The sequence below is a fragment of the Xyrauchen texanus genome, chromosome 20, assembly GCF_025860055.1.
Source record: "Xyrauchen texanus isolate HMW12.3.18 chromosome 20, RBS_HiC_50CHRs, whole genome shotgun sequence".
NCBI classification, from domain to species: Eukaryota; Metazoa; Chordata; class Actinopteri; order Cypriniformes; family Catostomidae; genus Xyrauchen; species Xyrauchen texanus.
Window position 1 is genome coordinate 5,579,703 of NC_068295.1, and position 69,619 is coordinate 5,649,321.

General features: G+C 38.7%; 2 protein-coding genes across 5 annotated transcripts; both read left to right on the top strand.

Moving 5' to 3' along the window:
• The first annotated feature begins 2,277 nt into the window (after nt 1-2,277).
• Nucleotides 2,278-10,718, top strand: khdrbs1a (KH domain containing, RNA binding, signal transduction associated 1a). 3 transcript variants are annotated; one of them, XR_007972739.1, is made up of 11 exons: nt 2,278-2,566; nt 3,824-3,945; nt 4,087-4,203; nt 4,316-4,462; nt 4,561-4,697; nt 5,145-5,385; nt 5,723-5,796; nt 6,709-6,767; nt 6,931-7,099; nt 9,356-9,410; nt 10,495-10,718. XR_007972739.1 is itself a non-coding variant. In XM_052151745.1 (9 exons), exons 1-9 carry the CDS (start codon nt 2,431-2,433, stop codon nt 7,032-7,034), a joined length of 1,137 nt encoding a protein of 378 aa, XP_052007705.1. In that variant the 5' UTR covers nt 2,278-2,430; the 3' UTR covers nt 7,035-8,202. The 3 variants fall into 3 exon arrangements, 1 of the variants encoding a protein (XP_052007705.1); XR_007972740.1 differs by lacking the exons at nt 9,356-9,410; nt 10,495-10,718 and adding an exon at nt 7,895-8,202; XM_052151745.1 differs by lacking the exons at nt 9,356-9,410; nt 10,495-10,718 and having other exon boundaries at nt 6,931-8,202.
• Nucleotides 10,719-21,073: 10,355 nt separating this feature from the next.
• Nucleotides 21,074-55,528, top strand: LOC127661156 (butyrophilin subfamily 3 member A2). 2 transcript variants are annotated; one of them, XM_052151746.1, is made up of 4 exons: nt 21,074-21,242; nt 38,238-38,585; nt 38,991-39,266; nt 54,844-55,528. In XM_052151746.1, the coding sequence occupies exons 1-4, from the start codon at nt 21,146-21,148 to the stop codon at nt 54,951-54,953; spliced, it is 831 nt and encodes a 276-aa protein (XP_052007706.1). In that variant the 5' UTR covers nt 21,074-21,145; the 3' UTR covers nt 54,954-55,528. The 2 variants fall into 2 exon arrangements, with proteins under 2 accessions (XP_052007706.1, XP_052007707.1); XM_052151747.1 differs by lacking the exon at nt 54,844-55,528 and adding an exon at nt 43,368-47,476.
• The last annotated feature ends 14,091 nt before the right edge of the window (nt 55,529-69,619 follow it).

A 69,619-nucleotide genomic window follows, 5' to 3' on the forward strand; every position in this document is an offset into this window, starting at 1 on the left:
AATTTTGTGGTGTACTTTTTTTCAGAAATGGTCCAGACAGTCTAAAGTGAACAAAACTGGGTTAGAGGGGATTTGAGAAAACAGCGATTTGTCCAGTGCTGAGGCAGAGGTGGGGTGTATTTGTGCTGTTGCAGTAAATGTTTTGTCACACTACCGTCATCTCCTTGGCCCCCAAAAGCTAAATATGATTAAATGAATCATTTAATTTATTATGGTTATTGTACATAAATATACAACAACCATGCATATTTTTACCAGTTAACATCTGCAAAAGCCTGAAAAGATGCATGTGTTGTACCACAGACTGTAAGAGGAAGTGTTCATAAGTTTTGGGGCATTTTGAAAGTAAACACTGAGTTTTTGGGTCATACATTGGAAATGTATCTCTATAAAAATATATATATATTTATGAAAAAGGCCTTGAGACATAATGGAGTCAAAGCTGTAAGTACGTCCCTGTACGTCTAGTTTAAATTTGAGGGTGATCAATCTAAAATTAAGTTTTATGAATCATTTTCTAAGACTATATCCGGAGACATCTTCGGCAATCAAACTCTAAATGACGCCTGATGACCTATTCTAAGCATTCATTCGTCTCTTGTCCTTGTCCTATTGTCATTCATTAGTCTCTAGCCCGTAAACATTCACACTACTGTCCTGTGAACGATTCATTATTATGACCCAAGTCGATATTCTTTTGTCTCCATTCTGCGTATTTACAAGTCCCGCCTCGCTGCCTCATCAACATGGCAATCAGGCTTCATTCTACATTTACATATGTGAATCAAATGCCTCAAAAACTTAAAAACACCAGAGTATACAATTGCTTTTATATATATATATATATATATATATATATATATATATATATATATATATATATATATATATATATATATATATATATATGATCTTATGTACATTATCTTCGTAGAAAGAGGAAGAAAATATATTATCGATAGCACGTAAAGCCTTTATCATTAATATAAACAGATGAAGTGGTGACATGACGCGTGTTACTTTTCACAGCGCTGGCCAGGATTGACAAATCACAATCGTTTGCGATTACCAAGTAATATTTTAAAATACATTTTACAGAGTTTGCTGGTGTGGTTTTTGCATTTTTGTCAGATAACATGCTTTTAAATAATTTAATACATTTTTGATAAATAAAATTAAACAACTGTATTTATATATTTTTGCCTCCTAATGAGTATTCCGGTTTTTTCTTTTCTTCCACGAAATATTTATAATAATGTTAATATAACAGAAATGTGATTTATATCGCAAGGAGCCATCATAATACATGACAACATACAAATTAGCCAAAAATCACGCCCGCCTACCCTTTTTAAACGAGTCAACGTTTCATAACCGCTTTCTTCAAAGTGGAGCAGGAGTAAAAAAAAAAAACGGGTGTCAATAGTTTTTTAATTTACTCCAAAACCTCAAAAAGGCATTACAAATATAAAAATGGGCCTCAAAAATCAGAGCACAGATGCGTAAAAACCCCAACATAAATTCAAAATTATTTCATATCAGGGTCTTCTTGCAAATTAAATCCTTCAATTAACGTAACAAATATTAGAGCTTTTTAAAACACATTTTAAGGATGCACAACGACTCTAAAATTATTTTTGAAATGTAGATAATAATGGCATTGTTTTAAGGCCTTTATGAATATAATATGACCTGCTGGAAAATACATCTTAAATTGGTAGCTGTGTTTTGGAACATTGTAGCTGGTCCTTAGCTGTTCCAAGCTCATCCAAGCCGGTCATGAGCTGGTCCTTAGCTAGTAGACCAGCTACCATGTTTCAAAAACCAGCTTGACCACGTTGAGCTGGTATGAAACTGGTAGTTGGTCTCACAGCTTGACCCAGAAAATAACAAGCTTAGACCAGCTAAACACAAGCTTGGACCAGCTAATAACCAGCTTGGACCAGCTAAACACAAGCTTGGACATGCTAAAGACCAGCTTGACTACACTGAGCTGGTATGAAAAGCTGGTAGCAGGTCTAAGCTGGTCTCCCAGCTACCATGTTCCAAAACACAGGTACCAGTTTGAGCTGGATTTTCAATAGGGTGTATCCTAAATTAAAAAACTGACTGATTAAATTAAAGTGACTATATTCTATAATTATATATAAAAAAGATATAGCATTTGGTAAATGTAGTTAATACATTTATCGAGATTTTAAAGAACTTTGTCAAATTTGACCAATGAGTGCTGGCTCCTCCCTCTAGTTCCCGCCATTATAAGACCGGAAGCCTCCATCTTGTAGCCTCCATAAAACGCCATTTCTGCCTCTGCCATTTGCCGTTTTCTTTGTTGAGCGAAACGGTGCTGCACGCGCTTTCTCTTGCACTATTTTCCAATTCTGTCTGCTTGAATTTTTCTCTGCTTGAGCGCCATAAGACGCGAACAACATGGAAGATAACCGAAACAAGACCAATATTATTAGGAAGAATGGCGCCGGCGAAAGTAAATATCTGCCAGAATTACTGGCGGAGAAAGACAGCCTGGACTCCTCGTTCACGCACTCCATGAAACTCCTGACCGCAGGTCAGTGCTGCTCCATTCATTTTTCAACCGTTATTTCAAACAAAGTCTGTTCTCCTGACCGCAGGTCAGCTTGTGTATGCCGAAATGAACATGCGTTGCCGCGTTCGGTATAGGCCGGATGGAGTGGTTTGGATGATCCTTTTGCTTTTTAATATCATATATGTTCGGATGTTGTGTTTTATATTGTTTTATATCGTTCTGTATTATATTGTGTTACTCTTGTGTGAATTCGACAGAACAGGCTCTTTGTTAGCGGAATCTTACTAGGCCAACAATGGCTGCAGGCCTGCACGTGCTCGGTCACGGGAAGGTTTGGCGTGTAGGCTACATCATGTATGTGATGATACGAATACTATAAAGAGAATTTTCATTAAAATAATTCTTAATTATTTTTCTCTCCTTAAGGTAGGAGCATTATTTTTGGTCTAGTTCGGTATTGTGGCTGCTGGTAAAGGCTAATGCTAGGGATTGAACTGTGGGGGAGGTGTCTCGTGTGTGTGTGTGTGTGTATGTATATGTGCGTATGTATATATATATATATGTCAGCATTATGATTGTAACCTTTTAACTTTATTTATTTGCTATAATATATTATTGGTTATGATATATTATTGGTTTCAAATTCATATTTGTGCATTTAGCAACCAGATCTCTTGTTCTTGCTCGTTAAATATTTTATAATTTGTTGGATACTCTGACACCAAATGGAAAGCAGCTTTTAGAGTGCGAAACATTCATTAAGTTTAATGTTTTAATCCAATGCTGTATGTAATGCATTGAAGAGATTACTCTTCACTGCTAGTAATTTAGTTATGTCCATTTTTCATGTGGTCGAGGTTGATCAAGGTTTTGGAAAGTAATTGTCAAAAATAATTGCATTACTCCTCATAGTGTATAGTACAGTAATGTGTAATTTAGATGTCATTTGTTGATTTTAGGAACTTGCGTAACACTGTTTATAATCCTAGCTGTTTTGTTTGTGCATGTAAACAGAATATCAGTACATTGGAGAAGTGTAAGGGGTGAAACCGGTTTCTTTTTTTTTTTTCAGTCCTTTTCATAGCACAATTGTGTGCATGACCCTTGAGAAACAATTGTTTAGACAATGCATCTGGTTGACTATTGATGCCAAAGTACCAGACTAATTGAATGTTGTAATGTCGAAGCCATGTGAAAGAGATATAGTAGCACAATTAGTGTTTATTTGTTTTTTCCCTTTCTGTTTTTGCTGTGGCTGATGTTTGTTTTCTCTTGCAGAGATTGAGCGTGTCCAGAAGGGTGAACCCAAGAGAGATGGCGAGATGTACCTAGATCTGCTCACCGCAAAGAATGTTAGGGTGAAAGAAAGAGTGCTCATTCCTGTGAAGCAGTACCCTCGGGTAAGTGTTGCCACACACTACATCTACATATGCAGTTATAACCGTTACTGAGCTCTCTTGTCTGTCCAAGTATGCATGACTACATGGATGCAATCCTTTAAATGACAATCTATTTACAAATCATTTCTCATTGTTTCTCAGTTTAATTTTGTGGGAAAGATTCTGGGACCACAGGGCAGCACCATCAAACGCTTGCAAGAAGACACTGGCGCTAAAATCTCTGTTTTGGGGAAAGGCTCCATGAGAGATAAGAACAAGGTAAACGGCATGTACTGCTGAGCAGGCAGAAGAATAATTGAATTCCTGTTAAATGGCCCTTTTGCTGAAGATCAAATTGCATGTTAAACCTGCTGTAAATGCTCTTTTGCAGGAAGAGGAGCTGAGGAAGGGTGGAGATGCCAAGTATGCACATTTAGGCATGGAGCTGCACGTGTACATAGAGGTTTTTGCTCCCATTCCTGATTGCTACCTGCGTATGGCTCATGCTATGGATGAGGTCAAGAAGTTCCTAATGCCTGTAAGTGTAGACCATGAACCACGTATATAGTCATGCCGCACATACTTCCTATTCAATAATGTTGTAAATTGATCAGTCTTTGACTTTCTGTTTTTTAGGTTGATAATATGGATGAGATGCTTCAGGATCCTTACATGGATCCAGGGTATCTGAATGGCGCCCAGGATGTTCCTCATGGGAGAGGAGCCCCTCCAGTCCGGGGCCGTGGTGGCCCACCTCCCCCAATGGGGGCTAGGTAAGATCCCACTTGCCACAGACAAATCTAGCCTAATAAAGAGGTTGTTTTTGCTAAAGAATCTGTATAGTTTCACTTAAATGTGATTTTTAGTTTCAGACCCCATCAGTTTCCATGTGTTTCAGGTTTAAAGCCATTTGAATGCTTTCTGGCATGTCTCCGTTTTGTTTTTTTAAGGGAGGCAATTTCTTTCTATGGAAAAATGCATAAGGCATTTAAGGAGAGAAGACCAATACTTTATAACCAATTACTAACATATTATAGATTTTGGTGTAGTATTTTAAGTGTATAACGAAATATACTACTGAAACATGTTTCAATAAGAAATGTCTGCGCAAGAATAAACAAGATCACAATTTTGTGATTTTTAGCTGCATAAGGAGAATTTCAGGACAATATATGTAATGATAATGTAATGCTTAACCATATGCATTGTTGTCCCCTTAGGGGTCGCGGTATGCCCCCTCGTGGTGGACCCCGTGGTGGAGCTCCAAGAGGAGGCCCAGGTCGAGGCGCTTCATCAAGGGGAGCTCCTGCAGGCCGAGGTGGCCCTCCACCATCCACACCAACCAGAGGAGGAGCTTCCTCTCGCTCGAGACCACCAACTCCTTCTCAGAGGATGACACCAACATCTGCTCTCTCCCACCAACATCAGTCCCTACCGAAACCTGAAGGCTACGATGAATATGTGAGTTAATATGCACCACGCATCTACCAAGTTTTTTTTTTTTTGCATACGCAAGTTGTTGCCAGTTTCCTTTTATGAAACCGCTTTGGTTCTAAAATCTGATTAGATGACTCGTGTTGCTTGCAAATGTAAATGCCTTGCATCAGTAAGATGCTATCTACATGCTTTTTCTAAGTTTTTTTTGTAACTTGTTTATTCCTTTTACAAAATAGAAAGTCTTAAACTGCACAAGTCATCTAACTCGCCTAATGACTGTATACGACAAACTTCTGTGACCGATTCGGCAAAGCATTAATTGTATTCAAGTTTAGTAACATCATGTCTCTGCTTTTATTAGGCATATGAAGAACCATACGCAGAGACCTCCTATGAAGCATATGAAAGCTACTACAGTCAGCCTCCTGCTCAGCCGTAAGTGCTGTTATCTCTGACTCAATTACACGTTATGGAGAGTTTCCCCCTGTAATTAAGACTGTTAATCAATGACACATCTGTACTGGAGTTTTTTTTTTTGTGCGTGCAAAATTCAATTTTTGGAACACTTTCAGGTGGTGTTCAATGTGTCACAAGACAAGGATTGTATCTTGTGAAAATTCGTTAGTTTGTTTTTTATTGTTGCTGTAAATCTGTTCTTGCTGTCTGTTTTCAATGACTATTCAAAACTCACCGTTTTATGTAATTGGCCTAAAATCTTTCAATAAAATTGAAGTATTGATGTTTATTAAATTTATTGATTAAATGCGTTTTATTTTGAGACACTGTGGAATTAGGCTTACTAGATTTGTACTGTTACTTGCATTAAACATTTGGAGTTGTCTTGGCACCAATTGCTATTTGGTGAAATTCACACATTAAAGAAATATTCCAGGTTCATTAAAAGTTAAGCTCTATTGACACTAGTTGTGGAATAATAAATTCCCACATGGAACAATTTTGATTAGTCCCTCCGTTTTTGATGATTCAAACCCTAAAATGACCGAAAAGAGCACCGTAAAGTTAAAAAAAAAAATACAAAATTTAAAAGCTTCACATTTTGCCTTATTAAACTCCAAAATTGGCCTCATTCACTTAAATTGCCTTTCTGTGATTTTCCCCCATTGCCAGTATTCTCTGAATGGGAATCTAGATCTGTATAAGTGCTAATAAATTCATTTAAAAAGTAGAAACAATATAAATCTTCCATTTGATCAAACGGAGGCTTCTAGTTGTCCCTGCATGTTAAACTTTGATCATAGAAATTATTTGGATTCATTTTTTTTTACATTTAAGTATTTCCCTGAATAATGGAAAGGTGACTCCAATATTTTTTTGTCTTCACTACAGAGACACAGAATATTATGACTATGGTCATGGAGAGTCACAGGAGACTTACCCTTCTTACAGTAAGTCACATGAAATGTATACATGCATTATTATGAGAAATGTGTGGCTGCCATAGCTCCAATTAATGTCAATACACAGAAAAAAAACTTGATCTAAACCACTGTTGGTCTCCTATGTAGAATGTTATTTGCTTGACTGGCATGTCATTTGTTTGTTTTCTAGCTGAAGATGACTGGGAGGGTGGTGCGTGGGGTAGCAGTGGTGGAAAAGCCCCACCTGCCCGCCAGGGCAAATCCTATCGGGAACACCCATACGGCAGATACTGAGAGCTGTCCATCTCTGCAGTTTCTCGGCAACATCCTCCTCTCGTAACTCCTCATAACAACCTAAAGTAATTTCTAGTTGGTGTTTTTGTTTTTTACTGATTGTTGGTTGAGTGCTTTTTAGTATACTGAATCTACTCTATAATGGGATGCTAAACATTCTAGAGTTTGAGAAGATGCATATTTTAAGATTTGCAATCATTGATGTGCTTAATTCTCTTTTGCGTTGATGTTTTCGAAATTGTTGTGCTCCCTTTTTTTTTTTTTTTTTTTTTTATATACTGTTTCCTCCATGAAAAACAGATTACCTGAAAGCTAGATAATTAGTTACAATGACCGTATGTAAATGTGAATTAATTTTTGTTTTTTTTATAAAAAAAGGAAAAAACTGCTTGGCAATGTTAGTTCATTTATTTTTGTTCCAAATGCGTTTTGTAAGGCATAACAAAAAGAAAGTTCCTAAAAGACAAGGGATGCACCAAAATATTATTTCCTTTACAAACTATCACGCTAACAAGTATTCTAAGGACAATATCAATTGGTTTGAGAAACTTTATATTTTTATTTAATAGAATTGAAATTTGTTTTTTTAAAGTCTCGTAAAACACTTCCAGAAGGTTTCGTTTGTGACGTGAAATTAGCAAAACAAATATTCACAAGGTATTAGTTTGTCGTAGAAAAGTACAGTCTAATAAAATCTTTGTAGTTGCATAGCCAAAATATTACAAAGTTGTTGTTTTGATGTCTACAGCTTTGCAGTTTCAAAAATATTAGCATACTTGTGTGCATTGCCTAACTAGGGATCTAAACATGTCCAAAATGTGTCCCTATCACTGTCAATAAAGCATAGTTTTCTTTTACAGCTCTCGAAACTTTGTATTTGACTTATTTTAGTGAACCATGAATGACCGTAAGTGAATCATCCCATACAAAACTGACAACTGTTAAAGTCTGCATGCATTCTTTTTAACTATCATAATATTTATACTCTTCAATATTTAAAGAGAATTCACCTAATGCATAACTGTTCATCTTGCAAAATATATTGTGTATAAACTGTTGCTAAATTGTGTGCAATTAGTGTAGTTATTTGGATTTATTAGATCATGAGAATTCAGCCCACATGGTCTTGTACAAGAATACGTCAGAATAAAGACATCTGTCAAATTGGTTTCATTCGTTTTAATAGGCTATTTTTGTTACTTTCTGTTTACTAATAATTTAAAGGGGTCATATCATGAAAAAGCTAATTTTCCTTTAAGTTCAGTGTACTATGAAAAACACTCAAAAGTTAAACTTGTCAAAGACTGCTATTGAAACTAGCCTACAAACACTTTCTGACATTCTTTGTATTCTGCCACCAGAAACACAATATTAAAGCTTCTCTGTCCAAATGTTACCTTTGACGTTCGTAATAACGTTTACATGGAATTCTTAAAGGACACAGCTTAAAAACAGCCTGTTTCAGGGAGTGTGGGGAAAATGGGAGTGGAAAAACAAAATTAACTAACAAATTAATGCAAGTGGCTCTCGGTAATGAAATGGTATGACCCCTTTAACAGTTGTTATTCTATCCACGTTAACAATGATTTATACACAATACCAAGAATACCCTATATTTTGTCTATACCTGTTTTAAAAGCTACCTCATCAGAGTCACTAAATCCCTCTGACGTTAGAGATTGAACTCACTCCATGTCTGTCTTCTATTGAAAAGGATCTTTAGGTAAGACCTGCAGTCACCTCTAAAAGAACCAATAGTTTCATTTTTTTTAGAAGGTAAAGTATATATGGAAATTATTACAAGAAAAGAATGTAGGTGTTTGGTCCATGGATATCTGTCCCTGGGCGTGTGACATAAAAATAAATAAAGACAAACAAAAAGGCATGATATATATTGTGCTCAACCAGAGTGTTACTCTACTTTCGCTGGCTTAATAAAACATCAAAAGTGGGGAAGGTGGCGTAAGATGTAACGCAAGCTTCAAAAAGGTAACACAAATCCTAAATTTCTCTCTCTAGCTACTCACTTATTGGGTCAATTTTATGTTGTTGTTTCCCAGTTCAAAAGCCTCCATGGCAACATGGCTAATGCGTATCATATAACATTAACTTTCTAAAACAACGCTTGGTAGACTTCAGTAGAATGTTAATATATACAGATCTTTTAAAAACAAAATTCTAGAATCTAAGACAAAATTATACTTTTCTTTAAAGACAAGTTTACTCAATTTTGTTTTAGTTGTACAAAATATACTAAAATCTTAAGATTACCTGTGTATGATTGAGGTCTTGTATACTAACTTGTGTTTTGTGTTGCTCAGTGACTGACTGCCGTGAAAGTGGTGTCCAGACTTTGTTACAAGGCAGCTGCAACAGGTGGTGTATACTTTTATTTTTTTTTTATAGGTATTGTAATATTTTAATCTGCATTAGTTTATGGAAGCTCCAATTTTGTTTCAAACCAAAGTAAAAATTAAATTAAAAAAATGACTGGTTTTGTATTAAAATATTTTATAAGTTTTAGGTGTTTTTTTTCTTTTATTGGACCATTTTAAACTAGTTAACTGGATCAGTGAATTGACCTGTAATTTAGTGATGAAACTGTATTAAAGCATGTTTGTATGAAACTTGCCCCAAGTTGAATAAGTAATTGTATTTTTTTCTTAATCTTGAAATATTTGGTCTTGGTACTAAAATGCCATTTGGTTTGTTGACAAGGACCTGGCTGCATGGGTCACAAGTTTGAAAGCTGGTGACTTTCCTGAATTTTTTTTTGGAAGAGGGCTTTTGTTGCTCATGGAAATTAGGTATCGAATATAAATACGAAACTGGCAAATGGAGACCCACAGGGTTCTGTATAGGATAGTTTATACTTGGGGACACGAGATATATATATATATATATATATATCTCTTTTTTTTTTTTATCCTCTTTTCTAACCAAAGTCCTCCGTGGTGGCGTAGTGCGACTCCTAAAACGGGGTGACATCAGAGATGTCAATCAGCATCTTATCACGTGGCTTGTTGAGGATGTTACCGCGGAGACATGGTGTGAGTGGAGGCTTCACGCTATTCTCCATAGCATACGTGCACGACTCCACGTGCCCCACCAGAGCGAGAACCACATTATAGAGACCTCAAGGTGGTTACCCCATGTAACTCTACCCTCCCTAGCAATCGGACCAATTTGGTTGCTTAGGGAACCTGGATGGAGTCACCCTGGATTCAAACTCGCTATTCCGGTGGTGGTAGTCAGCATCTTGCTGAGCTACCCAGGCCCCCGGAACTCATGTTACGATCTCAAGCTCTCTGTACACAACTTTTGAAAATGCAGTAAATTTAGTGTTGAGTAACCAGTGAGTCTTGGCACGTTACAGTAAAAAAAAAAAAACTGTAAATATGCCTGATTTACTTTAATGCTCTAAATTCTTTGGTATTAATCAATTCTCTCTTTGTTGCAGGCTTTTGGTGCCATTTGTTGTACCAGAGGAAAGTGATGGAGCACCATTGTATGATCTCTTTCGAAGTGTTTTTACTGAACTTGGCATTTTTTTATATACGTTTTATAATGTATTTTTTTTTTACTCAAAGTTTTATGCAATGCATTTGTGCATTGATATTTTATTGTCAAAGTGACATTAAGTCTGTATGGAAGTGTGAGCAATAAACCATGTTTTCCAGTGACCCGAAAAGCCTTGCGTTTTTGTAAGTGCATTAATGAAATCACATTTTTCCGTTGAAATGAGTTTATTTTGGTAACTGCATGCAACAAATATCAGAGGCATTTCAGGACTGTTAACTGAATCAAGCTAGTGGCTGCAGTAAAATGTTTTGACAATGTTTTAAAACATGTCAGCTTTATGCTTCTATTTGGCTGGTTAAAAACATGTTAACACATTGAAATCCTTTTCTTTTGGAAGAAAGTATTAAATTGTTACGTTCAATTGCCTGTGTGTGACCAGGCGTAAAATTGGGTGACCCCCTTAATTTGCGGTTTGGTTGTTAGGCCCTTTTTTGATGTAGTTGCTGAAATACAAGGTCCCAAACACTAGATGCATCATTACAGCAATAAAAAAAAAAGAATTGCTATCACATTGGTGGCATTACCTAGATGCTGCCTCCAGTACAGATTTTTCCCATTTCTGGGATGGCACACCTTACCACACAATTGCCAGGGCAAAAACAAATTGTATAAGATGTTAAAAATATCGCAAAGTGTATTCTATACCTGGAATCCATTTCTATAACAAGCTGGCAAATATGTATAGGACACTGGCTATACTGGGAATATTTCTGTATCTTTTAAGGTTTTTTGTAGCAAAGGTTAAATTATACAATTGGATATTTTGTAGCGGTTTTGTATTTTTAATTTCAAACATCTATTTAAAAACTTGTTGCATCTGACTGCACTTTTAAATTCCAAGTAAAGTTCAATAAAAGAGTTATGCAATAAACCAAATCAACCAACACTGGTGAATCACAACATTACAAACTTGGATTTGAAGTATTTGAAAATCAGACAAAAATAAAGGTAAAAGACTGAACTTCACATCTTTAATGAGGAAAATGAACAATGAAACATTTTTTTAATGTACCGTAATTTCAAATCAGATGATTGCAACGCTCAATGTTGGGACAGTTGGGTATTTACCACTGTGAAACACCATTTCTTCTAAATCTTAAGCATTTGGGCACTGAAGACACGTTTAAGTTTAGAAAGTGGAATTTTCCACATTCATCCATTATGCAGGTCTTCAGTTGCACAATTTTATGGGGTCTTCGTTGCCATCTAATGTGCTTCATTAGGCGCCACACATTCTCAATTGGAGACAGGTCAGGACTGCACGCAGGCCAATGTAGCACCGCAATCTCTGCTTATTCAGCCAGTATGTGGTTTGAAGTTGTCCTGCAGGAAAATCCAGTGACATCCCTGAATATCTGCATTAATGGTGCCCTCACAGATGTGCGAGTTACCCATGACACTGGCTTTTGGACCTGACGCTGATAACTGCTTGGATGGTCCATTTTCCTCTTTGGCCCGGAGAACACAAGTGTTTCTCAAAACAATTTGAAATGTGGATTCATCGGACCAAAAAACACAGTTCCTCTGTACTACTTTCTATCTATGATGAGAACGAGCCCATAGAAGTTGCCAGTGCTTCTGGACAGTGTTGATGTATGGCTTCTGCTTTACATAGTAAAGTCTTAACTTACACCTGTGGATGCAGCGGCGAGTGGTGTTGATTAACAAATGTTTACTAAAGTAATCCCAAGCCCATGTTTATGACATCCATTACAGATGAATGACATTTTTTTTAAGACAGTGAGTGACGTCTGAGGGATCAGAGATCACGTGCATTCAGACGTGGTTTTCATCTTGCACTTTATGCACCGAGATCCCTTGAATCTTTTAACTATATTGTGCACCGTAGAAGGAAAATGCCCAAAATCCTTCCAATTTGTCTTTGGGGAACATTGTTCTCAAAGTGCTCTGTTGCAATTGACAAGTTTGAATTGATCCTAAGGACTAGGCTGTTTTTGGAGACTCCCTATGTACTATGACATGATTGCCTCACCTGTTTAACATCTCCCGTTTCAAATCGCCTTATGTCAAATTGTTATTAGCCTTAAATTGCCCCTGTCTGAGCGTGTTGCAATCATCTGATTTGAAATTACTGTACATCTTCCACAAAAAACAATGAAATTCAAAAGGAAAAACATCATCTAATGTTTAGTTGTAGTGATTTCAATTTAGCAAATGGTGAATATAATTTACAAATCACTCCTTTTTGTTTTTATTAGCATTTTTCATACTGTCCCAACTTTTTCGGATTTGGGATCTCTGGCATGGGATTAGGGTGCGCTAACAAGGAGGCTAAAGGCTACAGCCCACTGCATTAGTCACTAGTGCACGTCTTGTGGTCAGGAGAGTGAGGTTCAAACACATTGCACAGCTACCTGTCAGCTGGCTCCCTGTGGTCACAGTAATATATTTCAAGTCAACAACACAAATTCCAGGTCAGCATCCTGTTTTCGAACAGGGTCAGGCCAGAGACTCCCTCCAGATCACAGGCTATGTTTTCCCTAGCCAAACAGAGGTGTGAAAATGCCTTGGAATGCCAGAGCCATCCCTGACAGGACTCCACAGCAATACCCCCCACAAGCTTCCTCCATGGCTCGGAGAAGGTTGGGAATTCTGTCATAAACCTTCCACCGCCATGCTAAGAAGAACTCCTCTATCGGATTGAGGAAAGGATTGGTTGTCTTTCAATTCTGCAAACAAACAAAACAACAGTGTTAGACTTTGTCACACATTATTAACAATATGAAACCTCAACTTCATGTCATTTTTGGAAATAAGGGTTTCCTGGCACAGAGAATGAATCAGCCCCACAGCATGTCTCATTAGAAGTAAGAGCAGGCTCTAATCATGGCAGCAGCATCTAGCAGCGCCACTTCTGGTGTCATGCTTGGATGCCTCTGACTTTATGGCATGCATGGCTGTTTGTGTCTGGTGCCACTGTATTTAAACGGTATATGCCACTGTTTATGAATGATGCCACTGAATTGACAAGGCATCTTCTCTTGGACTATTTAAAGGGTCAATCACCTTTGGACACTTTCCTTTTAACTATTCATGCCCATAACAGAAACATCTTTGCTCACAATAAGGGACTATCCTACTGATTTTATGAGCATGTGTTAATACAGAAAAGGTGTTTGTTTAGCAACATTTTGTAACTCAACAGCCTATTAAGACTTTGTTTGCTTTGAGGGTAAATATCGACTCGGTTACTAACGTAACCTCGGTTCCCTGAGAGGAGGGAACGAGTATTGCGTAAGTAGCTTACGCTATGGGAAAACTCCGTTTCTCAAGAAATATTGAAGTCTTTATGTAAAACGCATTGCAGCTGCACAGCAGACAGTAATGAGCGAGGCAGTTCGGTCATTGGCTGTGCTGCGGCAACTGCTCGAACCAATGACGGGGCGACTCTGAACGCGCGACCAATGGGCGCACGCCTCGCGTTCGCGCGCTCAGAGCCCGCCAAAATTAGCATAGCCAGGCTATATAATGGGCACCCCATCATACGAGTTCCTTTAGGTTCAATCGACTGAAGCGAACTGACCAAGCACAAGCACGGCAGCTTACGCAATACTCGTTCCCTCCTCTCAGGGAACCGAGGTTACATTAGTAACCGAGTCGTTCCCTCTCAAGAGGTCTCTCCTATTGCGTAAGTAGCTTACGCTATGGGAACACCATGTAAAACGCTGTGCGTGCTGACTTCACTCTATAAAGCCAGAGGCAGATGCCTGAGCCTTAAAGCAAAGTGATTATTCCACGAGCCGGCCAACGGCGAGCTACATAATGGGATAGTATAGAGCGCCCTTCCAAGGTGGTCCATGGTGGGGCACTCATAGTACAAACACAAGCACATATCTTATGTACTGAGTTTTCTATGTGCTGATATGCATAAAAAATCCTCTAAGTCGGTCAGAGACGGACCTTATAAGGGAGGAGGTAATGCTCAGCATATACATACTCCAGTCCATTCTACAGTCAGGCTGATAGAATGTTGGAATGCAATGAGGGGACCTGTAGGTTATAAAACCTGATAAATGTCGAAGGCGAGGCCCAGCCCGCCGCCGCACAAATATCTTAAATGGGTATCCCACTCGACCAAGCCCACGAGGAGGCCTTGCTCCTCGTAGAGTGAGCTCTGACGCCTAAGGGGCATTGAAGGCCCTTGGCTTCATAAGCTAGCGCTATAGCATCCACTATCCAGCGCGATATTCTTTGCTTTGAGACTGCGAGACCTTTAGTGCGGCCGCCAAAGCATACGAATAATTGTTCTGTCTGTCTGAACAGGGCAGAACGTTCCAAATATACTCTGAGCGCCCTGACGGGGCAGAGTAAATTAGCGTCGCTTTCGTCTGCTGGGGACGATAACGCTGCCAGAGATATCACCTGTGCTCTGAAGGGTGTGGAGAGCGCTTTAGGAATATACCCGTGCTTTGGCCTAAGGACAACTCTGCAGTCGTTAGGTCCAAATTCCAGGCAAGCAGCGCTTGATGACAGCGCGTGCAGGTCGCCCACTCTCTTGACTGAAGCGAGTGCCAGCAAGAGCGCAGTTTTGCTGTTTAAGGTGCACAGTTCGGAGAGGTTCTAACGGGGCACTATTGAGTGCGTCAAGGACCGTGGCCAGGTCCCAGATCGGCACCAAGGGGGGGCGAGGAGGGTTCATCCTCCTAGCGCCTCTTAGGAAACGAATGATTAGATCGTTTTTCCCTAATGAATGTCCTTTATCAGGATTGTGCGACGCCGCTATGGCAGCCACATAGACTTTGAGCGTGGAGGGTGTGCGGCCCGCCTCCAGCAGCTCTTGCAAAAAGGCGAGTACACTTGGTATCTCACAAAATTTGGGGTTCAAGCTCTTGGTGTCACACCAGTCACTGAACACTTTCCACTTTTGGGCATATAAGCGCCTCGTAGAGGGTGCTCACGCCTCAGTGATGGTTCTCAAAACTCCACTGGGGAGGTTCTCGGGAACCCGTAGAGGGGCCATGCATGGAGGGCCCTCCATAGAGTGCAGGGAGCTCAACCTAAGTCCACCCTGGCGATTTATATACGAAACTACCATCATGTTGTCCGTTCGGACCAGGACGTGTTAGTTTTTCAGGTACGGAAGCAGGGCTCTGAGAGCCAAGGCGACCGCCTTCATTTCCAGACAGTTTATATGTAGGCGCTTTTCCGGGTTTGACCAAAAGCCGGAGACAGGCCTGCCCTCGTAAAGGGCCCCCCATCCTATTTTGGAGGCATCTGTCCTGATCATTTTTCTCCGCGTGTTCACGCCCAGACTCACGCCGGTTTGATACCAGTTGATGGCTTTCCAGGGCGTCAGGGCTTTTATACAGTCGTGATTCGCTCTGATCAAAAAGTGGCCCGAGTGCCACACGTGAGTGGGGACACGGCTCTTGAGCCAGCGCTGGAGAGGACGCATGTGCAACAATCCTAGCTGGAGTACAGCTGATGCAGAGGCCATGAGACCGAGCATTCTTTGAAATCGTTTGACGGGGGCGCGCGCGCCCTTTCTGAATGATGTTGCAAGGCGTCGAATAGAGAGCGCGCGCTCTGATGAGAGGCGCTGTCATCTGCACTGAGTCTAGCACTATTCCCAGAAGAGATATTCTGGCTGGGGATAGCACGCTCTTTGCAAAATTGATTCTCAGACCCAGGCATTCTAGATGGCTGATAATCCAAGATCTGTGCGTCGTTAACTGACCCTCTGATTGTGCTATGATTAGCCAATCGTCGAGGTAATTCAGTATTCGCACTCCCCGCTGTCTCAGGGGGGAAAGTGCCGCGTCCATACATTTCGTGAATGTGCGGGGGGCCATTGATAGGCCGAATGGTAGTACTGTGTACTGGTATGACTGTCCCTCGAAAGCGAATCTCAGAAAAGGCCTGTGATCGGGTAAAAAGGCACTCACAAGGCACTGGTTGCTTCCTGAACCTCCCACAATACAGGAGTGGATGGATATAGTAAATGACATTTATATCATGGAAAAGATTACTTTCTCCCTTCGTCTTCAGAAAAATGTGTTTATCAAATTCTGGACCAAGTGGGTTCAATATGTAAGACCATTGCGACCAGTTTTTTTGGAGGTATTGAACAAATGACTTTTAAAGGTAACCACATCTGTTTGCCTACTTATTTGATGCAGCATGAGCCCTTAAGTATACTCCCTGTACACAGCCAGAGAGTGTACACACCTTATTCTTTACCTGTTCACACCTTTTCCCTACCACGCATTAGGAAGTTAACTTACTTTCTCCCGCAGTCACTACCATAGACTAAGAATCCTCAAGTACCGATCTTCAGTATGGACTATTATGTACACACTTTGCCTCCAAGTGTTTTTTTTTTTTTTTTTTTAGTTTTACTGTTGTTGTTGTTTTCTTTGTTTTGTTCTAAATGAAAAACTGGATGGCAGTAGGAAAATACATCCACTTTTGTTTTGTAACATGTGCTAATGTATATACTGCTACACCAAAATAAAGAATTGAAAAAAAAAAAAAGAAAAGGCCTGTGATGAGGCGCTATCGGAATGTGAAAGTAAGCGTCTTTCAAATCCACTGATAGAAACCAATCCCCGGGGCGAACTTGCGTGAGGATATGTTTGGTTGTTAACATTCTGAACGAGCGAATCATAAAAGCTTTGTTCAGATGTCTGAGATCTAGGATGGGGCGGAGGCCACCGTCCTTTTTCGGGGCGAGAAAATAGCGGCTGTAAAAACCCGCCTCGCTCATAGAGGGAGGAACAGTTTCTATAGCGCCCTTCTCTATCAGTTCGAGCACCTCGGTGCGTAGAACATGTGACACATCTTTCCTCACTTTCGTCTCGACCACCGCTGAAAAGCGGGGTGGTCTGCGAGCGAATTGAAGTGAGTAACCGTGTTTTATTATGTTCAAAACCCATTTCGGCATGTCGGGGATTTTTTCCCAGGCTTCTGCTCCCACAGATATGGGCTGAATGCCGGCTGGGGGTGTGTCGTAGTGACGTATGGGCCCCGCCGGCAAATCGTTTTGTGCTAACACAGAATCTACAGCTCTCAGAGGCGCAGGTGCGTGCTGAGCAGCTGTATTGAGTGCCGAGTGCAGAGGTGCGTGTGAGAGTACAGGCACATGCGCTATTTCCGAAATGCCGACAGCATGAGTGCTTGAAACTGTATGAACAGTGTTTTGACGTGGGGGTGCATTCATCATTATGGGCACGCGCGCCACGTTCATAAAGCTTTCCGCATTTAGCGGGGAGTTTCTTAGCTCGCGCATTACATCTGTGATGTTTGCGGCATAGCTGTTTGAAACTATGTGAGTAGCTGTGTGTAGGGGTGCGTGCAATGCAGCAGGCACACGCGCTACACTTATAGCACTTCCCGTTTTTACTGGGGAAGTGTTTATAACTGTGGGAACAGTGCTTGTGTGTAGCGGTGCATACATGACAATAGGCACACGATCTACATGTTTGGGACATCCAGCCTGAGCTGGGGAGGTGTTTGGCACTGTTTGGACAGTATTGATATGTGGGAATGCGCACTTTAGTGTGGACATGTGAACCCCTAGTGACACAGGCAGAAAATGACTCTTTTGGTGATTTCTGTGTGTCGCCGTAAAACGGCGTTTGATTGCAGGTGAGCGAGTTTTATGACTGGCCCATTGACTGCTGTATAGACATTTCCAGCCGCCTGTAAGGGGACTGGGTAATGTTTTGAATGTTTGAGAGGAAGCAGTCCGGCATCTGCGAGACACGTACTTCCTCTTTTCCTTCCTGCTGCTAGGAAGACTTACGAGGCTCCGAATTCAGGGTGATTCTGGGTCGAGGGCCTCGTTGCTCCTGTGGCTTTCTTCGGCCAGCGGAACGCGAGCGGCGTCGAGCGTCCTTCTCCGGTCTGCTCTTAGGCTGGGAGACGGGTGGCTCTGCCCTGGCTCGCTGCTGCTGCTGGGGCGGTTTTTGAGATTAGCTGGAGCGCTTAGGCAGGAAGTGATGCATAGCTTGCGAATCTTTTCGTGCCGCAGTGAAGCGCTCCGTGAAATCTCTCACCGTAGATCTGAACAGTCCGCTCGGAGTGACAGGCGCGTCAAGGAAGGGTGCTTTATCCGCGTCCTTCATCTCCGTTAGCGTTAGCCACAGGTGGCGCTCAAGGACGACCAAGTTAGCCATGGCCCGGCCAATGGATTGGGCGGTGGCCTTTGTGGCTCGCAAAGCTACGTCCGTAGCGGTGCGCAGGTCCTTAAAAGCATCAGGTTCAGGTCCAGACTCGTCCATAAAACGGAGAAGTTTGGCTTGAAACACTTGTAGAACCGCCATTGAATGCAGTGCTGACGCAGCTTGACCGGCGGCGGCGTATGCGCGACCGGTGAGAGCTGATGTGGTTCTGCACGGCTTCGATGGGTGAGAAGCTCTGGTCTTCCATCCAGCGGTGGAGGGTGGGCATAGATGGTTGGCCACAGTCTCCTCTAGGGGCGGAGTTGCCTCGTGGCCTCTTTCTCTCGCGCCGTCCACTGAGGAGAGCGAGGAAGAGAAAGAAGGCTTTAGGCGAGCCGAGTGTGGGGCTTTCCACGACTTTGTGAGCTCGTCGTGCACCTCAGGGAAGAAAGGAGAGGGTCTCTGTCGGGGGGGGCCTGTCGGCGCCCCTGCAGGAACCACTCGTCCAGCCGGCTGCGGGTGGGTTCTTCCGGAGAAGACCAGTCGAGCCCGAGGTCTTCCACGGCCTTGGACAGGATACGGACGATCTCCGAGTCCATACGGTGCCCGCGCTCGTGTCCGCTGTTGTAGATGGCGCGGGTCGAACGAGCCCGGCCAGTCGTCAGATGCAGCGTCAAGAGAGAGGCTGTCATCCTTTCGATCGTCGTCCCCGATGCGCCCGAACGAGGCGAGACCCACCGCTCGTTGGAGGGGTGCAGGCCCGCCTCGTGAAATGGACCGGCTCGCGGGGAGACATCTAGTAGCGGTGATGCACGCGGGGACTGAGCCGGCGTGACATCACCGAAGTCGGGGTGCTCTGGCAGCCTCTGTGAGCGGCGCTTTTTCTTGCGCGGCTCGAACAGAGGTGGCAGCACGGGATGCTCATTATATAGCCCTCATATGCTAATTTCAGCAGGCTATGAGCGCGCGAAAGCGGGGCGCGCCCCCATTGGTGGCGCGTTCTAAATCGCCCGTCATTGGTTCGAGCAGTTGCCGCTGCACAGCCAATGACCGAGCTGCTTCGGCTCATCACTGTCTGCTGTGCAGCTGCAATGCGTTTTACATAAAGACTTCAATATTTCTCGAGAAACAGAGTTTTCCCATAGCGTAAGCTACTTACGCAATAGGAGAGACCTCTCGATAAGGGAACCTGAAATACAAATTATGTTAAAACACTAGAGGGCAGACAAAATAAGTTTTGCCAGTGAGAAATACATGAACGGTATGTCAGAATGTCATTTGCGTACCCTCATTGTCACCTCACGTACCCCAGTTTGGGAAACACTGCTCTATGGGATTGTCGTCTGTGCACTCTTGAAAGACGGTAAGTACACAGTCTTATTTGTGCCTTTGTCTTTATGTCACAAGCATGAGTGGCTTTTCAGGAATATTTACTGGAACCAGCTGTCTGACAGCGCTTTAACTCGAGAATGCACATTAGCTGGACCAGCCTGAAAAATAGTGTTTTTAGAGTGATCAGAGCTAAAGCACAATTTATGATGGGCCTACCATTGTTGTCCGATTTTATTGCTGATTTGAAAGGATGCTCTTTGATCATAGTCTCGATCAACCGTTTTGGATATCTTGTTTTTTTCCCCCCATCTTGCCCCAGTAGCTGTAGGCTACTTTTTATGCCACTTGTATCCAGAAAAATCTAAAAAAAAAAAAAAAACGTCTGCACATTACCATATGTGTAGCTCGCGCTCTTCCCGGTTGGTGCGGGATTCTTTACGGCGTTTCTGGCTTGAGAGGTGGATTCGCTAACATGGAGGCCACCGTGACACTTTTAAGAATAAAATACGCGTAAAACTAATGAGTTCAGACTTGTTGTCAATAAATAGACGAATAAAATAAAGAAATAATGCAGTAAGTGGATATATCGACGGTGTTACTTGATAATTTTATATTTATTATTATTTATTAATTACCTATTTATTTTGGCAATCAACAAAAATCTTGTCAATAGTCAATAAAAGTAATTAAAAAGTCTACAGCGTTCCAATGTGGCAACTTACTACATCAAGTGTCTGCTATTGTGGCATGTTGTCACAACAGGTCAGTGTAAATGTAAATCTTTTTTTTTTCCTCTAGAAAATAACGGTGGTAATGTTCAAAGTTTTATTTATTTATTATTATTTATTTATTTTTGTCGTCGAAAAGAAAACTCTCTGGTATGCGTCTATACCCAGAAAATAACTTTCTAAGCTATCCTGATTCGCTTGAGTAGATATTTAGCTCGAGTGGAGCTCAGCCCTTTTGTTCCTCTAACCTGCCCTCACTGTAAAAGAATGTTGCCAGCGTCACGTGTTTGACGCTTTTACATTCCTCTCGCACTAAAGTGTGTGCACCGTTTATTTTGTATGCCTAATGATGTATGTTCATGCGGATGTTTTGACGGGAGACTGTCGTAAGGACATGCGCGTGCTGTTGGTTCATCTGTTTTGGATATTCACGCAGTGTGCAGGTGAGGAAAATATTTTATCTGCGTTTTGCAATAATAGCGCGGTTCTGCTCGAGTTAGTTTAAGCCCATCAGAACGGGTGAACAGAGTACAGCAACTAAAGTTAATAATGTTAAAAACTTTGCCCAGAGTTTGTGTCGTGTTTGGTTGAACAGTTCTGTACATATATAGAATACAAAAACACATTTCGTTTCTTAGAAATGTATATTTGGCATTAGCGCAGGTGTTTTTGTATTTCTTTGGTGCCTGTGTACCAGACATGTTTTAACGATTACATTTTTGGTATCTGGCATGGACAACATATGCTCTTGTTTTGGACGAAATGGACTTGAGTTGAGGCGAGACTTAAGAAGTCTCTCTGTTCAGTCTTTACCTGCGCTTTGTAAACATTTAGGCTATATACCGTATTTAGAGGAGACCAGGGTCACATATTTTACTCCTGTATATATTTCTTAGGGTATATATATATATATATATATATATATATATATATATATATAAGTCAGACACCTTTACTGGCTTAAAATGCACAAAATGCAAAAAAAAAAAAAAAAAACACTAATTGCAGAGAAGAAGAGCTCTTTGTCTGTTATGTCATGCATGCAGTGTGTGGGGAAAGCTCTAACAATGGAGCACTATAGGCTTGCAGATAAATACTGTACAAAACATTATTAAACAACTGTGTTGGCCAACAAAAGTTAATAAATAATAAATACATTTATAGCATTTAAAAGAATATTTTGTGTCCTGTAAACATGGTTACTCATCATAAAATTTGTTTTATAAAACCTAGTAAAGCTTTATTGTGTCCTCAATGAAGGACTATTACACATATCTGATTCTTGAATGTCAATTTGCAGCATAGAGATCACAAAAAAGACTTATTTAAGAAGGTATAGAACAACATTTTTGAAACTAACATACAAAACCACTGAAGAGAAAACAAGCATTGGTTTAATTGGACTTTTAAGTTAAATTAACCTTAGACTGTAGTTACTGAGACATCAAGCCCCCACATTTGTAGTGTATATTTCTACAGTTATGCAAAGTTCTTTAGTTTTCTCATTGCCTGTTAGCATTTATGTTGGAATGAGCCATGTGTTTTAACACTGACTGTGCCAACAGCTGTTATGTGTTTTTCCTGGAGACTTTCTTGCAGCATCTTTCGGTTATAAAAGGTTATAAAACCTGTCCTGAAGATGGCATGGGAATGGCATTGAAATAGCTCTACCACATTCAAGGTCTTGAATAATCTTCTTAGAGTTTCAAAGATACATTTGTACATGATGTACCCACGTATACTTTGGGATGTTTAAAGAAGGCTTTGTTTTTCCAAGTTACAGTGATGACGTCATTTGCACTTGCTTTGAAATATCTGATTTTAGCATTTAATGGAATGATGGAGGGTGCACTAGTGTTTTGCCCTCTCATCTGTTCCCCCTAGACTATATTTCACACAATTCCCAGGCATCATCACTGCCAGCTGTCCTTGATTGTCCTCACCTGTTTCATTATCTCATTCCCTTTTGTGTATATAATGCTTAGTCCTTGTCAGTTGTTATATGTCACCTCTTTTGTATGACCAGTACCATTGTGTATGTTTTCTCCGTTCCTGTGTTTACCCCGTTATTCTGTACTTTGTTATTTGGTTAAATACTGTTTCACTGCACCTAGATCCAGCTCTCGTGACTTCCTTCCAAATGCTACAACTAGTTTGTACTCACAGATAAACTGTTTCTTTTGATTCAGACTGTATAGAATATCTACAAAATGTATTATGTAATATGTAAAAAATTTAATTTTTAATCCAACTTTACATTCAGACATTTTTATCTATTTGAAATATGGTTTTGACAGCAGTGACCACAAGTGCATAAGCTAATGCCAACTTTTTCAGTGGCCTTGCTTCTGTGGGTTGTCCACAAAATTACTTTTAACCATAGGGATTTAAAATTCTTAAAGCATTAACTTAAACCAAACCAACCATCTCCAAAATGAAAAAGGACATTACAAAATTATATTTAAAGCATTTAAAACTGGTAAAAAAGACAAAGTTAAATGGTCTGCACTTATAGCACCTTTTAACCTTAACAGTATTCAAAGCGCTTTACACTGTGACACATTCACACGCCAATGTTGGCAGAGCTGCCATGCAAGGTGCTATCCTGCCATTGGGAGCAACTTGGGGTTCAGTGTCTTGCCCAAGGACACTTCAGCATGAGGAGTCATGTGGGCCAGGATTCGAACCAACAACCCTGTGATTAGTGGCCGATCCGTCTACCAACTGAGCCACACCCGCCCTCTAAGTACAAGACATGTGTATTTAAATCTGGGCCTGCGGTGACCATAGAGGATTGACTATAATATGTTATCAATATATAAAAAAAAACTCAAACAGGAGAAATTCAAATATTGAATTTTGGGGGCATTTCTGACCCTGCACAATGCTATTTTGTGCCAATGCCTGATTAGCTGTCTTGCTGTTAAGCTTATTGGAGGGCTATTGCCTAAGTTCTGCTGGCTCTATGGGGATTTGTTAAAGTGGTTTAATTTCACAGCAGTGTCAAACAATGTCAAAGTTTCGGGCAAACATTATCCTTACCTGGCTGGCACAAATGAAGGCTGGTCAGGTAGACTTCGAAGTTGTGTGGAGGCTGTGGCTAGGGCTGGACTGGGAAGAGAAATCAGCCCGGGAATTTACATAGCAACTGGTCCAAAAGTCACTGTCCTTTTCTGCATATAGCGGTGCCGTTTTGTGATCCGTTCTGCTTAACTCGGCCCATTCGGCCCATTTCGTGGCCGACCCACCGGCACGTTCTCCCAATGGCCAGTCTGCCCCTGATCAGCCCCAAAGTGTGCCGTCCCACTGGGAAAATGCCTGGTATGCCAGATTACCTGTGACAAAGAATGTCAAAAGGGGGTAGGGGTAGGGGCTCGTGTGGTCTTGCAGAATTACAATGTCGGGCACACATTTAATTGAGAATTGATGACAAGGGCCACATTTAAATAAAAACTAAAATATACATAAAAAAACAAAATAAATTACTTGCAAAAAGGGCACTTATCTTGTGAAAGAGGGCAGGTGCTTGAGCACCACTTGGGGTCTGTCTGTGCACTTAACTGCCTGTCTGAGTTTCGTCTACAGTCGTAGGCGTTCTCATAATACTCTTAAAAAATTAAGTTACTGATGTGTCACTAGTTGCTGACAGTGAGGAGAAATGTAATGAAAGTAAAGAGGAGAAGCAGCTAGCGATATGCTAAGCTAATAGTCTAACTTCTAAGCTAACTGGATAAAACAGAACAGATAAATGTTTATCTTACCATTTATATCTTTTTTTAATTATTGAACAAGCAAAAATTGTGCAAACATTTTCAGGAATGGCGTAAAGAGCACTTCCACAAATTTCACATTAAACAAGTAATTTCAGTTTACCATTGATAACTTCCGTTTAATAATATGATATGTGGCATCATTTAAAAGCTATTCTTTGTCATATTGAAAGAGTTGATAGAAAATGAATCATTCAGCGATTGCATAAGATTTTAAAAGTTCTTATAACCAATAAGATGATCCAAGGGGGGCGTGGAAGTGGGGATTACTTGTTGTCTTGCAGGACGCAGATACACTTGGACGTGTGAGCTCCATTTTCTGGGTATAATGTCCAGAGGGGGGCACAAAAAGCAAGTTGTTTTTACCTGTACAGGATGTAATAGAGTGAAAAGGAATGCATTTTTTTTTTAAACCTGGACTCCAAAGCCAAACACCAAACCTAAACCTATCCATCAGTGGAGAAAAAAAAATAATGTTAGAGGGAAATATAAAACCAATTAATTAAATGTGTTTACTTCCTGGTTTCATTGCAGGGTCTGAAGCTTTGTTTTCAATGCTACTGATGCATTGTGCTTCCAGACGCTCCCCAGGGAAGGTGGTGAGCCAGCATTATGTGGGCAATACTAGGGTACCAGTACTCTCGGCAACAACATGCCGACTTCCTGTGTGATTATTTTACATTTACATTTACACTTTTTATGCAAAGACTCACTTATTACAGGGACAATCCCCCCGGAGCAACCTGGAGTTAAGTGCCTTGCTCAAGGACACAAATGGTGGTGGCTGTGGGGATCAAACCAACGACCTTCTGATTACCAGTCGTGTGCATTATCCCACTACGCCACCACCTCTCCATTTTGGTGGGTGTGTATCTTTGTAGGGCAGGATTCTGGAAAGAGGGGTTCTGTCTAATGAAACAACGGTTAGTCTATTAGAGGTGGAACTTCTAGAAAGGCTAACATCCCCTTAAATCCCTGTTTATATGTCCACATTACACCTTGTAATATGTTCCACATTTTAAGCTCATTCACAACAACAATTTGTATGCTGGTGTTGAGACAGATTACAAACTTGTGACAGAGGAATTAAGTTTAAATTTAGCTGGGAGGCATAAGCAGGTAGAACAGAAGGCTTTTGAAGAGGGCAGATGGGTAAACAAAATATGAACGGTTCTCAGAAAAAGACAGTTTTCCATGTATCGTAACTGTGGATGTGGTGTTATATAAATGGGAATTCAATGGGATAGCACTCAAAAATCCCTACAGTCCAAATCCGGGAACCAGACACTTCTAGGGCCATATTAATGAAATATTGCAACTTTAGAATCTCATCTGTTTATTGACAACGGGAATTTATTTTATTTGGAGCTCAGACTTAAGATATGAAGTTTCAGTAATACGGCCCCAGAAGAATAAATCCAGAAATAGACTCATATTTCAAAATAGACAAATTACAATTTAATGTACAGTACTGTGCAAAGGTTTTAGGCTTTGCATAGTGAGGATTTCTTCAGAAATAATGCCGTAGGAATTTTTTATTCTTAAGTAAAGCGTTAACTTAAATAAACCAAACCAACCAGCTCCAAAAATGAAAAAGTACATTACAAAATTCTATTTAATGCATTTAAAACTGGTAAAACAGATAAAGGTACAAGACTCTTAAATTCTTTATTGAGTCATTGAACTACACTCTCCATGAAGCATTATAAATTACATAATTGAATCAAATACAGCTGCACAATATAAACTTGACTTACCATCTGTGATCATGAGTATAAAAATAAAATAGGTCTATTTTAAGTTTATTGCCCTGGCTGTGTCAAAGAATGTCAAAAGGGGGTAGGGGCTCGGGCTCGTGTGGTCTTGCAGAATTACAACTTAAATGGAGATGTCGGGCACACGTTTAGTTGAGAATTGATGACAAGGGCCACATTTAAATAAAAACCTCAAATATACATAAAAAAAAAAAAAGAAATTACTTGCATAAAGGGCACTTATCTTGTGAAAGAGGGCGGGGTCTGTCTGTGCACTTAACTGCCTGTCTGAGTTTCGTCTACAGTCGTAGGCGTTCTCATAATACTCTATGCAGGAAAAACCTTGCATAGTAATTAAGTTGAGATCACAGTGGCGTCTACAGAAGCATATGTAATTTCATAACAATCTCTTTGCTAATAGTAGATCTGTCTTGCAAGGATTATATGTTGGTCTACAGAGAAAATGAATGGGATTTTTCTTCTGGAAACCTCTCTGTTCTGGTCACCGCATTCTTCATAGATGTATGAAGCCTTAAAGAGCTACAAGTTATGCCCCCTGCAAATAACCAGCGAAATCCTGAATGAAGTCTTTAACAGTTGGACCACATTCATACACTGTTTGTTATGTTTATTTGGAGTCCCTTAATTATAAGATTTTAAAAGTTCTTATAGGCAATAGAGTCACTTGATGATCCGAGGGGGGCTTGGAAGTGGGGATTCCTTGTAGTCTTGCGGGACGCAGACAGATACACTTGGACGTGTGAGCTCCATTTTCCGGGTAAAATGTCCACAGAGGGGCACAAAAAGCAAGTTGTTTTTACCTGTTCAGGATGTAATGGAGTGAAAAGAAATGCATTTTTTTTAACCTGGACTCCAAAGCCAAACACTAAACCTATCCATCAGTGGAGGTTTTTAGTTCTGGAACCCTACAATTGCACTCTGTTCTGGTTTCCGCATTCTTCATAGATGTATGAAGCCTTTAAGAGCTAACGATATTGTCAATCATTCGTTGTGTTCACAGGGCAGCTCATATGGGTTTTAAAGTTGTCAGTTTGCCGTGATATGAGAACAATTTTTTGATGTCATCTGTACAAGGTCAGTGTAACTGTTCGGGTTTGGATACACAGTTGGATTCCACATTCATACACTGTATATGTTTGGAGTCCCTTAGCAACCCTAAACCTATCAATAACTCTAAACCTAACCACAACAACAAAGATGTTTCATGTAATTATTGACTATTATACCACAGGTCTGTTGAATGCTTGATTCTGATTGGCTGATGGACCTTCTGAGGTGTGCAATAATTTTTCAAGGAAATGCACGGCTATAAAGTAGTTCCAGGTTTTGACCGCATAATGGTTCCAAAGAGCCCTACAGGCTACCACAACAAAATAACCAATTAAAACAAAGACATTGGTTGAGGTAAATCGGTTAAGAACAAAACAATGTCTAAAATATCCTATGTATATTTCAATTTCGTTTAAAAAAAGCCCTCGCGCTCCCCCGCCCTTACACACGCTCACTCACACGCTCACTCACACGCTCACTCACACGCTCACTCACACGTTCACACACACGCTCACACACATGCTCACACACACACGCTCACACACACTGAGACTCCAGTCACAATCCCCACCCCCGCTACTTGATCAATGCAACAATCTATTATCCAAAATAACTTTTAATGTTTCAATTTATTTCACCCTAATCAGCCTCACATAGCTGTATTGTAAAACACTGCGCTACCCCCGCCCCCCATTTCGCTTACACTTACACACACACACACACACACACACAGAGGCAGCGCAAGCCTCCGTTGCTGGTTCTAACAAGACGTTTTCGAATTAGCAACGAAGGCTTGAGCTGTATTAAAGCAAGATGCACTTGGTCAATACAACAGTTTCTATATTATCTGAAATATCTGTGGGAAAACCCTCGAGGAAACACATTATACGTGTAACGTACACACTTAAGGCACAAACATACTTGTGAGAGAAAAATAGAGTCGTCACATCATGTCAGCAGACTCCTGCATCTCAGTAGGGATGAAAAAATGTGTTATGGTTTATAACGGGAATATGCAGATTTTGAAGCAATGTTACTTCTGACGAGAGCTGCAACAAAGAAAAGGTAATCCCTGAAGTGATTTCTCATTTTCTGAGTTTCTCTCTTTCTATCCTGGAGATTACTGGAGTGGTTGTGGTGTAGTGGGCTAAGCACTGAACTGGTAATCAGAATGTTGTCGGTTTGATCCCCACAGCCACCACCATTGTTGTGGCTGAGCAAGGCACTTAATTCCAGGTTGCTCCGGGGGGATTGTCCCTGTAATAAATGCACTGTAAGTCGCTTTGGATAAAAGCATCTGCAAAATGCATAAATGTAAATGTGATGTAAATGATCCCTCAAAATACTAATTCTCACACGCATGCACAAACACACTAACTTGTTATTCCAGTGAGTCCTCGAGTAAAGCAGCACAAGCATCTGTTGCTAGTTCCAAAGTGACATTTTCGAATTGGCAACGAAGGCTCCGGCTGTATTCAAGCAAGACACTGAATATGTGGCGGAAGAAAGTAGTTCCACGAAAACTAGATTTTTTTTTTTTTAGACTATGTCTTAAGGTGTGGTAACCGTGGTATAAGCGGAATAATTGACTCCAGCCCGTTGAGTTGTTTCTTACAAGTGTAACTATTAGTCATAAATTACTGTCTAATTTCTGATCCCTAAAATAAAGTGTTACCATATTTAGAATAAATTACTGCACCAATGAGAGGGTAGTGGTCAATTTTGAGGGTTTGGTCTATTTTGCTTCCATGTCTTCTTTTACTCTAATGGAAAGAAAACTTCCAAAATATATATTTAGATGGTGTTTGTTTTAAGCCTACTACCCTCCGTCTGTTTGCATCTGTAGATTTCTTCTAAATTAACCAAAACAAACTAATCTGCATATTTAATCATAACATTTCAGGGAAAAGACTCTTTATGCAAGTCATTCACTGGGGAAGTTCTGTGGTGATATGCTTTTATTTTCTTTATCCTATTCACCTGCAGGGCCTTGTCAAATATATGCAAATTAGCACATTTTATTTAGTTAATGTCTAATTTGCATTTCAATGTGGAGATTGTGATGAGGTTATTAAACACAAATTTTATTTTATTCACATGCAGTGTCTCCATTAAGTACAGTAAATTATTATATGTATAGTAACATGATATATTGCCTTAGCTAAACTTTAACTAACTTATTACATTAGCTAGTAGCTCATGAGTCATGCATGTTAGCAAGACACAAGTTAACTGTATTTGTCTTTTGGCTATTTAGCTGTAAATTCAAGGCACTGGTATATGCTGCATTCCACGTTCACTTTAAATTGCACCAATGGTTTATCAGTTCAACTTCAGTTTGACATTAAGCCTCCTTCTTTAGGACTATCTTATATACAGTAAATAATAATTTGTATAAGCCTACTAGTTTTTAAGGCCTAGAATAAAGAATAACATTTATATTTTAAAATTACATTTATTGACTGACAGCAAAAACTAGGCAACAACTATGGTTTTACCAACAGGGAAATTTAGTTAACATTGAGCAGAAAGCTTACATATAACCAGTTTGACATTTCGATTGATGAGATGAAAAGAAAATTGGAGATCGGCATCGGATGTTAAAATCCTGATTGGACCGTCCCTAAAATTTAAGTTGACTGTTTCAAAAATGAATTATGATGATTAGCGCCAGGGCAGAGACCGCAACCTGTCATCCTGCAACCGCTTTCAAATAAAGGACTTTGTCATTCGCGAATCTCGCAAAAAGAGCGAGTTGCTCTACGAAGGCCACATGATTCGTATCTTTGAGGATTACTGCCCTGAGGTTTTGAAACTTCACACCAAGTACAAAGATGTGATGTCAGTGCTTTACAAACACAGACTCAAACCTGCGCTTCTATACACTGCTAGACTGCGAATCACACTTTCAAACAGTGAGAAGAAATGGTTGGCTTCTGTTTCAGAACTGAAACATCCCCTACTGTAGGGATATGGAAATCTCGTACTAGACCTTGGTGAATTAAATTCACAGCAGCCCCTGAGTCGACGAATGCAGAAACAGATTTCAATTTATCAAATGAGAGGTCAATGGGAATAGAGAAACTGTGGTGTGTGGGAGATGAAATGTTCATGGTACCCACAATAGTTCTGGAGTCTTGAGGGCATGTGGAGTTTTGATGATTCCTCTCACCACAGTAATAACACAGTCGCTCCCGATGACAACGTTCGCGTTCTTCATCAGAAACTCTGGTATAGGTGATTTGCATTGGTTCAGGAGCTTCGGGACTTTCCTGGACTTGACTGAGTGATGGTTGTGACTTGGAGCTAATCTTTGAGCGTGGTGAATTTTGCAGTAAATTATCAATCCTTACTGCCAATGAAATTAATTCAGTGAGTGTTGAATCCTCACCCTTACTTGCGAGTTCAGCCTGCAGATTGTAGTTCAGTTCCTCTCTGAACATGGTTTTGAGTGCAATCTTATTCCATCCACTTTGGGCTGTGTGGAGCGGAGGGGGGCGCGCCCGGTCCCCAATCGGCCTGATGAGGCGCGCGAGGGATAAAGGCGGCCGGTGACGATGGTTTGAGAGAGAGAGAGAGAGATTACGGGCATGTCCGTCGTGTGTGTGTTTATGTTTGTGCAGGTTTGAGTTTAATTACAGGCTGCTACTGTCCTGAAGTGTTTGGCAAAGTCAGCTGCAGAACGTGAACCCTGGCGTACATGAAGCAGCTGAACAGAGACATCTTTACTTCCCTCTGGGTATTCAAACACTTAATGGATCTGTGAAGTGAAGTAATCAGATGATGTTTGAAGCCGACTATCACTCTCCCAAACAGCCAAGGCCCAGTTTAGAGCTTTACCGGTAAGTAATGTCATCATAAATGCAAATTTCTTGGACTCCTGACTGAAAGCCTCTTGTTGATTTGAGAAATAGACTTTACATTGACGTAAAATAAGAAAAATCAGTACTTTTTGGTTATTAGTTTATTATCCTTTAGCAGTGCACATTCATTATTAGCATTAATCGTTGTGGTATTTACTCTTGCATATCTATTGTGAAAAAAATGTCATTATTTTTATTACAACCGTGTCTTCATTGTGTTGATGATCAAAGACACTACTAGTTGTCCAGACTCTCGCAGATCCTTCAGATAAATCAGCTGACCAACTTCCTCTAGTTTACATTAAATCTAAATTATTTAACAGCTCCTTTGGGAGTGTTTTTAAATTGTTAAGATAGTATTCGTAACTGGTGCCCCATATTGCAAAGAGGGAGGGTTTATCTGATACACTCACAACCACCTTAAGTGACACGTGATCAAAAATCACTACGTAATCTGTGAATTAAGTAGAAACCACTACACAAGGCAGAGATGAAGTCGTGAAGCAGGCAAAGAAGTTGTTAACAGGTAACCAGTCCAACCAGGCAAACAAAGCAAAACAGTATTCCAAAATCGATAATCCAGTAAAGCAGGCACAATGGTCATAACAAGTAGGCAATAAACAGCAATGAGAATAACGCTTGGTAAGGCAGTGAAACTGGCAATACTTCACAAAGTAGCTATGGAAAAGCATGGCTTTATATATGGTTCAAACCATAGAAAAAAATGCTTCTGTGCGGTTGAAACTCCCACTGGTGGTTGGCTGAAGGGATACCAGCCTCATTTGGTACACACACGAGGTTAAAGGCATTTTTAGAAACCGTAATTTTGAGTGAAGTGTATATGGACTGTTGGTGATCTGGTGCATACACCCCCATTTTAATATTAACCTAATCTTAATTCTTAAGGAATTTTGTGTGTTTATGAACGTTTGGGCTGTTTTTGCCATAAACGTTCAGAGAGAATTAGTTTGTCATAATATTTATCGCATTCATTTATATCTGTAAGATCAATATCATTTGTGTTTATGCTGGATTGTTTGAGCTCGAAATGAACTTTAAACTGTCTTTGAAGTATTTGGTTGAGAATGTCCATCTCCACAGAGTTCCAGAGAAAAATGCTCTTTAAGTTTGTTTCATTACCACAATGCCAGGTTATTTTGGGTAGTTACTAGCCTAGGTCAAAAAAGGCCACCCCTATGTCTAAGATATATAAATATTAATATATACAAGATATTCTGATTCCCAGATATGTCTCCGGTTCCTCCTCCTTTGGGAGTTTTTTCCATCTGTTTTTCATCCAGCAAGTCAGATTGCTTGGAAAAGTAAGGGCACATCTTTCCACAACAAGCCGCATGATTTAATGTCAGTAGGTTATGCACCTACTCCTAATGATTGATATTTAGGATTAAGGCTTTGTTTAAATCATGCATTAACGCTCATGCTGTTTCAGCAGAGTGTTTTTGAAAATAGCTCATTTCTGCTATTGCCATTAGACAATTTGTCAGTGTATCAAGACCCCAGCCCTTTCTCTTTCAGTTTGACAGTATCTATAATATGTCAGGAAAGAGACACACCAGAGTTTCAAACCTTTCTTTTATCACTTTTATTTATTTATAATTTTTTAATTTAAGTTAATATTTTATTTTACTTTATTGTTGATGTGACTGCAGTTTGTGGCCCCTGAACATATGGCTGTCCTACAATGATAATGCTATCTGAAGAATTTGTGTCCTTCAATCTAATCAAAGTACTGGGGCTCCCACGGTCTTGGAGCTGTTACGTTTGCTCCCTATCTAGGAGTGGGGGATGAAAACTACCAAATGCAAAACAGGACTTGTAACCATTTTTATACACCCTCTTACCTTTAACTTTCAGTATCATGAGCTCTGGACAGTGCATCAGCTACAACTTTTTCCACTCCATTTTTATAACGCATGTCCAGGTTAAACTCCTGCATGATGAGGGATCACCTCATCAACTGCTGATTAGAGATTGACATATGGGACAGAAAAACCAAAGGGTTGTGGTCTGTGTAAACCACTATCGTATTGCCGTTGCCAGAACCTACATAGACCTCAAAATGCTGAAGAGCCAATAACAAGGCTAATGCCTCTTTCTCGATGGTACTATACTGTCTTTGGTATATTGAGAACTTTTTAGAGAAATAGCATATTAGATGTTTAATACCTGAGCAATACTCTTGTAGAAGCAATGCACCTGCTCCATGAGCACTGGCATCTACCTACAGACTAAATGGAAAGGTGAAATTCGGGGCAGACAGAACTGGAGCGTTACACAAAAGATCTTTGTCTGCATAGAAAGCAGATTCACACTCAGTGCTCCATACAAACTTATGTTCTGCACTCAAGAGATTTGTCAACGGTGAAACTACAGAGGTAAAAATTGTACAAAAAACCTCTATAGTAACCCGTCATCCCTAAGAAATGGCTCAATTCGCATTTGTTTGTTGGCGAGGGAAACGGTAATCCGATTTACACAGACGAAGAAGAAAATGAAGTAGAAAAGTGGTCAGGGGAAAATGGATTCAAGTTTTCAAAACAAGAACTGGAATGTGTAAATATAATACGATTTGTAGGAGTATGGTTGGATAGCCAAAAAGATGGTGGGAAGATGTATGCAAGTAGTGAATGAAATGAGGTGTATTTCAGGACAGGAATGGGGAGCAGATAGGTTGGCTTTAAAAACCATATATAAATCCATGATAAGATCTACAGTATATTGGAGTATGGTTGCATAGTATATGGTTCTGCAAATAAATCTCATTTAATTAAATTGGATAGAATTCAATCTCAAGCCCTAAGAATTTGTTGTGGAGCATATTTGACTTCTCCAGTTTCAGTTCTTCAAGATTGGTGAAATGCCTTTGCAGATAAGAAGACAGCAATTAATGAATGCTGTATTATTGTGTAAATCTAAGAGGTCAGAGTGGGAATCCCCCTACAAAAAAGGTATTGATGCCTGGTTGGGAATATGAGAATAAAGTGTGCAATAGTTTTGGATGGAGTCTGGGGAAATTAGTAAAAGTTATGAGACTGGAAGAATTTAGATATGCTCCAATAAATAATTTGTCTCCAGTGCCATTGTGGGTTATGCCCCAATCAGAAGTTGATCTAAATTTATTAGAAAGAAGGAAAAAGGAAGGTCCATATGAAGCTGAGGTATATGATGTAAGGGAGTATGTGTGGTCAAGATATGGGGATTACATGCACATTTATACAGATGCTTCGAAAGATCCAAAAACAGATCATGTGGTTGCTGCAATCATAATTCCAAAGTTAAGTGTATAAGAATAGCAGGATTTCAGATAACCTGTCAGTGTTTATTGGAGAGATGTTTGCAATAATTATGGCAATAAAGTGGATTAGTGAAGTTAAAATATCTAAGGCAATAATATGCTCAGATTCCAGTTAAGCTCTAATAAATCTGAATGAGCAGAAGTCATAAACAAGACAAGATATGATAATAGAGATTATTCATGAATCTAAATAGTATAAAGGTACAGTTTTTGTGGGTTCCTGCTCATATTGGGTTTAGAGGTAATGAAGAGGCAGATGTTCTAGCAAAAAAGGCCATAGAGAGATAGTTGATAACCAGATTCCTTTTAGTAGGTCAGAAATAAAGTCAATAATCAAAAAGTATATTCTGAAATTATGGCAACAGTATTGGGACACTGACACAAAAGGTACACATTTGTATCTTATACAGTCAGTAGTGGGTAATGGAAGAGTATCAGGTGGGAGCAGATTTGAGGAGAACATAATTACAAGATAGGGCCATTTTTGTTGAAAATGATGCTTTTATCCAAAGTGGCTTACAGAGCACTTATTACAGGGACAATCCCCCTGGAGCAACCTGGAGTTAAGTACCTTGCTCAAGGACACAATGGTGGTGGCTGTGGTGGAAAAATTTCAGCTGTGTGAGCAATGCACAGTTTATACAGTGAATTACAGGACATTAACAACCCTTCAGCGGACACACACACAAACGTGCGTTACGTTCTTGTGTTCAAAACGCTTGAAGGAGCGCAAATGCGCTTACTGCCCTCCAACTGACTGACAAATTCACTTGTGAAATGGATTGCTGTGAACCTTATGCCAAACATGCTTGTGTCGCGTCTCGGGTGTGTTGCGTCATAAAAATAAAATGTTTAGGTCACTGTGTCAAGTTAAATATAGTTTAATACTCAATCTTTAAACACATCTTGGGATCCCTCAGTTCGCATTTGCGCTCCAAGTGTTTTGAATGAAAGAACATAACACATGTTTGTGTTGTTCTTCCTACTGAAGTGTGTTGTTCACTGTAATAAACTGTGTGTTGCTCATACAGCTGAAATTTCACTTACTGCCCTCTGGAGTAAACAGGTGGTACTACAAGCTTGCATTTCTCAGGAATTTCTCATTAAAGCATTGCGATAGAAAATCGACAATCGACAGCCCTACTTAAAAGTTAAAACTTTAATGAAAGACATTTTTTATTTTGGCTCTGGTAATTAAACAGCAGTATCACCTTGTCACGATTCATTTTTGTCTGCCCTGTGTTTTGCCTCTGTCATCTGTTCCCCATGGACTAACACTTCCCATAATTCCCTGCTCTCATCACTGCCAACTGTCTTTCATTGTCTTCACCTGTGATTCATCAAGTCATTACCCACTGTGTATATAATGCTCTGTTGTGTGCCTGTTCTTGGTCAGTTGTTGTATGTGTTTGAATGTATCTAGACCTACCGTGTTTTGCCCGTGCCCTTCGTGGATGTTTTTTTTCCCCGTCTTGGATGTTTTCTTTGTTCCTGTGTTTATTTTGTACTTGTTTATTTTTTTCATTAAACTCTGTTGCCGCACCTAGATCCAGCTCCTGAACTTTCTTCCCAGCGTTACACACCTATTCAATATTTATAAATAGAAACAAACTTTGCTGACTTTTACCGAATCCCACAGCGCAGCACAATGAAGAAATATGGAATTTTGGTCACAAACATGGAAGTGCGGTCATACAGTGACATCACATGAAACAGTACCTGACTTATGTATCCGGAGCCTTGAACATTTTAAGCGTAAACTTTTCTCATGACATGGCGCCCCATTTTGGACCTGCCTGTGGGTTTGTAGAGTTGAAGAGGTACAGTCTTGAATCATGAAAATATTTATGGTAAATATAATTTTTCTTATGCTCTACAATAAGTGGGCTTTGTGAGTGCAATCTCAAAATAAAATGATTTTTTAAATCCTTATCCCCGAATCACAAACAAATGGAAGTTATGGAAACTCATTGGTCAAACGGTGTGGGAGCCCTAAAGTGCAGGGATTGTTTTAATCTAGTTAATTTTCAATAAAATCTTTTTTTAATCCAACTGCACCTGGCTTTACTGAAAAAGTAGCTTCAAGGGTAACTCTTTGATAAGAAGCTTTCATGTCTGTCTGGTCATGCACAAATATGTCCAAAGAGCATTTAATCTGTCAGTCAGTCAAGCATTTGGTTGATGCCTTTTCACACTCTTCCAAAAGTGGAACTGCACCCTTGAGTTTACTTCTTGTTTGGTTTAGGGAAAATTGCCATGCTTCCTCTATCGTGTCAAATGAGGGTGTGCTAGAGTGTGCCGGGGCCAGTTCATTCCCGCTGTCACTTCAGGGGCTTCATCGTGCCTCGGTGCTTCTTCAGCCAATTACCCTTGGGCCAAAGAAGGCCAATTGGGGATGGAGGTGGGAGCAATGTCAAACACAGGGCTCATTTTGAGGGCTAGATGAGAATGCAGATTGATTTTGGTCTCGAGGTCCGAGGCAACTGGCCCTGGCTGACCAGTTGATTGTTCTGGCTCACACTAGCCTGATAGTGGAAACACAGCTAATGATAGACTTTTTACACTTAGGGCTCTGTTTTAAAAGTATTAAATGTATTACCGCAAAATAAATAAACTGTTCCCACGGCATATGCAAAAAAAGTTCACTTTTATGATTGTGCTATTGTTGGCCAGCGAAATATTGCTATGATTTCATAGATCATTTTGTTTCTATGTTTTTGTGAGTTTCCATTGAACTCCCTGTTTAATGTTTGAGTGTCGTATTTTCTCTGTGTCGCATCCATAATGCTCTCCTACAATGGGTCTCTGTTTTGGAAGGAGTACAAATTAAGGATTTGGCCTGAAAAAAAAAAGCACTTGGCCAAGTCACGTCTTGTACCACAAATTGTTGAGTGGGATTTCTGTTATTATTGATCTTGGAAGGAATTTACACTTAGCTTTCCAAAGCTTCAATACCCAGAAGTAAACCCTGTCATATGAGATTACATCCCTTCTGTGAATCTGATTCCGCTTGGACCCCAAGGGGTAGTTGTTTGCAAAGCCTATTGGGTTATCACAAAAATGATGCTCTAGCTCTATTGTTTTGCTATTTTAGGAGTGTAACTTATATAGGAGTGCAATATTCTGTTACACTCTGTTAGTTGTACCTTCCTGTGATGTTATCTTACAAGAAGCAATGCTTTTGCTGTGGTCTCTTAACAATCCTGAATAGCAGATCACCTGCAGTGACCCAAAATACATAGCAACTGCCTAGCAACCAATCAAAACAACTTAACTCCTGCCCATTTCTCCTGCATTCAACACATCTAATCTACCAGACCTTGATATGTGGCCTTGTTAGGAGATGATCAGACTTATTCGCTTCACTTGCGAGTGGTCATTTTGGCTCATCTGTGTACGTAAGGCATAAATAACTTCAGACTTCAAACTACATTTTTAACTATTTAAAAATTTCAAACAAGGCTTTGCCAAGCCAACATCAAGGTTTGTATTGAAGCTTTCTTTTTCTGTCTAGTCTACTGTAAATCCTTCTTCATCAAAATGCCTGATCATTGGCCAAAAATGTGATAAATTTGGCCAAATGTGCATTATATCTTTGAGTTAAATATAGAACTGTGATTTCCCACCAAACATTCTCTCTTTAAGTAAACTTTTCCCTCCCCAGCCTCCTTTACAGTCACAGTACCATCCAGTCCTGTTCTTGTGGTGCGTGGACAGACTGCATTTCTGCCTTGTGAATTTGTGTCAGACCATAACCTCTCACATTTGGTGATTACATGGCAACGGCAGGAAGATCAACGAGTGGTCCACAGCTATTACTACCAGACGGACCAGCTAGACCGACAAAGCTCCGATTACCATAACCGTACCTGGTTAAATCACAACCTCATTTTGGAAGGAAATGCATCCCTGAGTATAGCCAATTTTGGAATGAAGGATGCAGGCAACTATCTGTGCATTGTGAGCAACACCAAAGGAACTGATCGAGGAATTGTGCCGCTGGTCTATGCAGGTATCCAAAGTATTTGTCATTACCACACAAATGAAAGGAAAATGTTTGCACTATTTAGTCATCCTCCCATCATTCCAATTTATTGTCGGATGTGGCCATTCGATTCCTGGCCCACATGACTCCAACAAAAGCACTATATAAGGGCAGACCATTTACCATTTGCTTTTTCTGAGCAACATAAAAGGAGAAATTCAGAACCATCTTTAAACACCTTGTTTTCTCAAGTCTGTTTATAGTAACCATGACTTCAACAATGAAGTCACATATGACTCCACATTACTTGGTACATGTGTTTAAAACATTATATATATATGTGTGTGTTTATATGCATTAAGCCTATAGTCTATATACTTTTAAATGGAAACATAAATGGAAAGATAAATAAGTCTTTGTGTGTGTCTTCAGCCGTCTACTCAGAGCCAAGGTTAAGCATCCATCTAAACTCCCCTGATGTCACCGTCCAGTACGAGACGGAGGGCTACCCTAAGCCAGAAGTCATGTGGCTGGGGTCCGGGGGTCAGGATATCCCTTATCATCTGGAGGTCTCTTCTACCTTAGATGAAGGACTCTACTTCTTAAAGAGCAGTTATGTGACCCAGAATCCATCATTCAATATCACCTTTTTTCTGAAAAATCCTGTTGCCCATCAGGAAATCCAGAGGCATGTCATCTTCAATTTTGGTAAGTATTACCAGGAAAATCTATGTATTACTTCAGTCCACAGTGTCTTCTCTATACTATCATTTTAAACTCAAAATCAATATTTCATGTTCATTTATTTAATAAGTAGCAGTGTAACAAGTGTGATAATGTACAGTCAGCCAGTCATTGTCGCAAAAAAAACCCCCTTCAGGATCATGCAAAACTCCTCCAGTTTGAACTTGTGGCTTTAGCTCTGCAGGGGTTTGGTCTTTTGACTCACAACTTTATAATTACTGAAAAATGGAATAAAAAACTAGCTGTCTTCATTTGATAAGCAGTAGGCTATTTAAAGGAACAGATCACTGACAAATGAAAATTCTGTCACTATTTAATCACACTGATGTTGTTCCAAACCAGTATATTTCGTTCGTCTGTTGAACCCAGAAGATGTTATGCAGAACGTTAGTCTCAGTAACTGTTCACTTTCATTGCATCTTTAACATCTTTTGTGTTCCATGGCAGAAAGTCATTGAGGTTTGGAACAACGTGAGGATGAAAAAGTGATAACAAAATGTTCATGTTTGGGTGAGCAATCCCTTTTACTACATGACTTGAACTGAATGTCTGCAGAAACATTTTGAGTGTAGACTCATCTGGAAACCCTAAACTCAACTTAAAATATGTAAAATGTGCTTAATTCTTATTCTGAAAATAATGTCACAATGTAGAAAGTCCTAGTTGTCCTAAAGAAAGCTGCTTTTTTCTAATTACATTTTTTTTTTTCTCATTTTTTATTATCCTTTTGATGTTGCTTTAGCAATTATTCACTTAGAGTCAAACCCTGCAAGAATGTGAAATTGTAATATTTGATTTAAAAAGTAATATACATTAGTATTTTTATAATCTATATTTTATTCTAATGTTCATTAGCTTCCTTACTCATACAAATTGATATATATTTTTTAAAACAAACAAAAGTTAAGATTTTTCACTCAAATTATTTTAAAATGTACCCTTTTCAATTTTATAACAAAATTAAATCAAATGAATTAAATAAACTTAAATAAAATACTAAATATTTTATTAAATAATGTAATATTTTTACACAATTCAATGTAATGGAATTCTTTTATTACATTTAAAATGCATAAATCTTAAACTGGTAAACATATTTTTTTATTTTATTCTTTAACTCTTTACAATAAGGTTTTATTCATTAAATACATTAGTTAACCATACATTACAACTCATTAATTTCAACATACTATATTTTTTACTTTAAAAGTTGCATATGTTAACATTAATTAATGCATTATGAACTAACATGAATAAACAATGAACAATTGTAAATGTATAACTTAACATTAACCAAGACTGGATAACAAATTATGTAAAACCAAAAAATATAGTTAGTTCATGACGATTAATGTTAACAAATACAGTCTTATTGTAAAGTGTTTAACTATTTTTTTAATAATTGAGTTTTAAATAATTTTTTGGGGGGGTACATACAGTTGTTGCAATGAAGAAGGTCATGAGTGCAGGATCTAGGTGTAGCTATTTTAATAAGAATAAAACTGAAATACAAAACAGGATGAACACGGAAGCAGATTAGGTGGACGGCCATGAGATTCAGAAGGCCACCTCGGGATAGGGACTGGATCAGGAGGCCTTGCTCGTGGCCACATGGCTGAAACAGGGTCAGGAGACCTGGGTGGTGACCACAGACTAGAGACTGGAGCTGTGGAAGATGGAGCCATAGGAGACTTGAGGGATGAGGCCATGGAAGGCAGAGACGTGGGAAGTTTCAATGAAAGTGGTCACGAGTACAGGATCTAGTTGCAGCAATTTTAATAAAAATAAAGCTAAAATACTAAACAGGATGAACACAGAAACACTGCAAGTGTGCAAGACAGGAAACCAGGCAGGAACTGGAACACTAACAACCGACAAAGGGGAACAGATAACAGAGCAATATATACACAAGGAATAATTGAGGTAATAGAAGAAAGATGAAAACAATGGGGAACAGCTGGAGGTAATCAGAGCAGGGAATTGTGGGAAGTGTAGTCCAGGGGGAAACAGATGACAGAGGCTAAACACAGGGCAAACAACAGAGAATTGTAACAACAGTGGAGTTTGAAAATCTGAGACGATGCGCAAAAATGCTTCTATTTTGCATTTTGTTTTTTAATAAACAATTTTTTGTTCCAAACTTTGATCCTTAACTCTTTCCCCGAATTTTCCGTGTTTTATGAAAAAACGCTTCCCCGCCAAACACGGAATTTTCCGGGTTTCCGTGTTTTAGGTGTTATACGGTAAGGAAGACCCCTCCGCATGTTTTGAAAGAGTACGCAACTCTTTGATCAAAGAAACAGACTGCGATCGTCTCAAACATGAAGAAGTGGAGTATTGAGAAGCTCAAAATATCAGACATAAACATGCCTTTTATCAGCTTTTTGTCTGAAATGTTGTTTTTTAGCAAAACCGACCTCTGTTCAAGTCGCAATAAAAAAGAACAAATGAAGATAAAATAAAATCGTTTTTTTTTGCCTAAAAGCAGAGGCTCAGATCTTTATTGTGATATATAGCATCTTCATATATTCATGGAAGAAAATATTCTGCGGGCCATTAAAGTTTAGCGAAAATCGTCAAAAACCCTGGCGGTGGCTGGCAACTTTTTTTTAAAAACGCTGGCGGGGAAAGAGTTAAACAGCCAGCCAACTTCTGGTGCACCAAGTTACATGTCATAACAGCATGAAGCCTTGAAGCGTTCTGATGAGTCATTCAGATTTCAGGATTTGGATACTGTGATTTTTCCAGCCCTATAACAAAAAAAAAATAGGGGATTTTGGGGAATGATTGCCCCACCCATTGTAGGAACATTTATGTAATAAAATATGAACACAGCAGCAATGCATTTTCAGTGCTATATAGATACACCCAAAAATGAAAATTAACTCTCATCATTTACTCACTACCATGCCATCCCAAATGTGTATGACTTTTTTTCTTTTGCAGAACACAAAGATTTTTAAAAGAATGTTTCAGCTCTGTAGGTCCTTACAATGCAAGTGAAAGGTGGCCAGACATTTGAAGCTCCAAAAAAGCACATAAAAGTAATCCATAAGACTCCAGTAGTTCAATCCATAATCTTAAAAAGCAATATGATAGGTGTGGGTGAGAAACAGATCAATATTTAAGTCCTTTTTAACTGTAAATCTACACTTTCAGAATGTGAAAATGAAAGACTGGGTATCCGCAGGTCCTTAAAAAGTCTTAAACTTTACTTTTTAAAATTTAAGGCCATAAAGAGTCTTAAATATCGTAAATAAATTACAAGAAGTCTTACATTTCGTTCCTGAGGTATTACATTTTAGGGGTGTGAAAAGAGACGACGCTTAAAACAGCTGCATCTGCGTGAGTCAAAATCCTCTCTCTCTCTCTCTCTCTCTGTCTCTCTGTCTCTCTGTCTGTCGTGCACACGTGTGAGCATTTGCTGAGTGAGAGTGTGTGTTGAGTTCGAGCGACTTTCTGCCCACTGTGGCTTTTTTTTCTTACTTTGCTATTTCTAAACGTTTAATCTGCATTGAGTAGATAAAACAATATATTGTTTGGCGGCCCAAGGTGTTGATTCACTTGGTTTACTAACGCGGCACCATGGGGTTAAAGTGCTGGCTGCTGTGGAAGTGTTTAAGATTGTATCTTGGCCATCGGTGAAATCGTTGGACATAAGAGCATTCTAGCAGCGTCAAGAATGAGCAATGCAGTTGTTTGTTTTTTGAACACCGTAGAGAATGCAAATGTTGTAGTAGAAAGCGGAATTGTGATTCATGGCCTTTTCACACCTATGCTCCCTCTTTCAACTCCTGCGAAAAAGGTAATTTTGTCAAATGTCCCATCTTTTATCAAAGATGAGGCTTTGATTAAAGAACTGTTTAGAAAGCTGGTTGCTCCAGTGAAAAAGATCACGATTAAATCTGACTTGATCAAACATGTGGTGTCTTTAAGGAGATTCACTTATATGATTCTGAGTGAAAATAGAACAGAACTGAACTTAAATCTGAAAGTCAGATCTGATCATTTTGATTATACTGTCTATGTATCTACTGACACATTAAAATGTTTTGGATGTGGAAGAAACCGACATTTGGCTTGTGCCTGTCCCGAAAACGAGGGTACACACACGAAACATGTCAAAGTAGATGAGAAGATGGTACAAGGTGAAGAAAGCACTACTGGTTCATCGGTGCCAACAGATATGGATCCAATCCAGACTGCCAAGTGTACAACAAACAAAGTCCCTTGTGAACAGACAGTTGAAACTGTTTATCTGATATGGAGTCTTTATCAGACAATGCAAATTTGTGTGAGGTAGACATGGATCAAGCTGTCTTCAAAACGGAAAAAGAAGTACAGGACGGAAGGATCAAAACAATGTTGATAGTGAAAGTGAATTTTCTGACTAGTGTTTTAAGTAGCTCACAGAGTGAATGGGAATATAATGATTATAGAGCTGATGAAATTAAGATGTTTCTAAAATGGACAAAGAGTACAGATTGCTGATTTCTTCCCAGACCTGAAATGGTTTGTGGTAAGCACTAAGAGTTTAATGAGTGAAGTTAGGAGTGGTGGTGGCGTAGTGGGCTAAAGCACATAACTGTTAATCAGAAGGTCGCTGGTTTGATCCCCACAGCCACCACCATTGTGTCCTTGAGCAAGGCACTTAACTCCAGGTTGCTCCGGGGGGATTGTCCCTGTAATAACTGCTTTGGATAAAAGCGTCTGCCAAATGCATAAATGTAAATGTAAGGTCACTTTCTGGATAAAGAAGTATATCAACTGTAGAATTTTTTGTCAAAATTCCAAAACCAGCTGAACAATAATGATGACAAAGTGGCATAATTATTTTATCTTCACTGGTTGTGTGTTTCTGTATGTTTTTTTTGGTTTGTTTCTTTTTCTTCATACACATGACAGATATCCGTATTGCATCTTGAAATGTAAACGGAGCCAGGGATGACGTTAAGAGAATGCAGGTGTACGAAACAATGAAACAGAAAAAACATGATGTTACTTTTTTACAAGAAACGCACAGAGATGATAAACATTCTACAGACTGGATAAAAGAATGGACTGGTCATAAAAGTTGCCATCTTGTTTGCGAAGAATTTTACTCCATGCTCTTTTAAAGTAGAGGAAAGGGGAGGGGAGACTTTTGAAAATTCAAAACTTTTTTGAAAAATATGTTCTGGTTTTTATTTGTGTGTATGCCCCCACTTTACCTTTAGAAAGAGTGGCTTTTTTTATAGTTTATGCTCAACCTTAGACAAATGCAATAACGAAGAATATATTTTTCTTGGTGGAGATTTTAATTGTGTTGAGGAAATTATTGATCGCAACCACATAGAACCACATATGCCTTCCCGTAAGCGGCTTTGTGAAATAATTGAAAGACATGATGTGATGTCTGGAGACATTTAAATGGGACTTCAAGACAACATGGGCCCACGCCCATGAGAATGTATTGTCTTTAGCCAGACTAGACAGACATCTTGAAATGTAAACGTTTCAAACATCATCACATTGTTTTTAAGAGTTGTATAATAAACCCAGTTGGCTTTTCTGACCACAGTTTAGTTATATGCAGTGTTTATTTAAATTCTGTGTCACAAAGGAGTGCGTATTGGCACTTTAACACTGCTCTGTTAAATCATGCTTCCTTTAAGGAGACTTTTGCTTTTTTTGGGGGGAAAGTTTTAAAAATAAAAGTTTATTTTTCCTCTTTGCGGAGTTGGTGGGATTGTGGCAAGTTCCAAATCAAACTTTTTTGTCAGCAGTACACTCAACATATCACAAGGGAGACAGCTAAGTCTATGAGAGTTTTAGAAACTGAAATTTTGAAACTTCAAGATATGGCACAACTATGTGGAAATAAAGCTTTAATCGATTCTCTTTTATAAAGAAAACTGCTTTGTCTGACCTACAAGAGATGAAAGCACAGGGTGCACTGGTTAGATTGTGTTTTAAGACCATAGAACTGATGGATGTTCCATCAAAAAATTATTTCAGTTTGGAAAAAAGAATGTCCAGAAACGTTTTATTCATTCATTACTCTGAGTCCGGATCTTTGTCAGGTTCAACAGAAATAAGAGAAAGAGCAGTTAGTTTTTACGAAACACTTTGTAAGTAAGAATATAAATAAGATAAAGATATAGAACAGGTTTCTTTTTTTAAAGTGTGGGAAGGAGCGATTGTAGCACTTACAAAGCCTATTGGCCTAGAGGAATTGTTTAAAGCTCTGCAGGGCATGGAGAATGGCAAAGTTCCTGGATTAGATGGAATCCCTGTTGAGTTTTACAAATTTTTTGGTCAATCTTTGGAGAACATTTGCTAATTGTTCTCAATGATAGTTTAGCCAAAGGACTTTTGCCTTTGAGTTGCAGAAGAGTGGTTTTGACCCTTTTGCCTAAGAAGGCTAATTTGTGCGATTATAAAAAACTGGAGACCAGTGTCTTTATTGTGTTGTGATTATAAACTGTTGTCTAAAGTACTAGCTACCTGTTTGGGAAAGGTTTTAGCTGAAGTTACCCATCCTGATCAGTTGTATTGCATACCTAAGAGGTAAATGTTTGATAACATTCATTTAATTAGAGATTTGTTTGATGTTTCGAATATGTTTGGTCTTGATTTCTTTAGACCAAGAAAAAGCTTTTGACCACGTAGAACACAATTATTTATGGAAGACTCTTCAAGCTTTTGGTTTTAATTCAAAATTTTTAGCTTACATTAAAGTCTTATACTGTGATATTGAGAGTTTACTAAAGGTTAATGGTGGCTTATGTGCTCCTTTAAAGTCTGTCTTGGGGTAAGACAAGGTTGTTCTTTGTCAGGGTTATAATATACTCTCACGATAGAACCACTTTTGAGTTTTTTAAGGAGAAATTTAGGAGTGTTTTTACAAAATTGTAAGACTTCTTTATGTCTGTCTGCATATGCAGATGATGTTATTATAATGACGAATAAGAAAAATGATGATCCACCGGCTTATTTACTTGGGAAAATTCAGTCTGTTCTATTAGATTTTTTTGGGGCAAACTACACTGTATACCACACAACATTTTGTATCTAAAAAAAGAAGAAGGAGGTCAAGGACTTGTACATATACAACGCAGGACTGCGGCCTTTCGGCTACAATTCATACAACGTTTCCTCACCATCTCAGAGACTTTGGCTTGGAAATCAGTGGCCTTTGCTATTCTCAAATCTGTCTATGAACTCTGTTTGGACAAGCACTTATTCTTGATGGATCCAAAAAGACTCAATACATCGAGGCTTCCTTTTTATTTATTTATAAAAATCTGTTTAAAATTTGGGACCTATTTAAAATGAGCCCGTTTGGATATTTTGGATATATGTGGACTACTAAATGGTGCGTGTACTAAATCTAAGATCGTAACATTGTTGAGTTTTATTAATGTGTCTGGTCCAAAGTTAAAACATTTGGAAAATGTAGCTGCCTCTTTAGGTATTAAATCAATTCAAACTGCTGAAAAATGTCTTCCGAATTTGCAATCTGTACTCACAGTAAATGAAATGAACATGCTTAAAAATGTTTTTGCTGAGAAACTTTTGCCTAATGATAAAGATACTTTCCCAAAGTGTTTTTTGTACACAAATATAGGGGAATACTCTGGAATTTTTTGGAAAATGTATCAGATATGGATTTATATGAAATTGGGGGGGAAAATGTACAATGCTTGTGTAAAAGTTTTTAACAAAAAAAGGTCTGCATGAAAGAGTTGATTCACCTTGACGTACTATTTATTTCTGATGAAAATGTAAAACCGGAGTGGAGGGCACTCTATAAGCCACCATTAACAGAAAGAATTGGAGATTTACAGTGGAGAATTATACATGGTATAATCGCTATTAATTTGGTTTTAAATATACCCGAAGAAGACAACATGAATGTCAATGGATCAATTTTATTATAGGCAAGACAAAAATGGCAAAATATGTTTGCAGAAAGAGTTAAACAAAAGGGTGATTATGATGTTGTAATGATGTTTACAGCTATGATTAAATCGAGACTGTTAATTGATTTCTGTTTTTATAAGGCTAAGAACTGTCTAGAAGTGTTTGCAAATACTTTGATTTGTTGAGGGGCATTGTGTTCTGTTGTCGAAAATGAAATGTACTTTTCAAATTTTTTATAAACATGATGTGATTTATATTTTAACTTAAATATAATTATTTTTTTTTTGGAATAAACGTTTGTTTAAAAAATCTAAATCTCTCTCTCTCTCTTTTGCTTTGCATGTCAGGAGTGTGGTGTGTGTGAGTGTCTCACGGGTGAGAGGAGCGACATAATTGTAATTGTTTTTTCGTTCTATCTAACCTTTTCAGAAATAGTTCTTTCCTTTTCTGTCTGTAAGTGTAGGTTTTTTTTTCGTAGCGTGTGTTGGTGATTGAGTTTCACCTGAACGGGTGTGACTCCTTTCTCTCGCTCTGTCATGGAGTCAGGTGTGTGCCTGAAGTTGGGGTTTCAGTAGAGGATGTACTCGTGGCAATAGGACAACAGGTGGGGTATGAAAACATTGTCTCAGCTTCAAGGATGAATAAGGCCGTGGTGATCTTTCTGAAGGAACGGAATTTAACCAGTCGGTTGGTTGAGTGCTGTGTTTGGGTAAGTGGCGTTTTTACTGTCATTTCTCCTTTGGCATCTCAATCGATTCGAATTAAAATCTCTAATGTCCCTCCATTCATTCCTAATCATGCTATTGAAAAGGAATTGTTGAGATTTGGAAAGATTGCCAGTGGAATTAAAATGGTTCCACTAGGGCATAAAAGTGATTTTGGACAGAAAATTAACCTCTTTTTAATAACCCGTTGATACAAGCATGGGTACTAGAGCCCAGCACTGACGTGCGGTCTGGGTAGGCAAACTAGGCACTGCCTACCCTGCCAAAATTCAAAAATAAAATGTTTATTAAATAATAAACTTGTATTTATATTTTTACTTTTTATTCTTGTGATTTTTATATATGCAATAAGTGTGTTATTCCAATTGTTTAGACGTTATGATGACAAATGTAGCAGTTACGCATAATCAACTAAAAACAAATGGTAGAATAAGCAGTGCTTTTACGGTCCATTCATTGCAGACGACAAGCGGAAAACCCATGTTAGCGCATGCGCACTTCGATCCTGTATTCTTTAACATGTACGGCAAAAGCACAAATCTGCTGTGCCTTTTGACGTAAATATGTTATGCCCGTAATCATCTCCGTTACGTATCAGACATGGACCAATTAAAATCGAGATATTCCTGGACATTTGCGTAGCTAACGCCATTACACAACAGCTAGCGTACATGCCTAATCCCCGCCAAATTCAAAATCAAAATGACAGCACCGGCTGTAATCACGGAATTAAGACATTTTTCCAAGCTCGATTTTAATTCCAAATATGAGTTAATTGCAAGGGGGAGGTCTACGCCAGCCTTAGATGGACTAGTACAGCAAAAGGGCCCAAAAATTATCCGATCATTTCAAACTGATTGGTATGTAAGAAAAGATTGGCTATGTGGCTGTGCGCTTGTGTGTGTGTGTGTGTGTGTGTGCGTGTGAGAGAGAGAGAGAGAGAGAGAGAGAATACACGATATACATCCTGATTTGTACATTTCTTGATATGCCGCGCTTGTGCGTAACGTTCACTGTTATTACGTATTATTAGCTTAAACAATACATCAGGTAATCTGGCTTTCATAACTCACTGCCTAGCCTCTTTAAGACATCACCGCACGTCACTGGAGCCCAGAAGTATACAAAATGTAATGGCAAGAGCGGAGTATACAAAAATGGCTGACCTAAAGAAAGGCGCTAATTGGGAAAGTCCAGAGGACATGTGCAACTCAACTGGTATCAAGTCTATAAGGGTTATGAAGAGAATAATGGAGGAAATCGTCTCAGCTTTACCTTCTGTCTTCAGACAAGGCTCACAGGAAATGAAATTCCTGGACAGATCACAGGGAGTCATACAAGTTTTCCCCAAGTAGAGATTTCAACAGCAGTGGAGGTAGAGCCTGAGGAATGTTCACTCCTGAACTTCAGGACTCCTGAGTTGGATAGTTTTGAGAATGCTTGAAAAAAGGCACTATACACCATTTGTGTGAAAGTATCTCACTGCAACATACTCAAAGATTGCAAGTCAAAGTTGGAGGTCCCTGTACAAACTTCCTGTAGGGAAACGCACTGCGGATCTCCAGTGGAGGGTTGTTCACTGGGCGGTAGCTACAAACAGACCTGTGGCTCACATTGACGCCACTGTAGGGGAATAATGTCCTTTTTGTCAATAGATCGTTTGTTTTTAAATTGTCTTAGGTTAAGGGAATTGTTTCAGATCTTAGAGGGGTGGATTAGAGAATTGGGGTTAGGCTTTTACAAAGTGCATTTTTGGACCCAAATATGTTTCATCAGTATGTTTCATCAGATAGGAAAAGAATCTTGTTTATCAATTTTGTAGTGGGAGAAGCAAAGCTGGCAATATGGTTAACAGAAAAGATAATTGAAAGGAGAGGGTATAGTAAACCCTCAGATGATTTTAAAGGCTATTATAGCAGCTAGGATTAGGGCAGAGTTTGCGTATTTTAAACTGACAAATAATTTAGCTGATTTATTGAAGCTTGAGCTTTGAACAATGTTTTGTCCACAGTGGATGATGAAAATGTGTTGGTTTTAAATTTATGCTGCAAAGTTGTAAGTTTAAATAATCTCTTCAGTCCAGTCAGCTCTGGTGATGATCTTGAAGCCACAGCAGACAACTAGAGCCATCGGAATAACGTAGTCAACAACGTCATTGGTCTAATGCATTACAGGGCTCTACGCTAACTTTTTTCCCAAGGAGTACATGCGCTCCTAAATGAAAAAATATAGGAGCACACAAAGAAATTTAGCACAGTGAAAATTAAATACAGAGTTTATTAACAAACAATTTATTACATACATATTTATACTGCGTGTATGAGTGTGTGTGTGTATATTAAGGGACACACATCTGTGGAACAGCACATACCTCCCAAATCACACATTGAACCCATGCCTACTAAAATCAAAGAATATCAGTTGTCCAGCTGCTTTTGTATGTGGACCGTCTGGCATACTTAGAGGTCAGCCAGCGATCTCTCATTATGTCAGCAATTTGACCGATCATCTCCGCACGTGGGATTAATGTAAACTCCGTTTTTGTGGTGGAGTCTGATAAGCGGCCCAAATTTGATGAAAGGTTCTTCTTCTTTCACAATGAAGTATGCGATGTTAATCTTTATTTTCAGCTGTTTCCACTTCTCCTCCTCAGACTGCAGCACTTGCCTCCTCAAGGCTGCGTATACAGAGCTTGATGGTTTCTCCTGTCTCATCTAGAGCACTGGATATGCCGCCCTGAGATGTTTCGCTACACTATCTCTTTTCAGATTAGCGATGGGCATTTCTGCTCTTTTCATAATTGGTGTTAAAACGATTCTAATTAAATTATTAAATGAAATTACACTCTACCTTGACCACAATTTATTTAAAAATGCATTGATTTGTTAAGAAAAATAATACTATTAAACATTTGCATTTAAAGTATAACTTAATGTATATAAACAAAGTGCATATAAAGCTAACCAATCAAAACGAATACAATCTGAACAGCATAATAGACAGGGCCACCGCTGGCCAAATTGATGCCCTACGCGTGATATGAGCGTTAAGCGATCGTCAGTGTTCCGCAACTGCTTTCGGGTCCTGGAATAACGTATAGCGAACGAGTAAGGGCAGCCGGTGGACTTTCTGGTGCCATCCTAGGTTAAGATGGTGCCCCCCTAGGGAGTTGATGCCCTACGCAAACTGCATAGTATGCATGTAGGTAGCGGCAGTAGCCTACTGATAATAGAATAATGCACCATATCAAAGAAAAATAAATAATTTGCAAAACTGCAGCATCCCACAAATTGAAATAAATGTAAAAAAGAAGTATGTTATTTCACATGTGCATTTAAAGTATAACTTTTCAATGTACATAACAAAGTGCATATAAATGTAACAATTCAAATACAATCTGAACGACATAAGTTGGCTCCGCCCTCCCTTACGCATCTTTGGTTCATTGGTTGACACTGCGTTTCTGATTGACAGGAACAACAGGTGAGGCTTTTAGTCTGAGCAGACAGTCAGAACTAATGTGTGCGCTTGAGCATTTAGGCCTATATTATTTAATTTGTTTTTTCGTTATTGAAAAATAATCTTTTGATTTTTAGTATCTTAATTTGTTTTTAAATATTTTTATAAATATATTCTGATATGCCAGCCGGCTCCCAACGTTCACCTACAAGAGCCGACTCGTTCGCAAATGACCATCACTATTTCAGATGCGGGTTTCCTGACACGAAGGACTAGTTGCCCACCTGTTTCTGCCCTCTACAATATTTGCAGAACATGACGTTGTTTTCGAACTCTAGCCATGGGAACATTTTGAGACAATTTGCATTGAATCTATATGTTCTCCCTTCACCGGCTACAGTGGACGTTGAAGTGACAGCTGTGGTCACGGTAGCTTCGCTAACGTTGTTCTCAGCATCCCCAATGTTAGCCGTCTCCGGTAAACCTTGTGAAGAGACTTCATTAGTTGAACCTTGCGAATCCCCCTCGGATAAAACTCAGCTTGTGGGATGTGGGTTTTGTAATTTTTAAACAAATATCTTTAAAAGGGGGGGTTACGTTTGTAATCTTTAATCACACACTGTGCTCGTAAATAATTTTTCCAGTTCGCACATATCTATTTTTAGGGGCAAATGCGAGTGAAATACTCGCACTGTTGAGCCCTGCGTCATGTCTTGCTGGAAAGCAAGTGACTAAATATAAGGGTCACGATATAAGCCACATCCTTTAGGCTACATGCATTCTTAATGATTTCATTTAGAGTTTTAATGTTGTATTTAACTTATTAAAACATAAATGCACAATAAAATATGTGTAAAAAAATCATGTCCAGAGACATTCAAGTAGCCTCAGTGGTTTTGTATTTACCAGCTATTGAATTAATGTGTTTTTATTAGGGCTGTCGATTTAACGCATTAATAACGTGCGATTAATTTGACAAAATATAAAGTTTAAAAAAAATTAAAGCATTTAATCGCAATGCTATCCTGAGAAATGCAAGGTTGTGGTACCACCTGTTTACTCCAGAGGGCAGTAAGTGAAATTTCAGCTGTGTGAGCAACGCGCAGTTCATACAGTGAACAAAACACTTCAGTAGGAAGAACATCACAAACATGTGTTACGTTCTTGCGTTCAAAACACTTGAGGGAGCGCAAATGCGAACTGAGGGATCTCAAGATGTGTTTAAAGATTGAGTTTTAAACTATATTTAACTTGACACAGTGACCTAAACATTTTATTTTTATGATGCGACACACCCGAGATGCGACACAAGCATGTCTGACGCAGGTCGTATGGTCTTTACCTCACAAATATTTAATTACCAACAAGGTTATGGATGTGTCCTTTAAACTGTTATTAAAGATACATGCTCCCTGAAATAGATCCACTTTGCTCCTTCTGTAATGCTGTAGATGAATCTGCCCCTCACCTTTTTTGGGAATGTGTAGTATTTTTACGTACCTCTATTTTAACTAGTTTTTCTTTGCTTTATAAAGATGTTTTATCTTAAGTTAATATTTTCTGTTTAATCTGTTTATTTTTCTTGCCAAGTTTTTTATACATAAGTGTAAATTGATGTCTATAAAGCCCCTATTTGCACTTTTTTGTAAAGACTTGAAATATCTTAAATACTCTTTGTACCTCCAACAACTCCATAGCATTGAAAACCATTGCACTATGTAATGAATATAATGTCTTGGCATTATTGTAAAATATATCTGTAGTATTGTGTACTATGTACCCCTGGCTTGTTTCTAAAAAAAATAAAAATAAATGTCTGACGCAGGTGTAGATTGACGGGTCCTTAAACAAGCCTGATTGACAATCACTTGTGAAATGGATTGCTGTGAACTGTATCCAATGATTGACATTGTATTCTAAAGCACTTTTTGTATTGTCTTATCAATGGTTAACTCTTCTGCCACAAGAATGTAATGCATTTTATTTATCTGAATATTTTTGTATTTTATATAAAACAACTATGTATAATTATTTCATCATTATATACCGAATTATTGTTATATGAGGGGCTTTCTCAGCAAATATTTGTATATGCGATTTAAATGCGATTAATCGCGATTAATTAATCGGGACACCATGTAATTAATTCGATAAAAATTTTAATCGATTGACAGCCCTAGTTTTTATTATTGCGAAAATAGTCTTACATTTGTCTTTGATTTGGCCTTAAAAAGTCTTACATTTCATTCCTTCGAATGCAGATACCCTAGAGCAGGGGAGTCAAACTCGGTTCCTGGAGGGCCACAGTCCAGCAGAGTTTAGCTCCAACCCTAATTAAACACGCCTGAAGCAGCTAATCAAGGTCTTCAGGAGTGCTTAAAGATTACAAAAAGGCATTTTGGAGCAGGGCTGGAACTAAACTCTGCAGGGCTGTGGCCCTCCAGGAACTGAGTTTGACACCCCTGCCCTAGAAATAGGAGATTGATAGTAAAAACATATTGTAGTAATTGCTATAGTTGTTGTAATGATATAGAATGTAAATGTAGGACAGTACTCTAAAATAAAGTGCTACCTAAATAATGATCTGTTTGTCACACACTTATAATATCTCTTTGGAAAATATATATTTAACTACTGGAGTCTTATATATTACTTTTATGTGGCCTATATGTGCTTTTTGGAGTGTCAAAGGTCTGGTCACCATTAAGTCACATTGTATGGACCTACAGAGCTGAAATATTCTTCTATAAATCTTTGTTTGTGTTTTGTAGAAGAAATAAAGTCATACACATCTGGGATGGCATGAGGGTGAGTAAATAATGAGAGAATTTTCATTTTTGGTGGACTATCCCTTTAAGATAAGTATAGAGCCATGTGCTGACAGAATTTCACAAAGTTGTATATTGTTTTGACGTACTATTTTAAAAAGAAAATTGAAACGATACTCCTATGCTATGAAGATTGAAGTGTTCCTAGATACAAAACTTCCTATAATGGTTTAGCATTAATGCATTTCAGGTATTTCAATGTAAATCCATAGCAAGCCATATACATACTGTAGCCAAACAATGAGTGGGGATAATATATATTGGCACAATATCTTAAAGTGCCATTTTTGTCAACATGAAATTGAAGTTAACCCCTTTTTACTTGTTTTAATACACAATCCCAGTCTGATTGTGAGCAATTCATCAGTGCACGTTATTACAAGTAAAATGTTGTTATCAAAGGCTCTGTTTTTGCAGCAAAATTGGCACAAAAAAAACTGATTATGAAAGCTGACATTTGTCGCGTTAGATTGCTTGTATGTATCTCCGAACCGCTGAACACTCTGCTCGACAGTGCTGCTTTTTACATTTTATACGCTGCCAATCACGTACATAACCATTTAAATTATTAGATGCTTTATCTTTTAATAAAGTTTTTCTTTTCTGTCTTTTTTTTTGTTGCAGATGGGAACACAAGATCCAATATATCAGTTATACTTCTCTCCATACTCTGTACTCTCCTCCTGTGCTCCACTGGTGTGCTATTATGGCTGTACTACCATAAAAAAAGATGACCTTGTATGTTACTGGACACGTCTACAGCATTACGCTCATGATTTCTGAACACTAATATGTTATCTAAAAACTACTGAAATATATATTTAATAAGAAGGTTGTATTTAGTTTAATTAGAGCTTTTATTGTGCTTTATTGCTGCTCTATCATACTACATGTAAATTAGATGTGTATATGATAATGCATACATTTATAGGTGTATTGTGTAATTTTAGTGCAGTAATTTTAGTATTTGTTCTATGGGAACAAATAGAGCTGTTCAGGCGAGGGAATTCGCTATGGGTTCCCTCTGGATTTTCCTATGGATTTTAATAATGGGATTTTTTAAAATCCTAAAATTCTATTTTAGAGATCGATTCTTTTTTTAGTTCTTTGACCATTTAACCTCATTACAAATATTAACAAACCAGTGCTTAAAACAATCTGATTTTGACTGAAAATGTAAAATGTTTTATGCAGTTTAATTGAAATGCTAAACAATGAAATTGATTACATATATATCTCAACAGTTTACTTTAAAGAACTATCTTTGAAAATAATGTCATTTAAATAGAAGGCTATTTCTATCTTTTATTTGAATAAAAAAGATAATAATGAAAATCTCTGGTTTCTCCTTGTAGTGTACCTGCATGGCAGAATAGGTGATTGCTTTCACTTCTGTGCCCTGTGAGAATGAAGAACATAGACATCTTGAAATTCTTTTAGGGGTCAAATCATGAGGAATCAATTTTCGCTGTGCTAAGTCTAAATACTGTAACTTTAAGGATTCAAAACTTCCTCCCCAGTGCAAAAAGACTATTTATAAGCGATGCCCCAATACGATACTGGTCCTGCACTCATTTAGATAGCAAAAACCGATACCATCTGACCTACAAATGTAATTAATTAAATATTCAATGCACAAATTACAATATGTCCTTGTGTGATTATTAAACCACAGAGCTGTGATTTGATGAGATAAATATATAGTTTGCATGTGCTGCATGCTTAAAAATGAATAGATCTTGTTTTAAGAATGTTTGAATGTCAATGTGAAACCGGCTGCTCATGCCAGGAGCTCTAAAACAAAATCATGCTCTGATTGTAGCAGATGACAGCGAGCAGAGCTCTAATTCACTATGTAGCACACAGCACATACAGACTACATATATCATTAAAAAGCAGCCTTTTGCAGTTTAATAATCACACTGGGTCACATAGCAACCTGCTTTTCTGGAACTGAGAAGCTACCGTCAATAACATGCAAAAGGTAAAAGCTTCTATATATAAGTAGAAATATAAGCTCAATTTAAATGAAAAAAGTAAAACAGAAAAATATAACTGCAGTACAGTATATAGTTATGTAATATTCACTATTACCACTGGACTGGTAATCTGGCATACCGGGCCGACGCACTTTGGGGCCAATCTGGTGCGGACTGGGCATCGGGAGAACCGAGCGGGCCAGTGGGTCGGCCGCGAAACGGGTCGAATGGGCCGTGATAACCTTTATATAACTTTTGGGCCAGTTGCTATGTAGTTGCGGGCCGATTTCTCTTCCCAGTCCAGCTCTGACTGCAATACTACTACTACTACTACTACCACTACTGATAATAATGAATCAATATTAATATATTATTTAAGCCATATCTCTTTTGTGCAGCACGTTATTTGGCAAAAATAACAACTAAATTTGAATTTTACTGTGCGGTTCTGTATAAAAGCTCTTCATTTGATTAAAATAATACAATATTATATTGAAAATAAAAATCTATTTTTATTGGATTACAGTTTTAACACATTTATTTAATTACACCCCATTTTGATGATTAAAATAAAATAAACTACAGAATATGGAATTTAGAAAAACAACAACCAAAAAACAAACATGTGTCTGTATCAGTACTCATCTCATTATCCAAAAAATGGTATCGGGATATCCCTACTATTTATTGGAAATAAGCTGCAAAACCTGAGGAGAAATGACTGACATCCATTGCTACAGCATATTCTACAAATAAATCTTCAGTTAGAAACTTTCTCATAAGCTCTAATATTTGTAAAACCAAATGGACTGAAATTGTTTTAATGTTACACTATCAATTTTTATAAATAATATATAGAGTTAAAAAGGGCCAGTGAAATAAATGTTCCCTTTACAAAAAGCTTCACTATGATGCTGCGCTGCTAAGCGCTATGGGGAACAATCCTAGTTGTGACTGAGCTGTGAATAATGTGTGTAACACGTCAATGAACATTGACCGGAATTTATAGCCTCGGCTGATGTAATCATTAGATGGACCTGAGGCCAGACTATAAATGGATGCGTCACCAGGTGTCGTCAGAAACTCTTTTTTCAGAGCGATTCTGTGGCTGTGTTTCACAAACCCTGTCAAAACTTTCTTTCCTCTGTTAGGATTTAGAATTTTTTAGGCAGTGTGCAGTGAACATTTTCTCTTTTCCGTTCTGTTTAGAAAATATTATATATATAAAAAAGAGAGAATGACTGAAAGCCGCAAACGATGCGTGTTCCCCTATTCTCGCTTTATAGCTGAAGAGGACACGCATCAGTTTTTGCTCTGTTTGTTTGGGGGAAGAGCACACTGCCCTCGCGTTGCAGCAGGGCAGGTGCGAGCACTGCGATTTGCTTTCAGGCAAAGTGCTTCGCGCTCGCCTCGCTTGCTTCCGGGAGTCAGCACTCACGAAAAAAAAAAAAAGAGAGATCGTTCGTGGGGCTCTTGCATGGATTTGGTTGAGGAGCAAGAGACGGGTTTATCCCTTTCTCTCGCTCTCTCCCCAAACCCAGCTGGTCCTTCACATGATCTCCAAACGCGTTCCGACGCTTCTTCAGATCATGAGGAGGATCGCGATTCTCTTCCCGCCTCCGAGCTTTCCGTCCGCAATAAAAAATCTATGGAGGAATTGCTCGATGTTGTTACTCGTGCGGTTGCCAGACTCCAGTTGGACAGGCCACATGAAAAATAGACCCCCAAACCCTCCAAATTAGGGGATAGATTTTATCTTCCAGTCTAAGAAAAGGAACGCCTCATGAGTCCCTTCCCTTCTTTGATAACCTCCATGAAGAGCTTTCTCGCTCATGGAGGAATTTCTTCCCGTGTTCACATACCCTCGACGTCATTATATTCGAATATCGTGGGTGCTGAGGCATGGGGGTATTCACTGATGCCACCAGTCGAAGAGACGCTTGCTGGCTATCTCTCGCCGGGCTCGGCATCGTCACTTAAGAAGCCCTCTCTCCCCTCAAAGCCTTGTAGGACAACCTCCACTTTAGTGGGAAGGGCTTATCAAGCAGCAGGTCAGGCTGGTGCTGCTCTGCACACTATGCTGTTTTACAGGCGTACCAGGCTGACCTCCTGGATAACCTGAGTGTGGGTTCTGTGCTTGACGAGCAAGCCTCAGACCCGCCTCGGTTCTGTCTGAAGGGAGGCTCAAAAGCAAAGCGTGGCAAGTCGTGCTCCTCCTCCCAGGGATTGGGGACAGTCTCGCCGCCCTCGTCAACCCCCGAAGCAAGACCTCAGGACTATAATTTCTAGTAAGAGAAAACACGGATGGTCTTGCGCCTAGATTAGGGGGTAACTCCCCTTGGGACGGGGCGCGTGCTTCACTTCACCCCTCCCGAAGCCCCTCCATTCCTGCCACCTCTTGGTGTTTCAGGTTGCAGAGGCTTTCGTCAAAATTGGATGTTCGCTGTTTCTGCATTTTATTCAGGACGCGAAACACTCGACAACCCCTCAAGAGGAAGTGTTAAAATGTAATACCCATCTCAGAGATCCTGGCAGCGTGGAAACTTCTGCCAGATATATTCTTTTCTGTGGGTCTTATAAGGGCATCAGGATTTAATTCACTCGCCGTTTTTCCGTGTTTCAATGGCGTGTTCTCACTACCGTAAACCGGATTTCTTTTTTATGTGAAAAAAAACCAAACTCAAATCTCCTGGTTAAAGGGGCCATGGTATGTATTCCCCTTCCAGAGAGAGAGTTAGGTTATTACACTAAATACTTCCCGTTTCCCATGGAGGGTGAGGGGTGGCGTCTGGCTTAGATCTTAAAGCTTGAACTGCCTGTGGGTGTTCAAGTCCTAGATGATGCCTATCAAGACAGTCGTGTCTCAAGCCCTACAACTCGTTTGGCTGGTCACCATCGATCTTATGACGCACTTCTATACTTCATTTAGAAGTTCTGCCACAACATGGAAAGTTCCTGAGGTTCGCTTCCGGGGGGCGAAGTCTTCCAGTGTCAGGTTCTTTCAATCGGCCTACCCCTTTTTTTCCCGCACATCCACAATGCATGTATGTAGCGCTGGCTCCTTGTGACTCCAGGGCATCTGCATTCTGAATTATGTAGACAACTGGCTGATCCTAGCGCAGTTCCAGGAGCTGGCAGTTCAGCACAGGGACATCGTCTTAGCTAATCGGTTTCTCTGGGGTTGAGGCTCAATGCCAAGAAAAGCATCCTCTCTCCCACTCAGAACACTGTCTATCGGGGCATCGTATGGAGTTCAATCACAATGCGGGCACAACTGTCTCCCGCTAGGATTGAGTCCATTCAGATCACCCTGAGCAAAGTCAGGCTAGGTCAAGGTTGCACTGTTATCAGTATCAACGATTTCCAGGTCTCAGGGCGACCGCGTCCTCTGTGATCCCTCTGGACCTTCTGCTCATGAGACTGTTTTTGTTGTGTCCCAAAGCCAGGGGATTTCTTCCAAGGGCCAAAACCCCTAGGCTAATAAGGGTTACGCGCCTCAGGCTTTGTTCCCTTTCTATGTGGTTCAGACCCCGTTTTTCTGCCTTGGGTCCCACTCTAGGTGCGTCTTGTTGTCGCAGGCTGCTAACGACAGACGCCTCCCTGCCGGGCAGGATAACGGCCTTAAGTGGTCGTCCAGCTTAAGGGGATAGGAGGGTCATCAGCTCGGTTGGCACAGTCACTGTCTCGGGTTGATGGCTGTATTTCTGGCCCTGAAATACCTCCTCCTGAGGCTGCCATGTCTTGGTGCGGGTGGACAATACAGTGGTAGCCTCTTACATAAATCATCAAGGAGACCCACGTTCTTGTCAGCTGTATTTCTGATGCGGCGGATTCTCCTTAGGGCCCAGGGCAAGCTCCTGTCACTCAGGTCAGTTATATCCCTGGATGCCTGTATGTGGGAGCAGATTTACTGTCCAGACAGAAAATACCAACTGGGGAGTTAAGAACTCCACCTGAAGGTAGTAGTTGCAGAAGAGGACCTCTTCGCCTCTATGAATAGCGCAATGTCTCCTCTACTTCTCCCTGTATGTAAGATACATACATGAACCAGAATGCGTCTGTATGCGTTTCTTTCCCCAGTTTCTCTGCTCCCTGAAATCTTGGCAATGTTCACCAGCAAGGGTCTTGCCTCCTTTTAATGGTGCTGCGCTGGCCGAACAGGATATGTTTCTCGGAGTTAATACCTCTCCTCGACGGCTCGCCTTGGGCGATTCCGAACAGGGAGGACCTTCTCATCCTTGGCCCGAATTGTGAAACCTTTCATGTCTGACCCCTAAGGGTACCAAATGAGGTTCACAGGGTTTTATCTTGAGGTTATCGAGACCATTTCAAGTGCTAGGGCTCTCTCCACTTGGAACTGATCTGGGTAGATTTTTCAGGGCAGAAGAGGAGGCTGAGCGTGGTGACGCATACATAGCACGAATGTGCCTGCATGCCTTTCCTTCTACTAAAGTTCATATTACAGAACCAGCTAACTGCCATTTTGCTTCAGTTCTGGATTTTCTGTAGAAAGAACTGTCAGCGGGCACTTGCCTCGCCACTGCCAGGTTCTATGTGGCCACTGCGGTTTGCCATGGCTTGGTGGGTGGGGTGCCCTCTAAGAGGCATCCTCATTATTGCCCGGGCCTATGAGGCACGTGGTCAAGCTTCGCCAGTAGGTCCTAAGTGGATGTTTATACAGCCCAGTTAGTGTAAAAAAAGACATCAAACAAAAACAGTTACACCTGCTTGTATGGTAACCAGGGTTGGGAGGGCTACTTTTAAAAATGTGTTCTAAAACAGAATACATGCTGTAAAATGTCATTTGTAATGTATACAGTAACGGAATCTAAATACTTTTACTTCTTTAGCAATAGTAGGTTTTTTCACTTGTTTTGACTATAAAAACTCTGTCAGTACAGCAAGACAAAACACACGTTAAAAATACATTCTTTGAAAAAAGTCTAAATATCTTATGCAGTGTTGCTTCTAAAACTAGATAAAGTAAATTGCTTTGATCTTTACTTTTGATTTTTTTGATATTTTTACAGAAAACCAATACAAAAATTATCATCAAGAATAAGATTTTTGCCATAATATCTTTTATTACTACAGAAAACAAATTATGATCTAATGTTGATTTATAGGATAAAAATGTGATTGTGTCTGCTAACAGGAGCATTTAAAATAGCATTTATCTTTAAGGTTTATTTCTATTTCTACTGCACCAAATGTATTTCTCTATCTGCTCATATGAACATATCTTAAGAAAGTGTTTCATCACTGTTAAATGCGGTTTGGATCGCATCATTTATATGGATAAATATTTTACACCCACTAACTCAAATGTAAAATGTGATAATCCACATTTGCCTGGACTATAAAAAAACAACAGCCTTGGAGCCATTTTTCTCAGTTTATCCCTTAAAAACGTGTATTTCTCTAAACATTATTACATACTCTTTAGCAACCTGGCATGTATATCTATCACAAATCAATCTACAAAATGCCCAGATAGAGTCAAATTATAAAAGACATCTTTAAGACAAATAGAAAATAATAGAATATATTCTGAAATATTTTGATGTTTTGTTTTTTATAAATCAAAGAGATAATGCAACAAATACAGTACACGTGCAGCAATGACAGCTTTGCAGATCCTTGACATTCTAGCTGTCAGTTTGTCCAGATACTCATGTGACATTTCACCCCACACTTCCTGTAGCACTTGCAACTTACTGTTGTACATGAAACTGGTGTTGAGTGGGTAGAATTCAATGAAGCTGTCAGCGGAGGACATGTGAGGTGTCTATTTCTCAAACTAGAGACTCTGATGTACTTTTCCTCTTGTTCAGTTGCACATCTGTCCTTCCACATCTCTTTCTGTCCTTGTTAGAGCCAGTTGTCCTTTGTCTTTGAAGACTGTAGTTACACCTTTGTATGAAATCTTCAGTTTGGCAATTTCAAGCATTGTATAGCCTTCATTCCTCAAAACAATGATTGCCTGATGAGTTAAGAGAGAAAGCATTTTTTTGTTGCCATTTTTACCTAATATTGACCTTAAGACATGCCAGTCTATTGCATACTGTGGCAACTCAAAAACAAACACAAAGACAATGTTAAGTTTCATTTAATGAACCAAATAGCTTTCAGCTATGTTTGATATAATGGCAAGTGATTTTGTTGTACCAAATTAGCAATTTAGCATAATTACTCCAGGATAAGGTGTTGGAGTGATGACTACTGGAAATGGGGCCTGTCGAGATTTTGATCAAAAATGACTTTTAATGTCCTGACTATACGTTATGATCAGTTGAATGCCACTTTGGTGATTTAAAGTACCAATTCCCTTCCGAAACAGCAAAATCTGTCCATTATTCCAAACTTTTGGCTGCCATTTTATGAATTTTAGTGGGCTAAAGCACAGAACTGGTAAGCAGAAGGTTGCTGGCCCCACAGCCACCACCATTGTGTCCTTGAGCAAGACATTGAACTCCAGGTTGCTCCGGGGGGATTGTCCCTGTAATAAAGGCACTGTAAGTCAATTTGGATAAAAGCGTCTGCCAAATGCATAAATGTAAATTATAATAGCCAAATCAAACTGTTTATGTGTTACACTTCCTATATTTTACTTCCATGTTGCTTCTTCGTCAAATAGCAATGTCAAATGTAAATTAAGTCAATCACTGTCACATTAGTAAGATAGTAATAGCATGTATACTGTAATATGTTTGTGTACACGTGTTTCAAATACTGATAATTCATTATTGTAACAGATAATCAATGTGATATAGTAGTCATTTGTATGAATATTGTAATCATTTGTCTTGTGAAACAAAGAAATGGTTATTTGATGATAGTAAACTTATATAGATATTAAATAATCATAAAAATATGATTTATGGAAGTGCAAAAAAAGCAACACTATTACATATTACACTTCTGGTAATTAAGGAGTGTTAGGAGGTCCACCTATTGGTCCAATGGTGGCATCCAATAGCGTGGCTGAAGGTCTCCTGCGAGTTCTGTCTAATCGTGCGCATTAAATAATACTTTGATTATTTGATTTAAGTTCCAAGTTTTATTAATCTTATTCATTTATTCTTTTCTTTATTTAATTTGACTCCAATTATGAAAAACCTCGTTGATGTAACTTCGTAAATTCCTTACGATACCCATTCTTATTTTAGTCATAGTGTGTCATTCCAGTACAAGCTAGAGAATCACGGCCTCGTTCAGTCATTCTGAACTTTCAAAATACAAACAACCAGCAAATTCTCTAGGGCCTCTTTAGGGGAGTGGAACACAGTGAGCCTTTAGTCCTACATTCTTCCCAAATGTCAGAGAACTGTGTGCTTTTTATTCCAAGAGTTAACATCACACAAAACACTCAAAACAAAAGTCCTAAGTGGATGTTTATACAGCCCAGTTAGTGTAAAAAAGACATCAAACAAAAACAGTTACACCTGCTTGTATGGTAACCAGGGTTGGGAGGGCTGCTTTTAAAAATGTGTTCTAAAACAGAATACATGCTGTAAAATGTCATTGTAATGTATACAGTAACGGAATCTAAATACTTTTACTTCTTTAGCAATAGTAGGTTTTTTCACTTGTTTTGACTATAAAAACTCTGTCAGTACAGCAAGACAAAACACACGTTAAAAATACATTCTTTGAAAAAAGTCTAAATATCTTATGCAGTGTTGCTTCTAAAACTAGATAAAGTAAATTGCTTTGATCTTTACTTTTGATTTTTTGATATTTTTACAGAAAACCAATACAAAAATTATCATCAAGAATAAGATCTTATATTACTACAGAAAACAAATTATGATCTAATGTTGATTTATATGATAAAAATGTGATTGTGTCTGCTAACAGGAGCATTTAAAATAGCATTTATCTTTAAGGTTTATTTCTATTTCTACTGCACCAAATGTATTTCTCTATCTGCTCATATGAACATATCTTAAGAAAGTGTTTCGTCACTGTTAAATGCGGTTTGGATCGCATCATTTATATGGATAAATATTTTACACCCACTAACTCTGTAAAATAATTTTCCAATCACAAGTGAACAGTGCTATGTACAAGATGAAAACGCTGTTCTAGTGGGGATGAGAGGTGTAAATGTAGCGATGCTACTGCATTGTCGAACAAAATGTATTAGTGTGAATGTGGCCTTAGACTATGATCTGTCCTGTAGCATACAGGTTTGGCTCAACTATGCTCAGATTCCGAGAAAACTAAAAATTTTGAAAACTAAAATGGAGTAAAAATGTGATAATCCACATTTGCCTGGACTATAAAAAAACAACAGCCTTGGAGCCATTTTTCTCAGTTTATCCCTTAAAAGCGTGTATTTCTCTAAACATTATTACATACTCTTTAGCAACCTGGCATGTATATCTATCACAATTCAATCTACAAAATGCCCAGATAGAGTCAAATTATAAAAGACATCTTTAAGACAAATAGAAAATAATAGAATATATTCTGAAATATTTTGATGTTTTGTTTTTTATAAATCAAAGAGATGATGCAACAAATACAGTACACGTGCATCAATGACAGCTTTGCAGATCCTTGACATTCTAGCTGTCAGTATGTCCAGATACTCATGTGACATTTCACCCCACACTTCCTGTAGCACTTGCAACTTACTGTTGTACATGAAACTGGTGTTGAGCGGGTAGAATTCAATGAAGCTGTCAGCGGAGGACATGTGAGGTGTCTATTTCTCAAACTAGAGACTCTGATGTACTTTTCCTCTTGTTCAGTTGCACATCTGTCCTTCCACATCTCTTTCTGTCCTTGTTAGAGCCAGTTGTCCTTTGTCTTTGAAGACTGTAGTTACACCTTTGTATGAAATCTTCAGTTTGGCAATTTCAAGCATTGTATAGCCTTCATTCCTCAAAACAATGATTGCCTGATGAGTTAAGAGAGAAAGCATTTTTTTTGTTGCCATTTTTACCTAATATTGACCTTAAGACATGCCAGTCTATTGCATACTGTGGCAACTCAAAAACAAACACAAAGACAATGTTAAGTTTCATTTAATGAACCAAATAGCTTTCAGCTATGTTTGATATAATGGCAAGTGATTTTGTTGTACCAAATTAGCAATTTAGCATAATTACTCCAGGATAAGGTGTTGGAGTGATGACTACTGGAAATGGGGCCTGTCGAGATTTTGATCAAAAATGACTTTTAATGTCCTGACTATACTTTATGATCAGTTGAATGCCACTTTGGTGATTTAAAGTACCAATTCCCTTCCGAAACAGCAAAATCTGTCCATTATTCCAAACTTTTGGCTGCCATTTTATGAATTTTAGTGGGCTAAAGCACAGAACTGGTAAGCAGAAGGTTGCTGGCCCCACAGCCACCACCATTGTGTCCTTGAGCAAGACATTGAACTCCAGGTTGCTCGGGGATTGTCCCTGTAATAAAGGCACTGTAAGTCAATTTGGATAAAAGCGTCTGCCAAATGCATAAATGTAAATTATAATAGCCAAATCAAACTGTTTATGTGTTACACTTCCTATATTTTACTTCCATGTTGCTTCTTCGTCAAACAGCAATGTCAAATGTAAATTAAGTCAATCACTGTCACATTAGTAAGATAGTAATAGCATGTATACTGTAATATGTTTGTGTACACGTGTTTCAAATACTGATAATTCATTATTGTAACAGATAATCAATGTGATATAGTAGTCATTTGTATGAATATTGTAATCATTTGTCTTGTGAAACAAAGAAATGGTTATTTGATGATAGTAAACTTATATAGATATTAAATAATCATAAAAATATGATTTATGGAAGTGCAAAAAAGCAACACTATTACATATTACACTTCTGGTAATTAAGGAGTGTTAGGAGGTCCACCTATTGGTCCAATGGTGGCATCCAATAGCGTGGCTGAAGGTCTCCTCGCGAGTTCTGTCTAATCGTACGCATTAAATAATACTTTGATTATTTGATTTAAGTTCCAAGTTTTATTAATCTTATTCATTTATTCTTTTCTTTATTTAATTTGACTCCAATTATGAAAAACCTCGTTGATGTAACTTCGTAAATTCCTTACGATACCCATTCTTATTTTAGTCATAGTGTGTCATTCCAGTACAAGCTAGAGAATCACGGCCTCGTTCAGTCATTCTGAACTTTCAAAATACAAACAACCAGCAAATTCTCTAGGGCCTCTTTAGGGGAGTGGAACACAGTGAGCCTTTAGTCCTACATTCTTCCCAAATGTCAGAGAACTGTGTGCTTTTTATTCCAAGAGTTAACATCACACAAAACACTCAAAACAAAAGTCCTAAGTGGATGTTTATACAGCCCAGTTAGTGTAAAAAAGACATCAAACAAAAACAGTTACACCTGCTTGTATGGTAACCAGGGTTGGGAGGGCTGCTTTTAAAAATGTGTTCTAAAACAGAATACATGCTGTAAAATGTCATTGTAATGTATACAGTAACGGAATCTAAATACTTTTACTTCTTTAGCAATAGTAGGTTTTTTCACTTGTTTTGACTATAAAAACTCTGTCAGTACAGCAAGACAAAACACACGTTAAAAATACATTCTTTGAAAAAAGTCTAAATATCTTATGCAGTGTTGCTTCTAAAACTAGATAAAGTAAATTGCTTTGATCTTTACTTTTGATTTTTTTGATATTTTTACAGAAAACCAATACAAAAATTATCATCAAGAATAAGATCTTATATTACTACAGAAAACAAATTATGATCTAATGTTGATTTATATGATAAAAATGTGATTGTGTCTGCTAACAGGAGCATTTAAAATAGCATTTATCTTTAAGGTTTATTTCTATTTCTACTGCACCAAATGTATTTCTCTATCTGCTCATATGAACATATCTTAAGAAAGTGTTTCGATCACTGTTAAATGCGGTTTGGATCGCATCATTTATATGGATAAATATTTTACACCCACTAACTCTGTAAAATAATTTTCCAATCACAAGTGAACAGTGCTATGTACAAGATGAAAACGCTGTTCTAGTGGGGATGAGAGGTGTAAATGTAGCGATGCTACTGCATTGTCGAACAAAATGTATTAGTGTGAATGTGGCCTTAGACTATGATCTGTCCTGTAGCATACAGGTTTGGCTCAACTATGCTCAGATTCCGAGAAAACTAAAAATTTTGAAAACTAAAATGGAGTAAAAATGTGATAATCCACATTTGCCTGGACTATAAAAAAACAACAGCCTTGGAGCCATTTTTCTCAGTTTATCCCTTAAAAACGTGTATTTCTCTAAACATTATTACATACTCTTTAGCAACCTGGCATGTATATCTATCACAATTCAATCTACAAAATGCCCAGATAGAGTCAAATTATAAAAGACATCTTTAAGACAAATAGAAAATAATAGAATATATTCTGAAATATTTTGATGTTTTATTTTTTATAAATCAAAGAGATGATGCAACAAATACAGTACATGTGCAGCAATGACAGCTTTGCAGATCCTTGACATTCTAGCTGTCAGTTTGTCCAGATACTCATGTGACATTTCACCCCACACTTCCTGTAGCACTTGCCATAGATGTGACTGTCTTGTCGGGCACTTCTCACGCACCTTACAGTCTAGCTGATCCCACAAAAGCTCAAAGGGGTTAAGATCCATAACACTCTTTTCCAATAATCTGTTGTCCAATGTCTGTGTTTCTTTGCCCACTGTAACCTTTTCTATTTGTTTTTCTGTTTCAAAAGTGCCTTTTTATTTGCAATTCTTCCCATAAGTCCTCCTGAGTCTTCTCTTTACTGTTGTACATGAAACTGGTGTTGAGCGGGTAGAATTCAATGAAGCTGTCAGCGGAGGACATGTGAGGTGTCTATTTCTCAAACTAGAGACTCTGATGTACTTATCCTCTTGTTTAGTTGTACATCTGGTCTTCCACATCTCTTTCTGTCCTTGTTAGAGCCAGTTGTGCTTTGTCTTTGAAGACTGTAGTGTACAGCTTTGTATGAAATCTTCAGTTTGGCAATTTCAAGCATTGTATAGCCTTCATTCCTCAAAATGAGTTTCTAGAGAAAGACTTTTTTTTGTTGCCATTTTTACCTAATATTGACCTTAAGACATGCCAGTCTATTGCATACTGTGGCAAATCAAAAACAAACACAAAGACAATGTTAAGCTTCATTTAATGAACCAAATAGCTTTCAGCTATGTTTGATATAATGGCAAGTGATTTTGTTGTACCAAATTAGCAATTTAGCATGATTACTCCAGAATAAGGTGTTGGAGTGATGACTGCTGGAAATGGGGCCTGTCGAGATTTTGATCAAAATTGACTTTTTTCAAATAGTGATGTGTTGTTTTTTACATCAGTAATGTCCTGACTATACTTTGTGATCAGTTGAATGCCACTTTGGTGATTTAAAGTATCAATTCCCTTCCAAAACAGCAAAATCTGTACATTATTCCAAACTTTTGGCTGCCATTTTATGAATTTTAGTGGGCTAAATCACAGAACTGGTAAGCAGAAGGTTGCATTTGTATCAATATAGTACTGATTTGTCTTGTGAAACAAAGAAATGTTTATTTGATGATAGTAAACTTATATAGATATTAAATAATCATAAAAATATGATTTATGGAAGTGCCAAAAAAAGCAACACTATTACATATTACACTTCTGGTAATTAAGGAGTGTTAGGAGGTCCACCTATTGGTCCAATGGCGGCATCCAACAGCGTGGCTGAAGGGCTCCTGTGAGTTCTGTCTAATCGTGCGCATTAAATAATACTTTGATTATTTGATTTAAGTTCCATGTTTTATTAATCTTATTAATTTATTATTTTCTTTATTTCATTTGACTCCAATTATGAAAAACCTTGTTGATGTATCTATGCTCTGAATTTAAGTTTTGTATCTTATTATTTTTTAGTAATTCTCTCTTCTAGACTGCATTTCTTATTTCAATGTTATTTGGGTCCTGTGCCGGCCGGACGCAGGTCCTTTAACTACAAACTCATCAGTTTCACATATTAATAAGTTTTATGACTAAGTCCCTATAGGTTCTCGGTTTGACCCGTTTAGTCTGGCTAAGTTCTATTATAGGTTCTTGACTCTTCGTTTAGCCCCAGTCAGTGAAGTTCTGTTTTACAGATTCTCGGTCCTACTCTTAGTTTTTCCGTTTAATTCTACTTGGCTAAGCCTTTCTAGATTCTTGGTTTGGCGTTTATCCTTTTAGTTTATACTTTAGCTAATGGGTTACTTCTGAAGTAGCTTAGTTAAGCCAACTCTGACCATAGATTTGTAGTTAATAAGAAATATACTAAAAAACAGTCCTTCAGAATGAATCAAAAAGTAACTATTTATTTTACCAAGTAATAGTAATTCATTCAAGCAATCCAATTAAAATAAAACTCAAAACTATCAACGAATAATATAATTA

Excerpts from the sequence above, each read along its gene's own strand:
- LOC127661156 (XM_052151746.1), top strand. The coding sequence starts at position 21,146 with ATGATGTATGTTCATGCGGATGTTTTGACGGGAGACTGTCGTAAGGAC. Across the intron at positions 21,243-38,237 it reads GATATTCACGCAGTGTGCAG|CCTCCTTTACAGTCACAGTA; the intron begins GTGAGGAAAATA and ends TTCCCTCCCCAG. Across the intron at positions 38,586-38,990 it reads TGTGCCGCTGGTCTATGCAG|CCGTCTACTCAGAGCCAAGG; the intron begins GTATCCAAAGTA and ends GTGTGTCTTCAG.
- khdrbs1a (XM_052151745.1), top strand. The coding sequence starts at position 2,431 with ATGGAAGATAACCGAAACAAGACCAATATTATTAGGAAGAATGGCGCC. Across the intron at positions 4,204-4,315 it reads CCATGAGAGATAAGAACAAG|GAAGAGGAGCTGAGGAAGGG; the intron begins GTAAACGGCATG and ends GCTCTTTTGCAG. Across the intron at positions 6,768-6,930 it reads GGAGACTTACCCTTCTTACA|CTGAAGATGACTGGGAGGGT; the intron begins GTAAGTCACATG and ends TTTGTTTTCTAG.